Source organism: Musca autumnalis, unplaced genomic scaffold (genome assembly GCF_047663935.1).
Source record: "Musca autumnalis isolate F117 unplaced genomic scaffold, ASM4766393v1 scaffold_4, whole genome shotgun sequence".
NCBI classification, from domain to species: domain Eukaryota; kingdom Metazoa; phylum Arthropoda; class Insecta; order Diptera; family Muscidae; genus Musca; species Musca autumnalis.
Genome location: NW_027411977.1, coordinates 111,128,418 through 111,195,687, shown reverse-complemented (window position 1 = coordinate 111,195,687; position 67,270 = coordinate 111,128,418). Strand labels below are relative to the sequence as shown.

General features: G+C 33.9%; 5 protein-coding genes and 1 long non-coding RNA gene across 11 annotated transcripts in view; 2 read left to right on the top strand and 4 right to left on the bottom strand.

Moving 5' to 3' along the window:
* Window positions 1-6,549: 6,549 nt before the first annotated feature.
* LOC141403648 (RNA-binding protein 45-like) lies at window positions 6,550-8,854 on the bottom strand. The gene is made up of 7 exons (XM_073986383.1): window positions 7,904-8,854; window positions 7,770-7,833; window positions 7,616-7,713; window positions 7,454-7,560; window positions 7,223-7,393; window positions 7,073-7,162; window positions 6,550-6,909 (listed from the first exon to the last, which is right to left on the bottom strand). Exons 1-6 carry the CDS (start codon window positions 8,673-8,675, stop codon window positions 7,076-7,078), a joined length of 1,299 nt encoding a protein of 432 aa, XP_073842484.1. The 5' UTR covers window positions 8,676-8,854; the 3' UTR covers window positions 6,550-6,909; window positions 7,073-7,075.
* A 2,830-nt stretch (window positions 8,855-11,684) lies between these two features.
* LOC141402106 (transmembrane protein 50B) lies at window positions 11,685-17,959 on the bottom strand. Its single transcript, XM_073982787.1, has 4 exons — window positions 17,778-17,959; window positions 12,212-12,346; window positions 12,013-12,142; window positions 11,685-11,949 (listed from the first exon to the last, which is right to left on the bottom strand). Exons 1-4 carry the CDS (start codon window positions 17,859-17,861, stop codon window positions 11,840-11,842), a joined length of 459 nt encoding a protein of 152 aa, XP_073838888.1. The 5' UTR covers window positions 17,862-17,959; the 3' UTR covers window positions 11,685-11,839.
* Window positions 17,960-26,751: 8,792 nt separating this feature from the next.
* LOC141401104 (uncharacterized) lies at window positions 26,752-27,910 on the top strand. Its single transcript, XM_073980950.1, has one exon. The coding sequence runs from the start codon at window positions 26,844-26,846 to the stop codon at window positions 27,897-27,899; it is 1,056 nt and encodes a 351-aa protein (XP_073837051.1). The 5' UTR covers window positions 26,752-26,843; the 3' UTR covers window positions 27,900-27,910.
* An 8,045-nt stretch (window positions 27,911-35,955) lies between these two features.
* LOC141400848 (uncharacterized) lies at window positions 35,956-41,145 on the bottom strand. The gene is made up of 2 exons (XR_012412208.1): window positions 36,606-41,145; window positions 35,956-36,544 (listed from the first exon to the last, which is right to left on the bottom strand). It is a non-coding gene; the product is annotated as an uncharacterized lncRNA (long non-coding RNA).
* Window positions 41,146-42,773: 1,628 nt separating this feature from the next.
* LOC141400847 (uncharacterized) lies at window positions 42,774-48,862 on the bottom strand. 3 transcript variants are annotated; one of them, XM_073980420.1, is made up of 3 exons: window positions 48,751-48,862; window positions 48,431-48,640; window positions 42,774-44,408 (listed from the first exon to the last, which is right to left on the bottom strand). In XM_073980420.1, exons 2-3 carry the CDS (start codon window positions 48,495-48,497, stop codon window positions 43,867-43,869), a joined length of 609 nt encoding a protein of 202 aa, XP_073836521.1. In that variant the 5' UTR covers window positions 48,498-48,640; window positions 48,751-48,862; the 3' UTR covers window positions 42,774-43,866. The 3 variants fall into 3 exon arrangements, with proteins under 3 accessions (XP_073836521.1, XP_073836520.1, XP_073836523.1); XM_073980419.1 differs by having other exon boundaries at window positions 48,711-48,854; XM_073980422.1 differs by having other exon boundaries at window positions 48,740-48,792.
* Window positions 48,863-55,291: 6,429 nt separating this feature from the next.
* The window catches only part of LOC141400846 (1-acyl-sn-glycerol-3-phosphate acyltransferase delta-like), a 17,566-nt gene continuing 5,587 nt past the window's right edge, over window positions 55,292-67,270 (top strand). Inside the window, exons 1-2 of one of the 4 annotated variants that reach the window (XM_073980417.1) lie at window positions 55,399-55,622; window positions 63,945-64,007. The gene's annotated coding sequence lies outside the window, so the exon portion shown is untranslated. Of the gene's footprint in view, window positions 55,623-63,273; window positions 63,532-63,944; window positions 64,008-67,270 lie in introns of those variants that run through there. The other 3 variants (XM_073980418.1, XM_073980416.1, XR_012412207.1) reach the window with 3 other exon arrangements.

The window sequence follows — 67,270 nt, the reverse complement described above, 5'->3', positions numbered from 1 at the left end:
AATTAAATTCTTATACAAAACACAACAAATGTTGACATTTTACGTGTTCAACATAAACTTGATTTGTTTTCTTTTTTCGATATACATCTACCTGTTCCTCTACACTTTGACATTTCTCTACCTCACAGCAAATTCAAATGACAAATATGAATTTTGACAGCTCAAATCAAAATCATTTGTTTTTGAGAGAGGACCTTTATAATTGGGCCATGCTTATACCACGTAAATTGGTGCCAATTGGGTACATGTATTATACTCGAAAATGTCGAAAAAGTGTTCGACTGGCATGCAGTTTTCTTGTGTGTTTACACATGCCAGTGCAAGTTCAATTTCAAAATTATTTTAAGCCGCATTAAGACACAAAAGTGCATTATATTTCAGGTTTAAAAAACAATTCACAACATATTTTATTACTTTTTATTTTATTTCGTTTTAAAAAGATTGTTTTCAATCATAAACATAATGAATCTGGTATTGCCGCCTTATTGTGTAATCCCAGAGGGGAAATTATTTATCAACCTAAATTTGCATGAAAAACATCAAAATTTTGTCTTTACTAACCAGTAATATATTGCAGCTACCAAGATGTATTATTTGTGTTTCCTAACCTTTTTGAAAATATGCATTAAATCTTTGCATTCTTAAAAGAAACAAAAATGTACATTGAAGCAATCCATATTTCAATAAATACACTTTAATGCCCTCTACATTTCAATAGTAACAATTTTCATAGTTTTGCACCTTTGTCATTGTGAGTTTGTAAATATTCCAATTTCCCATTGTGATTGATTCATTGTATTTTAAAGTTAACTGACAGAATGCAACTATGTAAATAATTTATTCTACTACTCTTGTAATACAACTCATTAATTACTACTTTCGATATACCATTATATGCAACTGTAAACTATTACCGCCCTACTATTTCTTCTCACAATTTGTACTTAAGCTAGAACAAAATTCAATAAAATCGCTCAGTTTGTGATCTACAATCTAACGCGTTACATAACCATCAGATAAGATCGCAAGGGGTGATCTCCATTCTAACATGTTATGTAACTATCAGATAAGATCACAATGAAACAATTTGTCCGTCCGGCAGTATACATCAATCCTCACTTGTGTTTTCGTGTACAATCGACACGAGATTGTTATAATGGCGCCCAACGTGGGGCCTTGTATCGCGACCACACCAACCATAATCTGTGAGTAATAGCCGAGGACAACAACAACAAATTCAATAGCACAGCGTAATTCTTGGAACGATCAGTTGCCGCATTCGTATCCAAAGATGACCCACAAGAAGAAAGTGCCTGTTGGAAAAGAAGCTTGATGAATCAACAACTAAGTACGTGTACGATGTATGAGTTTTACTCCAGGGTGAGGTGAACATACATCCACCTCTGCTGTCAATTATTCATCTTTACTCCTGCAAAATGAACCGCGAACCATGTTGAGAAAAAGAAGGTTGATGAATCACCAACAATGTACGTGTACGATGCAGTTTTACTCCAGGGGGAGGCCAAATACATCCACCTCTACTGTTAGTTAGTCACCTTTACTCCAGGGGGAGGTTCCGCAGAAAGTCTTCAACGCCATCTTTATGCAATTACTACAGTCTTATTGGCATAATAGCAGTTTCAACAACGAATGTTCCACATGCAGTCCATCCTAAGCAGAAGCAACAATCCTGATGCAGGTTACAATAGAAGTTCAACAATCCGTAATTTCTGATGCTTCATCGGGACGCTTTCAGCATCAGAGGGGGAGACTGAAGCAATCCATATTTCAATAAATACACTTTAATGCCCTCTACATTTCAATAGTAACAATTTTCATAGTTTTGCACCTTTGTCATTGTGAGTTTGTAAATATTCCAATTTCCCATTGTGATTGATTCATTGTATTTTAAAGTTAACTGACAGAATGCAACTATGTAAATAATTTATTCTACTACTCTTGTAATACAACTCATTAATTACTACTTTCGATATACCATTATATGCAACTGTAAACTATTACCGCCCTACTATTTCTTCTCACAATTTGTACTTAAGCTAGAACAAAATTCAATAAAATCGCTCAGTTTGTGATCTACAATCTAACGCGTTACATAACCATCAGATAAGATCGCAAGGGGTGATCTCCATTCTAACACGTTATGGTAACTATCAGATAAGATCACAATCAGACAATTTGTCCGTCCAGCAGTATACAACAATTCTCCCTTGTGTTTTCATATACAATCGACACCAGAGGTTGTTATAACATGGATTAAAAAATAGTCTCAGCAACTCTTTTTTCATTTTAGACATATCACTGGCAGCCAGCTCAAAATTTTGCTGGCATGAAAAATCTAGTGCCAGTGGAGTCGACAATTCAAAAAATGTAATTGCGGTAGTAAAATATTTGGGCTGTTCCTTTACTTTTGAAAATGGTAAACCCGGCAAAATTAGTAAAAGTTGTAAACTGCTTCCATATGAATTATATGGTTTCTAAAGTAAAGGAACGCTTTTCGAGTAAAAAGTGGTAAAACTTGAAGATTCTTGCACGTAAAGGAACAGAGCTATTGTGTATGTATTAAATTTTTCGAACTGTCACTGGCATGTGTAAACGCTGTAGAGCTGGCAAAAAATCGATGGCACTATCGATAAAATCGATTATTTTTTAAAAATTAAATATCGATAGATAGTTTTGCCTATCGATATTATCGGAACAAAAATCTCCAACCTAAAATTCGTTGAAATAAATAGAAATTTCGCTGCTTTTCGGTTTTGTGTGTGTGAGAAAGTAAGTACGTAGTTACACGTATACATTTTTCGGAAAAGTAAAATGCATTTTTTTAATATTTTTATAAAATAAAAGCAATTGTTTATTCTGCTTTACATTTCTGTGAACTACTTGTGCAAAATGTCAAGAAAAGCATTGACATTTCCGCCATTTTCATCTCCAAATTAATGGTCTTGACAACTTAACGATAATATAGATAGCAATCGATATTTTATAATATTATATCGAAAATATCGAATGTTGGGAATATCGATGGTTTGCTAGCTCTAGTACACATTGTCACTAGGCGTTTACACCAGACAGTTTGTCTTCAAATGCAATTCTGATTTACTAATGGGTACTTTACACGACATGTATTTTACATATGTTCTGTCACTTTGCATATACATTTTTTATATAAACAATGACAACCCATATGTAAAAAACATATCGTGTAATGTACCCTTAACACATACATACATTTGTCGGCTGTCTCCCAGCTGTCAATCAGTTTTTCACAGACAGCAGGGTTAACAAATTTTTGACATTTTTGTGAAAAAGAAGTGAAATGATAATTTAAATGTGTTGAAAACAAAAGAATATGTACAAAAACAAAATGTATGAACGGAAAAATCGATGGTTTTCATTCATAATTTTACAACTGTTTTTGCAGTTGTCTGGACGCCTACGTCACAGAGGCAAGTTTTGAGTTTTTGACAATCAATACATGAAGTCAACTGTCCTGTCTTTTGTAAACGCAGGGTCAGTTTTGACTGACGATTGCTCTGTTCCTTTACTTTAAAAAGCATACAATTTATATGAGATCAGTTCACCACTTTTACCATTTTTTGCCACTGTTACCATTTTTAAAAGTAAAGAACCGTCCAGCAACCACAAAATAGGTCTGTACGATAACTTCGCAAGTGAAAAGTACTTGCAAGTACTCAGTAACGTCTCTCCACCAATTTTAATCTCTCGAAGCTAAAAATTTGCAGATTGTTATCGAACAGCAATTTGCAAAAACTTGCAAGAAGTCAGCTGATTTGAAGAAGAAGTTGGCGGAAAAGATTAAATAAATAAATAATAAAATAAAAAAGTAGTCACCACAAACTACAAAATAAGTTATTTTATTTACATTATCGTTTCCCATAATTTGTTTAATAATTTTTCCCCTTTTTATTTCTACTTTTTTTTAATAAACAAACGTTTGTTTATGATTTTGCCAAGAAGTCCGCCACAAAACATTCGAATTTAAATCAGCTGATCAAACTTGCAAGTTCTTACAAGAGAAATTTTCCTTTCAAAAACTTGTAAACAAAACTCTCCAAAGCTCTCCAAAATTCTCTCACTATTGTCTCCAAATTCGCTCTCTTTTACTTTACAAGTTTGTTATCGAACAGCATTTTGTTAGAGTTTGTGCAAATTTGCACAAACTTTTGGGTTATCGTACAGACCTAATATTAGGTCTGTCTGGTTACTCAAAAGTTTGCAACAATTTGTACCAATTGTTACTGAAAGTTGTCTGTTAACTCACATTGTCTCCGTTACCCCCCGTTTACCCAATGATTACACATGCAAGTAACTTACAGACAGTTGTGTATACATATTATAGTCGAAACTTCAATTTTTTCGAACTGACACTTGCATGTGTAGACGTTCGGAAAAAAAATGAAGTTACTTTCAAAGCACTTACATTGATTACTGACAAGAAAATTTTGTCGGCAGTGAGGTTGTTAGTTGGTGTGGCAATGAATATGTGTGAGTGTATTGGTGTTTTACATTGCTGCCAGATCTACCATTTTTCCGTTCCTTTACTTTTCTGGTAAAAATGTTCATGAGATAGCAATTTTGACACTTTTCTCTTTTACCACTCTTATGCTTGGTTTACATTTACGAAATCCACTCGATTTCAACTGTCAAATCCATAGGTTAAACGTCAAATGAAATCAAGATGAGATTTCATTTGACGTTTGAGCTATGGAATTGACAGTTTAAATGGAGTGGATTTCGTAAATGTAAACTTAACATTACCATTAAAAAAGTAATGGGTACTTTACACGGTATGTTTTTTACATATGAGTTGTCACTTCTCCAATACAAGATGTATATGCAAAGTGACAACTCATATGTAAAAAACATATCGTGTAAAGTACCCATAAAGGAACAAAGCTTATGCTGACATGTGTAATGGCTTTACCTAATTAACTGCGTGTTGCGTGTGCGTTCAAAAAAACAAAAACAAAATACATGTATTTGTTTTTGTTGTAAATTTGAAATACATGTATTTTGTTTTTTCGAACGCACACGCAACACGCAATTAATTAGGGGCATAAGACGAGCTGGCCAACTATGCTCGGATCGAAATGAAATTTTTATCACAGGTAGATCTCGTCACCCTGATCTCAAATATATATAACATTTGTTGCGGAAGTCCATACTTCCCGAGATATGGGCCTTTGAAGTTCCAAAAATTCCTTTGTTAAAGGCCAGCTGATAAGAGAAAAATTTTAAATTTAAAAAAAAGTTGTTCCCTTGCCCTAGATTTGCACCTGTCCATAGGAGAAAGTCTTAAATCCCCGGCCGAAAGCCGGCTAATTGAAAAAAAATACAATTTAAAAAAACATTTTTTTGAGCATAGTTCGTCAACTCAACTTGTTCCTAATAACCCCCCGTTTACACATGCAAGTGGCAGTTCGAAAAACACCAATACACTCACACATATTCATTGCCACACCAACTAACAACCTCACTGCCGACAAAATTTTCTTGTCAGTAATCAATGTAAGTGCTTTGAAAGTAACTTCAATTTTTTTTCCGAACGTCTACACATGCAAGTGTCAGTTCGAAAAAATTGAAGTTTCGACTATAATATGTATACACAACTGTCTGCAAGTTACTTGCATGTGTAATCCTTTGGTAACCAGACACACATATTTTGTGGTTGCATGATGATAGACAAAATTGAACGGACACACTAGCAAGCAAACGATTATTTGAGCAAAACTAGCTCTGTTCCTTTGCGTGCAAGAATCTTCAAGTTTTACCACTTTTTACTCGAAAAGCGTTCCTTTACTTCATACACCATACAATTCATATGCTTGCAAATATCTGTTCTGGTATTTTTTGGGATCTTCAATTCAAACACTGAAAAGCCAATTGATATTTCCCTTCGCCGGGATGAAATCATAATATTGGTAGCGATCAGTAAATTTTGCAGGCTGTCAGTGCGTTTTGTAAACATTACTCTCTGTATAGAAAGGTACTGATGAAGTTAAGCCAATGAGGGAATACTCCAGACTTAAGCAATCATTATCGAAAAAATATTAAAAATTGGTAGATTTTTGCAGTACTGGAACAGACCAATTGCTCTGTTCATTTACTTTTGAAGATGGTAAAACCTGCAAAAGTAGTAAACTCCTTCCATATCCATTGTGGTGTCTGAAGTAAGGGAACGCTTTTCGAGTTAAAAGTGGTAAAACTTGAAGATTCTTGCACGTAAAGGAACAGAGCTATTATTAAACAAAAACTCAATTTACTTTACCAAAAATTAGTACACGCGACTACTGGCTAATAGTTTTTTCACGATACGTTATTTTACAGATGTGTAAATTTTCATTGGCATTTACCATCAACCGGATAATTGGTGTCTTTTTACTTACTAAATGTTGATGAAACAATTTTTTCAGCAACTTTTCCTTTATACAACTGTCAAAATTTGAAACATTTGTAATAATTATTACTAATTATCACGTGAAAAGACACAGCTAATAAAACAAAAAGTTTGTAATTTATTTTGGTTTATTCTATACACTGCTGATGAAAGTAAATACTTGTGAAACAAGTATTGAATCTTAATAAGACCTATATAAAGAATGGATGATTTCCTTTTTAGAGATGAAGTATCTCCCAATACTATAGACGATAATTTTAAGGATAATGATTTGTGATTGATTATAATTTATAAGTTAGTTTGTATTTTAGTGTGTGCAGTAGAGTAGGTAGGTATTAATTCCTTCAAGTAAGTAAATCCGTTATTTTTGTTTTGTTAGTTTCCAATAGTAGAAGTTGTTGTGGTAACATTTGAGTTGTCAGTTTATAGTGTTTCGTAATCGTTTTAGTCCACTGTTGTTACTTGTATGTCTGCGGAAACAAAAGACAAATAGACTTTCAATAATGAAATAATAGTTTTTCTACAATGTTATTTTTATCCAAACACGCAAATTTTATTCAAAAAATATTAAGCATATTACTTACCTTGTATTGTCTCGATACACAACGATAATTAAACATATTTTAAACTTACTTGTTAGTTTCGTCGCATACGCTTCCGGCTTCCATCATCGCCTGCGTTTTTAGAGCCATCATGTTTTACTTGTTCCTCAGCTTCAACAATCTAAAAAATAGTTTTTTTTTTTTTAAATAAAGTGTTATGAAACACTAAATGAAAAGGGACCTTTATTTTTGTTCCACATATTTCGGCGCCACTTAGGGTTTCCATTGCTTTCAATGCAGATTCTTTGTCAGCATATTTAATATAACCACATGATTTGTTTGGTAAAAAATACAAATCAATTAGTCCAGGCCAACAGCAAAATATGTTCTTTAATATGGCAACCGGAACTGGCTAAAATAGTAAATTGCTTGATTAGTATGGTAATTCAATCAAAAAGTGATTAGTTCTTACTGTAGGCATTATCATAAATAATCGCTTAGCTACTTGAGATTCGGCAGGGGCCATGGGATGCGATTGTGGTAAGGGCACACTGCAAAAAGTTTCCTTTCTAGTATGCTCTGAAATATCAAGAACATCTCTTGTAAATATACTTTTTCGAATATGATTACATACTCTCTATAAACGATGTATCAATGTGTGCCGAACTCATATCCGATAATTTGACTATTATACGTTCACCAACAGGATATTCAAATCCATGGATTTTTTCTCTGTTGAAGAATTATTTTTAATAAAACAAAGATAATTTATTGTGTAAAATAGTTACTTGGCGTAAATTGCAGATTCTGGATTGTGATATACGACAATAGCTTCATTATTATAGTCGCCCTCTATCAAGAGAAAATGAAAGAGATTTGATTATTTTATGAACTACAAAAAGTTACTCCATACAAATGTTACCTTTAAGAATTTGGCAGTAATCTAAACCAGGTACTATGTCAAATAATCGCCACAGCTGATCTTGTTTAATAGTCTTACTCACTATTACATTTAGCGAAGTTGGTTGAGATTGTTCGCCTCTTTTTAGCTTCAATAACTGACTGGGTTCGGCTTTTTCTGAATACTGTTCTTCAGTATGGCGCTTTGAGTTTTTCGGATCCGCAAATTTGGCCTTATATTTGGGTGAACAGTTTTCAAATGCCAAAGCTGCGTGATAAAATTTGGTATAGCGGATGTAACCGAAACCTTTGGGATTGCCGGTATCCTTATGTCGAATCAGAGTAACACTTTCTACTGGACCCCATATTTTGAATTCATTGCGTAGTTCTTGTTCGTCAACTTCTTTTGAACATTGTATGAAAAGTCTCACACATTGTTCCTGCTCAATTTTTTGAGATTTATTGGCTCCTTGACTTCGACTAGCAGCAACAAATACCCTTAATGGCCGATCAGATTTTCCTATTATACTACCATGCAATTCTTCCTGAGCCTTTGCTGCCTCAGACGTTTTTGCATATTTCACATATGCAAAGCCTTTGTTTTCCCCAGTATCCTTCTCCTTTATAATTTTAACATCCTGTAAGAGACCGTAGGGAGAAAAACTTTTACGGATATCATTTTCCGTATGACTTTTGTCGCAGAATATGAATAGGCGAGACATAGGAGGATCATCTTCACTTGCTTCGGGAGCCCGCCCAGCTTCGTTTCCGTGTTCAGAATAATCGGGCATCATGAACTTTTATTTTTAAAACGTATAAATTTATATTTTTGTATGTATGTACACCGCAATTACACACGAAAAGAATAAGAGATACTGATTTTTGGTCGATAAGAAGACAATGGAAAAATAACCAATAAAGATGAGTGGCCAAAACAGAATTACAAAATTGTAGGGATGCGTAAGTCGGCTATGACCTTCTTTCACGGTACAATTACAAAGGTAGATGCCTCAGCCCAGCTGATCGAATCTAAAACGTCAAAAAACTAGGAATTCGCCATGAAAAATCAAAACAAAAAACCATATGATTCGGTAAGTAAGAGGTAGCATGTCTACACTTTATAGACGAACACAAGCGATAAAAAGAGACAACAAGAGATCATTTGGCGAAAATTTTGACATTTTACATTACAAAAAAAGTTGCTTTGTTTTACCAATTCGCCGTTGTTTCTACCTTTTTATTGTACCATGCCAAAATTCAAATGATGAAATAGAATTTGACATTTACATGTCAATTCATGCAAGAATGTACTAATTTTCAAACAAAACAAATGTTGACATTTTACGTGTACAACTTTAAGTTTATTTGTTTTCTATTTTCGAGATACATCTACCTGTTTCTGTAAATCTGACCAGATTTGCCATACAAAAATTAAATCCTCTCACGACAGGGTTTATTTTAAATCCGGCACAAATCCACCAAAAATACAGTGTTGTATTCGGTATTTGTGCTAAAAATTCCAACTCTAGTCAAAAAGTACCAAAAGTTGCAACGGTTTTTGCAACGGAGTTTGGTCGCTTGAGATTTTATGGGGTTAATAAATCTAAAATTATTTGAAAACCATAAAATGTTTTATTTTTTTATATTATGCTTGGTTTACATTTACGAAATCCACTCGATTTCAACTGTCAATTCAATTGTTTAAACGTCAAATGAAATCGAATGGATTTCAGATGAGTTTTCATTTGACGTATACGCAAAGGAATTTTGTAGTGAAATCGAGTGGATTTCGTAAATGTAAACATAGTTTAACAAAGAAAACGTTGTTAACCCTGTTTTCTATGCGTCAAAAATATTCGGTTTTTGTAACTTTTGTTAACCAGGCGAGGCAGCTTATAGTACTTTTATATATAACAGGATTTAACAAACCCACTGGGTTTTAAATGTCAATTCCATTACATATACGTCAAACAAATCCTCATAAAGAAGGTTAACCCTGCAAAAGGCTATAATATAAACATGGCCTTATGTACGTAGGTCCCAATTTACATTGGGCGAGTTTACTTGCGGCAATTGTCATTTTGTAGGAGAGAGAGGTGAGGCATATGGTAACCCTTTGCCTCTCAGCACCCTCTCTCACCTAGAAACTGACAATTGCCGCAAGTAAACTCGCCTAATGTAAATTGGGACTAGGCCTTTAGGATGAAAAGAAGTATGTTATGGAAACAAATTTACTAGGCGTTTACACCAGACAGTTTGTCTTCAAATACAACTCTGATTTACTAACACATACATACATTTGTCGGCTGTCTCCCAGCTGTCTATCAGTTTTTCACAGACAGCACGGTTAACAAATTTTTGACATTTTTGTGAAAAAGAAGTGAGATGATAATTTAAATGTGTTGAAAACAAAAGAATATGTACAAAAACAAAATGTGTGAACGGAAAAGAAAAGGAAATCTATGGTTTTCATTCATAATTTAACAACTGTTTTTGCAGTTGTCTGGACGCCTACATCACAGAGGCAAGTTTTGGGTTTTTGACAATCAATACATGAAGTCAACTGTCCTGTCTTTTGTAAACGCAGGGATAATGAGGAGACCCTATTACATATTGAAAACACATGGTCTGTTCCTTTATGGGTACTTTACACGATATGTATTTTACATATGGATTGTCACTTTGCGTATACATTTTGTATATAAAAAGTGACAACCCATATGTAAAATACATATCGTGTAAAGTACCCATTAGGCGGCCATCAGACCATCTGCTTTTTCACATGTATGTTGTCACTTTGGGTATACTAATATACAGCACAGCTGATGTCATACATGTGAAAAAGCAGATGGTCTGATGGCGGCCTTACTTTTGAAAATGGTAAAACCGGCAAAAGTAGTAAAAGTTGTAAAGTGCTCCCATATGAAGTGTATGGTGTCACAAGTAAAGGAACGCTTTTCGAGTAAAAAGTGGTAAAACTTGAAGATTCTTGCACGTAAAGGAACAGAGCTACAATTTACAACAAAAGTAAAAATACAGATGATTGTCAATTCTACCTTCTATAAATGTGACCTGTTGGGAACCATAAATTTCAAATATGGGTTGTTTAGGGCAAAACCTATAATTCTGCGTGTGCGTTCAAAAATACAAAATACATGTATTTCAAAATTGAAATTACGATTTAATTTTAAAAACGGAACAAGTTGAGTTTAAGCATTAAGTTCGGATAAAATTATAATTTTTTTTTTATAGCCGGTATCTCGGGAAGTATGGACCGCAATAAATGTTGTATATATTTGTGATCAGGGTGACGAGACCTACCTGTGACAAAAATTTGGTCCCGATCCGAGCTTAATGAAAACATTCAACTTATGCCTATTCTTGGGTCTAAAATTAATTTGGGTATTCAAAAAGAAGAGTACACCCTAGTCCGTCCATAAAATACTCGAAAAATAAACGTAAACGGGGTGAACAAAATGCTTGAGGTGTGAAGAAAAAGGTGAAGTGTGTCTCTGTCATTTTGCAAAGGGAACGTGCATTCATCATCAAGGTTTTACATAATTAATTGCGTGTTGCGTGTGCGTTCAAAAAACAAGAACAAAATACATGTACATATTTGTTTTTGTTTTCAATTTGAAATACATGTATTTTATTTTTTCGAACGCACACGCAATTTATTAGGTAAAGCCTTCAAATACAAACATAGGTTCTGTTCCAGAACATTCAAGAATCTACTAATTTTTAATATTTTTTCGATATCAAAAATATTTATCGTAGTAAAAAAGTAAAAATGTGTAGATGTATATATTTAATACGCATTGAGATTTCTTTATTTCTATGGTAATTTATATTGATTAGAAATGTTACACAACTATAATTAGTAATAACTATATATGTTTATGTATTATAAATGTATGAATAAAGTTTATACTGCCTAAGAAATAACGTAGAGTATTGTTTACTCATTCCATAGCTCTTCATCCCGTCCAAACTTGTATGTAAGATTTGCTAAGAGTATCAATAAGTTTTGCATAAGCAATGCTACACCAAGGCCAGAATCCTTTTTAGCTATATAAAATAATGAATGGAATGAGTGGAAAATTTTATATAGATAAGATATGCACTACTTACGGTTGTTAATAAAGTCATCAATCATTACCCATATAGCTGCAATAATCGAAGCAAATCCCATTACAAATCCAATAAGAAGCCATATTTTTGCAATTCTAGCTCCAGATTCGGATGTATTATCTTCGGATATCTAAAATTGTAAATATTTAAATGATAATAATTATGCTGAAGAAGCTATAAAAGCAGAATACAATCTTACATGAGAGTTCTTCACAGTGTTCACCATAAAGAGACTAATTGTTCCAAAAACTCCAATAAAGACATGCCCGGTTGTTATTTGATGTTTTGGGTCTACAGACATGGCGTCTATTAAAGTCCACCATCCTGCAAAGAACTGAAATATATAAAAACACTTTTAACAATTCTGCATTTGTTCGATTCCTTTTAAAATACATTCGCTATGTTTTTGGTTTAAGAATGTGAAAATAGCGAAAAACATAGTAGTAAACCGTGCAAAGACAAAGAAGATATACATATGTAGAAGAATCTAATTACACTATGCAACACTGAAAATACAAACAACTTCTATTATGCATTTTTTGAAAGTACAGATTGAGACTATGGGCTCATCTAAACCGGGCTAAAACTACAGTTTTTTGCATTTATCGGACCTGTATCTCAGAAACGAGTGGGAATTTGGCCTTCCTATCTTTGGCAATATTTGGTCTGTTCCAGTACTGCAAGAATCTACTAATTTTTACTATTTTTTCCGATGACATAAAGGAAAAAATGTTATCGTAGTAAAAAATAGTAGCTTCTTGCAGGTTCTGGAACACAGCAATTGTAGCCCTAAACTAGTAAAATTAATTTTTGAACAGACCACATAGGAAAAACTCCATCTAGGGCATCAACATCGATAAAATATAGAAAATTTTATATAATTGCTAAACTTCTGGTCAGTATCTGCTAAACTACTGGGAGTTGAACCAAGTAACCGTTTGCAAAAATATTCCAAATAAAGATCTCAGCAATTCTACAGAACATTCTGAAACTCTTATTTCATGTTGTTTCAGCGGTATTTTTGATCGTTAATTTTACAACACGTATTTCAAACACAGTTCACACCAACAGTTTATTCTCGCATTTCGGATTTCACAGCATTTTTACGTATTTATTAAGTGGTCGTTGAAAAATATACTGAAAACAACGTGATAAAGCATTTCACAACAATGCACTGTGGTCCCAGCCCGCGACAAAAATACCAAAATCGAAGTCTACAAATTTTGATTGTAACTATTCAAATCTATCGCAGACACATCAAATTTAATATTCCGGCTTTCTTTTTACAACTTCTAACAGTACTTGCTAAAGCAGAGCCATAGAAGTGAGCATTTCCATTTGAAGAAATTGAGACATTGAAATTTCGATTAACGTAGTGACAAGTTTCAAGTGATATCACAAAAAAGTAATGTGTAAAACGACTATAGTAAGAAATGGATGTTAGAGTTAATGGTATTATTGTTTTTAATGAATTTCTGTGAGTGTTTTTTTTATTTAGTATTGCGAAAAGAAATAGACTTTTAGTACCTTGGATCCTCGCGGATCCTCACGTTATTTTTACTTAAATGTTCGTGGAAGTGTCCAGAATTAGAAAAAAATTATCTCGTCTGCCGAAAGTTGCCGAGCGGTATTCAGTTTTCATTATACTGAGTATACTCGAAGTTTTGTGAATGTTTAGTATAGGATTTTTGGGTGTTTTCAAGCAAGCGGTGTTGGTGTTTTGCATTTTGTTTCGATTCTTTTTTATAAAAAATGATGTTTTTAGGATTACTGTATGAATTTGGGTTTTCACATTTGTATGTTTTGAAATATGGTGTTCAAAAAACTTTGTCAATGCCAGCATGGGACGCACGATATTCGAAGAAATTATAGCAAACCTTCAGGTGGATGTTGCCGGATATGATTTCTCTAAGTTGTAAGATCGTATAAAAGACACCATTATTTTTGAAACATACATGCCACTTCAAAAATTATCTGCCGTTGAAAGTAAAAACGCGGAAGTCCTGCCGTAGATTTAAGCTCCACACAGATATCTAAACAACATTGAATGGTTAAATTGGCAAGCAGTGTGGTCTGGTTTACTGTTTATATATCCTGGTACATTTGTAGTCGATCTGGGAATTCTCCTAATCGATATATCCTGTAGCTAGTATTTATTGTAATAGATGCCAACCCATCCTCGCGAACTAAAAGTCTCATAAAACATCATAGTTTCCAGATATTCCCTATTTGAGACCTATAGGACATTGTTTACATCTAATATGATCTGGTACACCTTTAGTCCATATGTTAACCCTCTTAGTAAGAATAATATGTGCCTCACATTGTTGATACATGTTACCAGTCAATCCTTGTCAAGAATAAAATTCATAAAATGTCATGATTTTTACAAACGTTTTTGTAAACAAATTTAGACCAAATACTTAAATATGCCAAATATCGGGAGTTAACATGATATAGGACTATACCAAAATGTGGACATATATAGATGAATTTTGGCAAGAATGTTTGATACAAATTATAAACTAGAAATGTCAAATAGCAGCACATTCAGTTGGAAATTATGGTCAAAATCGTGAATTTATAAAAAACGGGAGGTACGTCTATATGGGGGATATACCAAAACATGGACCTGTATCGACCATGGACCTACGCAAGATGTTTAATGCCACCAAAGAACACAAAATGTCAAATTACAGCGAATTAACTTTGAAAATTCAGACAAATTGTTGAAATTGATAAAAAACTGGAAGTACCGTTATAAGGGGTCCATACCTAAAAGTCGACCAATCCTGACGATTTGTGGGGAAAATTATCTTCTAGTCACTACGAGTTTACTGTAAAATTTTCAGATCGATATCTTGATTAGAAATATTTTTGTCGCTCTCTCCCATACAAGCTAAACCACAGTGCAATGGTATGTTCTGAAGAGTTGCGTATTACATTCCAGCGAATATTTTTCGATATTTAATAAAATTTGAGGCAATAAATGTAGTTTGTCGAGTTCAATATTACTCCAGATATTTTATTCGTTCCCTTATCTACACATTTGCTTCAGGGGTCAAAAAAAGATTCGCATTAGTTTTAGAGGTATAGCCCCGAAAAGCTTTAAAGTCAATATTTAACCATGTTTAGATGGAACCATAATATCCAAGCTGGATCTGACACCACAAAACCCAACTAGGGTTTTTATTAGCTACTATTTGTTAGGTGCGTTGAGATGAGATCGCAGCATTATCCCAATAAAGTAGGCGAGAGTCTAAAACGCCGTTTGCATTAGAGTTTTTGCCGGGTTAACTTTCTTTATACACAATGGAATTGACATTTGAAACCAAGAGTGTTTATTAAATCTAATTACAGTTAGTCAACTTAATTATTGCAAAACCAAAATTATTACAAAATTTTCATCATTTTGTTGGTATAAATAAATATCATTATTAATATTTTTGTTAACAGTTTAATTCTTACAAATGTTTATTAATAAAATAAAAAAGTAGCTAAATTTCACTAGCAATTTTCTTATAATTAACAAAAAGGAGAACAACTCATTATTTGTACTGTCCACTAAAGAATTGCAAAATTCACAACTTTTCAGTCTTTCACGGTATTTTTTCGAAAAGTTGGTTCTAATATTTCGTATGCCCACCTTGGGCATCAATAAAAGCTTGTAAACGTCTCTGAATTTAATAAATAAGTTTCGGAATGTAATGTTCCAATGGTATTTCTTCCTTTCTTCTTTAATTCATTTTATTAAGTCCCTCCTATTCTCGACTTTTTTCTTTAGGTGTACCCATAAATTGTCGTTCGGGTTAATATCTAGACTTTGGACTGAGGTGTCAGTTGTATAACAACCAAGTTTTACATTAATAAGATTTATGCTTTGGGTCGCTGTCTTGGTAGTACTTGTATTGCAATTTGTTAGAATTTCAGGGTCAACAGGCCTAAATTTGGTTAAATCTTTTTTTTTTTAATATCTAAATAAATCGCCTCTTCAAATATTTCTTCCAAAATCTGGATGTTACCAATGTCACTGCTTGGTATACAACCCATACCATAACTGACAGTTTTCTGAATTTTACGGTATGTATTGAATATTTGTTTTCTATATATTGTGCTGGGAGGGCAATGGTTTTTACCTAGTCACTCGTGATGAAGGCTTGTTATTATGTAGCACTTTTCTAAATTTTCCATGTGACACACTTACTGCTGCTTTGGGATATTTCGTCAATTTCTTTAATCATTCTCCTGTCGAATCGTGGAGTTACTATTTTTGGCCTGCCATGTAACGTCTTTCATTTGAGCCTGCCTTCTCTCTCGGTGCGGTATATGATGTTTTATACAGTTCTCAGCCTATGAGAGGTGATGTAAGCGATTTCTCTGACGGATTTACCATTATAATAATTGGAATGGACCAAATGTAGCATATTTTCCGAAATCAGTTTACCTGACTTCCCCTTTTTCTGAATATACCTTCTATGTTACACAATTAATTTATGATCAAAAATTATGGATCAACGTGTCCACATACCATAAAAGGCATAAAAATCCTTAATTACAAAAAATAGCGGTGAAAATGCCGCTATTAATTCATTTTGCAATTATTTAGTTGACATCACAAAAATCAGCTACCTATCCTTTGTTTCCTATCTGGTTGTTTTTGTTATTTCCGACCGATTTCTGCATTTATTGGCTTGATGTTGTCATCAGGAAAATCAACAGATATGTGTAAAAACCCAACATTATTGAAAGAATTTCTTGTAGTAATTCCTAATTAAAAATTAAAATTTTTAAAATTCATGGCTAACAATAATGTAGTTGATTAACTGTATATGCGAAGTAGTTCACTTATATTTTGTTGTACATATCCATGGAATTGTGAATTAACTTTTAGTTGTTTTTTTTTTTTCAACGGTAATATAAATGAACACACTATAAGCTAAAACTAGGGCTCCCATTTCAAAAATTTTAAAAGTTTTTTGGGAACAAGATGAGTTTAGGGCCCGGTCCCGGATCTTGATGGTATATACTACATATAGCCGTTGTGGCCCTGAGTATAATGATATACATTTTGTCTTGCACAAGTCAATACTTACGGAAATATGGGCCTCCAAAGTTCCGCAAATACCAAAGATATTCTCGAGAACGGGAACAAAATTTTCTTTTAAATTATATTTTTTCTAAATAGCCGGCCTTTTCGGGAATGGGAAAAAATGTTCTTTCAAATTGCAAATTTTTCTAAGTTGTCGGCCTTGAAACAACCGAATTTTCGGAATTTCAGATACACATATGCCGGGAAGTATGAACTTGTGGAAGACAAAATGTATTGCATTATACTCAAGGCCACAAAGACTATCTGTGGTATATATATCAAGATCCGGGACCGGGCCCTAAACTCAACTTATGTCGTTTTTTGTCCGAGAGAAAGCGAGCTGGAATGCAGAATGCAGTGCAATTGTACTCGATGTTTCCAGTTCAAAACTCGTCATCAGCGCAAGATTTTGGAGGAAGTTGAATGTAGTGACTGGATTTTAAAATTTTTCCACAGAAAGTCGCATAGCTGCACTACCTTCCTTTGAGATCAAATTTGGAGAAAATTAATACATTTGTAACTTGTTTTTTTAATTTTAGTTTGTTTTTAATGTCCGTAATCAAAAGTATGTTTAAAATATTTTACTACAGACTAGCACAAAAACATAATACACAAAGAAAACAACAAAGGCACATTCCGAAAAGTTTATGGCCGTAAAACTTTACTCCCAGCTTACCAATAAACCCGCAATTAAGGATGAATTCTTATTGCGGGCTGTTTCAGATGTAAACCAATCCCTAATATTATCCAAGATAGACATTTTCAAGACTTTCAGAGATTTTTTTTGGCGAAGTATTTATAAAAAATTTTCTGCCTGCTTCTTCTTATTGTTTTGTTGACTAATAGTATTAATACGAAGCCAGCCAGCAGTCCAGACGCCGTCGAAAGCTAAGTCCCGGTCCACACTAGCGTGAATTTCATTAAAAAATTTCATGAAATTAGTCGTTCTTAAATCGAGTTCCCCACTACAGCAATTTTATGATTTTACTCTTCTATGGAAGTCTATCTAGAGACGCATAATTTCATGCAATTTTTTCAATGAAATCACTCTAGTGTGGACCGGGACTAACCGTTATTTAATACGGCACGCTACTAGACCGTGTTTAGACATTCACACTGGAAAGAAAATTTTTCTTCTCAATTTCTTTTAAAAATTTCCTTGTTGTTTAGACACGGAAATCATGTTTGTGCTGTTTTAGTCGGCTTTCACACTGTGTACTTTCGTCACGGACACGACGTCATTTCTTGCTTTCCGTTTTCACCTCATTCGTATTTTTTTGTAAGCAGGGTTGCATTTTTGTGGGATTTTTGCACCAATCGTACATTTTTACTTAAGCGTACTATTCAAGTACCGAATGTAAAAAAATGCTTTAATGAAATATGTTGAAATAGAGATTACAAAATATGTGTTTATATTGACTCTGATGAAAAACATCATTGCAGGTAAGAAACATAATAAATTAGTGCAGTAGAATAATTATTTTGTGTATGAATTTACATCAACAGTACTTTTCCGTACGTTTTCTTCACTACATTTTCCCACCCTGGCAACATCTACGAATGAACATTAAAATGGAAACTGTGAAATGGTGTCGTCAAAACGACACTGTGTGAAAGCCGACTTAGAGGTAATTTACACGAGGAAACAATGTTTCCTCTAAAACGTGTGTTCCGTTTTGATTCTCATTCGTAATTGCATTTTCAGGGTTGCGCTGTTTAACAAGCGTACCTTTTGAACGGTAGACGTACGTTTTTACATAAAGTTACCAAAAATGATTATCTACCTATTGTACATGAATATTCAAAAAACAATTCTTTGGAAAACTACAAAAACAGGTAAAAAGAAAGGGTTAATAATATAAATAACCATTCATGAAAAATTCCGTAAAAAGTATTGACACATGAGGGTAAAAAATACCTGTATTACCTGTCGTAAATTGTTAAAAATGGGTATCAATTTATGAAGTAGGGAAATACCTTACTATAACAATTACAAGAAACATTTTTTACAACACAAAATAAATAAATTATTATGAAATTATTATTTATTTCTTGCACATATCCATCCAAAAGTGCCTTTTGTACGTTTTTGTACAATCATTTCTACATTTGTTCCCAACACTGACCAATTTTGCGAATGAGAATCAAAACGGAACACACGTTTTAGAGGAAACAAGGAAACATTGTTTCCTCGTGTAAATTACCTCTTACATTTAAGCGATTTGTCTTACGATTTTTTGTCTCCTCTTTGTGGTGGTTATTCTTGTTAGGCAGAGTTGCAAAACATAGTAAGAGAAATTGAAACAAAATTTAGTTTTGCAATGAATTTTGTGCATAAAAAATCATTTAAAGCATAAAATGATTATTTGTTATAAGCATTTTAAAATTTGTATAACATATTTTTATAAAATACCTTCTTTTTACATTAAGTATTTTTAACAAAATGTACACTTGGTACCATGTTACAAAAAAATGCAACCCTGTGTGTGAAATTTACGAAGATGAGCAAAGAGGAGACAAAAAATCGTAAGACAAATCGCTTAGAACGTTTTCACACGATAAGGTTTGCCTGCTCAAAAATGCGTTGTCCGTTTTGGTTCTCATTCGTAAATTGTGTCAGTGTTGAAACAAAATGTGGAAGTAAGTGAACGAAAACGTACATAAAGTACTTTTTTGATAAATTCGTTCAAGAAATACTTTTTATTTAATTTGTATTATACAAACATTACTTCAAGAAGATGTTATGATTTTTAATTAATTTCTTTTATAGTTTTCGTAATTGAGATTATTTTAAATGTTTTGAAAGAAAAATGTTCGAACAGAATTGTTTGTATAAAAGGGGACGAAAAAATCCATCAAGAAAAATTGCCTAATGTAAATCTGATCATGGTATAGTAATTACTGTTTCCTCACATATTTTTATAAAATTAAGAATGTGTGTGTGCGAAATGTTTAAGAAAAAAAATGTAAACAAATACTCATTTTTGTGTTAAATGCTGTAAGAAGTGACAATACTCACATAAACCTTTTTGGTACATTTATGTAAAACCGTACTTCTTTTTGTTCAAAAAGTACGCTTGTATAAAATGACTTCAAAAACGCAACACTAGATGTGAAAATTACGAATGAGAGTCAAAACGGAAACCACGTTTTTGAGCAGGCAAACCTTATCGTGTGAAAACGTTCTTAAATGTAAGACGGCTTTCACACAGTGTCGTTTTGACGACACCATTTCACAGTTTCCGTTTTGATGTTCATTCGTAGATGTTGTCAGGGTGGGAAAATGTAGTGAAGAAAACGTACGGAAAAGTACTGTTGATGTAAATTCATACACAAAATAATTATTTTATTGCACTCATTTATTATGTTTCTTACCTGCAATGATGTTTTTCATCAGAATCAATATATACACGTATTTTGTAATCTCTATTTCAACATATTTCATTAAAACATTTTTGTACATTCGGTACATGAATAGTACGCTTAGGTAAAGATGTACGGTTGGTTCAAAAATCCCGCAAAAATGCAACCCTGCTTACAAAAAAATACGAATGAAGCGAAAACGGAAAGCAAGAAATGATGTCGTCTCCGTGACGAAAGTACACTGTGTGAAAGCCGTCTAAAACAGCACTTTGTGTCAATTTTATAATTTTTCTTATTCTTTTTCACATTCATTTTCTCATTGCGCCGTTCATAAACAAAGCCAAGGCAAAATTGTAATGAAAAATAAAAATGGACGTGTGTGATAAACAATTAATTATTAAAGGAACCCTTGAATTGCATTTAAATTTTGATATTTCCACTTATTTCAAATTGTTTTTGCTTAAAAAAATAGTTTTTCCTCCAAATGTTTTTTTTTTTCAATTGTCTCCGCTGTTGTTTGTTTCTCGACAGAGAAAATAAAATGAAAGAAAATGCAAAAACAAATCTGCAGCCAACTCATGATATAATGAATAGGTAGCAGCAACTGCCGTTTTTGGTAACATAAGATGTCAAAATTTGACATAAATTCAATGCAATTGACACATTTGGCCTGTTCCCGTACTTTATAAAGTGGTAAAAGTCGTAAAAGTTGTAAAAGTCGTAAACGATTTTCATATAAATTTTGTGTACGGGAACGCAAAATGTGTAAAAGTGGTAAAAATTGTAAAAACTTTTTAGTTCTGGAACAGAGCTATTATGTTACCATCAGCTGGGCTTCAGCTGGGCTGATAATGCTACGTCGATGGTCAGACTAGCACGATTTCAACATGGCGACGGCAAGTTTATTGGCGAGGGGTATGAAGTTGTGAAACCCGTGTACATGGTTTTCTGTGTTTGTTGTGTTGCCTCTTCTTGTTATTCGTTGCAGGTTTTTTCTTCCATTTTCTTTCATTTTTATTTTCTCAAGCAAACGTTAAGAACAAAACAAGCATAAATAGATTTAATAAAAACATTTAATTAATGAAATAGTGAAAATTAAACTATTAATTTAATTATTAATGTTAATTATTTTGTGCTGTTTTTTAGTTTATTTATGTTTGTTTTGTTTTTATTGGTATGAGAAACACAACAAACGCGAATGGTAAAATAAAGAGGACACGCAAAAATCTTAAATTTGACGTTGACGTGTGTGGACACTAACGAAACTTGAAAAGAAACTTTAACGAAATTGGTTTCAAGAAACCTTGCTAGTCTGACCATCGACTACCTATTCATTGTATCATGAGCCAACTTCAGGTTGTATACAAAGAAAAACGAAACAAAACATATGGTCTGTTCCCGTACTACACATTTTTACTCCGATAACCGATTTTTCCTTTATGTTATCGAAAAAAATAGTAAAAATGTGTAGAAATGTGCAGTACTGGAACAGACCAATTTTCTTTCCCATCAACTTTCCCTGTATAAACAGGGACCTAAATTAAAGCGTAATATATACTAGAGTTGTGTAGTTCCGGAACGAACTAGTTCCAAAGAACTACGTATGTTCCCTGCGTGTTCCAGGCTGCAATCTTCCTTGGATTGAATGTGAAATCGTCACTATAACTAATTTTTCAAAATCTTTTCTCTTTATTTTCTCTCTCCCAAGCACATACATACATACATACGTGGAAACTTTGTGGGGGCTACAACAACAACGATCTATTGAAACTATATCCTTGCGTTTATACAGTTCCTTTAGATCGTATAGTTCATTTCTTTCTTCTCGTTCCTTCAATTTAACGCCTTCGTCGAGCTTCCGTAGTTGCTGTTTGTTCACTGTAATTTATATGTTTGTATCATGGTACAATAATACAGGTAGCATTATCATGCCAGCTGATGGTAACATAATGTGTCAATTGCATTGAATTGATGTCAAATTTTGACATCTTATGTTGCCAACAATTGCCGATGCGGCTACCTGTGTATTTGTACCATGGTTTGTATGTGAGTTCATGAAAACATTTCGGTCTCGGAACTATATGGAACAAAGGAAACAAAAAGAGCAATGAAAGTGAAAGATTGGTTGAACTGTTTAGGTCTCGGAACTATTTGGAATGCAAAGAACGATGAAAGAGAAAGATTCGTTGAACTATATCGGTCTCGGAACTATTCAGAACTATATTAAAGAACTAGTTCCCTTTAGAAAAGGATCTAGAAACATCAATCCGCTCCGGGAACTAGATTACCCAACTATACAATAGGTGTGTTCGTTTAGTCAGTAATTTGTACAAGTCCAGTAACTTCTTGTAAACGACTAAAGGCCTCTGCACATACGACGCGTTGAGCGTCGCGTTACAACAACCACATGAAAACTTCAAGAACAAACTTGGCGTCACTTACACATTTTTCATGTGGTTGTTGTAACGCGGCACTCAACGGACCGTATGTACCGAAGCCTTCAGGCCAATTTGTCAAATGCATCGTTATCGTATTAAAATGTAAACAACAATTTTGACAGCTTGATGGACTTTCAATCAAAATAGTTTTGTTGTAGTAATTTCTGACTCACCTTTTTATAGTACGGTTACATTAGAGTTTTTTGCCGGGTTAACCCACTTCATGAAGATTTACTTGACGTTTGCACTATGGAATTAACATTTGAAACCCAAACCCACTGGGTTAATCCGGTTAAGGGTAACCGGGGTATAAATTGTGTTATTTGCGTAATTTATATATTGTGGTCATATGAAATTGTATGCTAAAGTGAACGCAAAAACTAATAGCCCGTTTAGACTAGTCATTTTAAATCGACTCGATTTCTATATCCAGCTTTCAAATCCTAGTTGTTTAGACTAGTCTAAAATGATATAAGATGCCAGTCATCCATGGTAGAATAAAAAAAGGTAGCAGCAGTACACAGCTGACTAAACTGGGTTGTAACGTTAGTGTCAAATTTCATATGACATTTTATACATTTATTTCTATTTCGATGTACATTAGGGACATATATTTTTGGAGAAAAAAAATATATCATTCGAAAAAACCATTTCCCAAAAAGACTTCTTCATATCAATGATATGTACCCTCCTCCATGTTCGAACGATAAGCCGCGCAATAAATCCCTACTTGTAGAGGCGATACAACGTTTGTTAATATGTGAGGTATTTTGTTAGAATTTTAAAAAAATAAAGCCCTAATAAACATGAGCTTCTTTGATTTCTAAAACAAAACATTGAAACAGCTTCTCCTTTTTCTATGAATTTCCAGCGACCCCAACATTTTCTGCAAGAATTCTACTTTCTGCGAGAATTTATGCATTTAGTGGAATGATGTGGAAACATAAAAATTGAAAATGTAACGAATTTTCATTCATGTTTACCAAAATATTCAACCAAATGTGAAAAATTATTAGTTTTTTAAATTCCAATAATTTATAGACATTTCCTTGTTTTGTTTACAAATACAACTGGCAGTAACGTTACAAACAAAAACAAATTCCTTTGTGGTTGTTGTTCGAGTTGTATTTGTTGTAGTATTAACTTTACCTTGTATTTGTTCCACCATGCCAGTCATCTTTGTTTGCGTATACATACTCGAATTTGCAAAAATAATTGCTTGAAAATTAAAAATGGAATGGAATACTGCAAAAAATAATCTGACAAATTGCTATTAAATTTGTTGTTTACAATTTATATAAAATTAAAGCTACATCCATTTTCTTTTTATTTAATATTTTTTCTATTTTTCCGCTTCTGTTTGTTTTTGTGTGTTTGTGTTTACAGTTATTTGAAAAATGTAAATAATAGTGTTATGGCTTTTTTACAACCTCATATCTCTGTGTCATATTTGGATGAGCTTTTGCATAAGATTAGATAAAAACTTAATTACAAGGTGATTCGATAAAAAAGCTCACTCACAAAAAGCTTTTAAAGTTTTTATAGATGAGCTTTTTGGAAAAAATGTTGGAGTCACATTAAGCACATAAATAACTCAAAACAATCGTTAAAGGCACACAACATAACCCAAATGACATGCTCTTGTTTCGTACTAATGTTCTGTTCCAGTACTGCAAGAATCTACTAATTTTTACAATTTATTTCGATAACATAAAGAAAAAAATTTTATCGTAGTAAAAAATAGTAGCTTCTTGCAGGTTCTGGAACAGAGCATAAATTTATCATCGTATCATTACATATATATCATTTTATATCATATATAGCATCACATAAATTAAAAGTGGTTTGTGAGGGACCTTTTTCAATATTAAAATGGAATAAAAATTATTTGAGTCATTTGCTCTGTTCCAGAACCTGCAAGAAGCTACTACTTTTTACTACGATAACATTTTCTCCTTTATGTTATCGAAGAAAATAGTAAAAATTAGTAGATTCTTGCAGTACTGGAACAGACCAATTAATAGGCAAAATGTCATTTATTCGTGCAACAGGGAAAAAATTTTGGAGCAATTTTTTTTTTTCATTTCATAGGATTTAAAAAAAATTGTCAAAGTGGTTTGTGCGTGACCTTTTTTAATAAATAAATGGAATGAACGTTATTTTTAGCATTAATAATCAAAAGTTCATACACTCTCGCTACAGGAAATCATATTTGAGAAAAAAAGGTAAATAAACGACACATGAACATAGATGCCAATATTGGTACAGGCTGCAATAGTTGCATTTTTAAGGGTTGTTTACACCATCTATCAATGTCGTATGAGATGTCAAATTTTCTACCTGCGAATGTTGTACACATAGTGTGACCACTATGAAAATTTTCATCTATCAAAATGATTTGGCAACTCATATGTAAATTTTTCATTTAGGGAGCGCTCTATTTGATACGGCATTCTTGTATGTAAACCAGCCATGCACGCGTCTTTACGAAAAAGTTAACTACAACTCTCTTTCCCATACAAAAACCAAAATAGCATTCTCTTCTTGTGCATCATTGATGTAAACATAAATTTATCAGCTGTTTTCTGGCATTCTCAAAAAAAAAAAGAAAAACAAAATCTTTTAAAAAAGAAAATGGAAAGTTATGTATATTTAAATATTTAGAAAAGTAAACAAAGGGTGTTTATAATGTAATTTTCAGATCGATTGGTCGAAAAAAGCAGTCTTGGAAATGATTGCTTTGTGGCAAAAACATAAATGCCTCTATAACCCCAAAAACCTATTCTACCACAACAAACATGCTGGATATTAATTTTCCTTCAACAAAATTAAAATTTGCGCAAATTTGCAACTCAACAATAAATGTAAATAATGACAAAAACAGCTGTTTTTATATTTATAGGTTATGTCATACGAAAATAACACATGTAGGTATGAACGCACAAATTGAAAGTTGTATGGATGACGTCAATTTTGACAAACATAGAGAATGTCGAATGGGTGAAAGAAATTACAGCTCATATGACATTGATACATGGTTGCTCTGTTCCAGAACCTGCAAGAAGCTACTTTTTTTTACTACGATAGCATTTTTCCCTTTATGTTATCGGAAAAAATAGTAAAAATTAGTAGATTCTTGGAGTTCTGGAACAGACCAGGTGTAAACAGCCCTTTAGGAGCAAAAAGCAGTGTTGAGTATCAAAATATTTCGATTTAACATTTGATTTAAAACAAATCCAAGTTTTGAGTTGATTTAATTTTGTTTGGTAAATCAGGGTGGATTAAGCACTTAAATCGAGATAATGCCCTTAATCATCGTATAAGGGTATAGTCTAAACGGGCTATAAAAGTGGTATGGACTTTGACAAACATAAAGGATGTCGAATGGATAAAAGAAGTGACAGCTCATATGACATTGATAGATTGTAGCTCTTTTCCTTTACGTGCAAGAATCTTACAATTTTACCACTTTTTACTCGAAAAGCGTTCCTTTACTTCAGGCACAATAAAATTCATATGGGAGTAGTTTACAACTTATACTACTTTTGCCGGTTTTACCATTTTCAAAAGTAAAGGAACAGACCAAGTGTAAACACCCCTTAAGCTGGGTACACATTGTCAGTTTTGAATGACAGCTTTGTTGTTGCTTGCTAGTGTGGCCGTTCATTTTTGTCAGTCATCATGCAATCACAAAATGTTTTGTGGTTGCTGGACGGTTTGACAGTTATCGATAATTGCGAAATATCGACATTCAAAACTGACAATGTGTACCCAGCTTTAATTGTTCCATTTCAAATTTGTTATATCGATGCTATCGATAGTGTCATCGATTGTTTGCCAGCTCTGTCAAAACAACGTGCGCGACCACATTATCAACATTATCATTACAGACCATTTGTAAAATTAAAAATATTGGATTATTTTAATTATAAGCTAATAAAATGAAACAAAAAATCGTCAAGAAGAAGGAAGAATTGTTACAAGAAAGCAGTGACTCAAGTGATGAATTCGATGCCGAGGAGGAAGACAGTAACGAAGAGGATGGATCAGACCTAGATGCCAGTGACACAGAGTCTGATGAAGACCAACTAGATGCTAGTGACACAGAGTCCGATGAAGATGGCTCAGACGATGAACATGAATCACCAAAATCGAAAACGGATTTAATTAGAGAAAGTCTCCTTGAAAAATACAAAGAACGTCAGGGAAAGCAGTTGTTTATTCTCTTCCCACAAAAGCTACCCGAATCCGAAGAGGAACTAGAAGAAATGGCCAAAAAATTATCTCCTTTGATTACAAAAGTTCACAAACCCAGACAAAAACATGTTCGTTTTTGTCTTGTAGAATTCAATAACAAAGACGATCGAGATACTGCATGGAATGAACTCAGGCAGTCAATTAAAAATGGTGATTTACCCAAGTGTAAAGTAAATATTCCACGAACGGAGAATGATGAATACATTGAACAGTTGGTGGAACGTAAAATAAAGTCAGTGGAAAATAAAAAGGCCAAAAATCGTTTGAAAAAGGCTAGCAAAAAAGCACAATTCAAGAAGATATTTACTCCAACTGTTGTCATATTTAATCTTCCGAAGACGGCCACTCTCGTTCAGTTGCGCGAACTTTTTCCAAATGCAGTTGATATACAAATAAAAGCCGGCAAGGGGAAACATAATAAGGATAAAAGTGTGGCTTCAGTTACTTTAAACTCGACACTGGAAGCACGTAATGCTGTTAAGCAAAAGCCAACGTTAGGAGGCAACCAATTAGTTGTAAAATTTGATAATCAAACACTAAAAAAGAAGGCTAAGAAGCAACGAGGAAACCTCGTTGTTGACAAAAGGAGCTCCGATGTACAAAGCGGCGACGAAGATGAGCCGGCAAATAAAAAGCCGAAAACTGAAAATTCTGAAACCAAGTCTGAAGCACCCAAGAAACAGCATAAGAATGTTAGCAAAAGTGGACAAAAGAAAAATAAGAGAAATAAAACCATATAGTACATAAAAAATTGTTTTTTTTTTATTAAGCGTTAAGGCATTTCGTTGGTGTGACATCCTTCAAATTTGAATGAATCTACGGTTCGGATTGTCAAAATAATAACAATCGTTGACGCGTGACAAGTAGCTTATAAAGAAAGACCAGATTTCAGATTTCTTTTAAAATTGTCTTGTTGATCGAGGGGTTCTCTCTTGTTACGTTGGACTCTCTTTTTCTTTTATGAGGATCCCTGAGGATTTTTGTTGGGGAAATGTATACTTCCCGAGATATGGGCCTCTGAAGTTCCGAAAATTCCCTTGTTTAAAGGCCGGCTACTTAGAGAAAATTTTTAATTTAAAAGAAAATGTTGTTTCCGTTCCCGAGATTGGCTCCTGTCCATAGGAGAAAATCTCAAATATCCGGCCGAAGGCCCGCTATAAAAAGAAATTTACGATTTTTGCATTTTGCAAAATTTGCATACTGTCAGTAAAGGAAATTTGTTCCATTTTTTCATCGTGTCACACTTATATTCGAGGTCCAAACTGGCGCCGCATAGCTTACCACAGACAAGGTCCCTTTATCTGCACTCCAAGTGTTGAGGACCTTATTCCTACACCTCCGCTTGTCGCAGATAACTATGACATGCTCGGACGACATGAACATGCTGTCGAATGAGACTCCTAGAATTTTGGGGTAGCTTGTGGTCGGAATCGACAATGATGATATTCAACTCTGTTCTCACCTCTGCCTTTCATGATATTAAAGACACAAGTAATGTTCTGACTGACTTTAGGATGACTTTCTTAGTCTCTCTTTCATCTCAAGTGGACACTGACGCGTGGTGATAGGTGGGAAACTGTCTTTAACATATAAAAATATCCTAAAAAATCCTATCCTCCGGATCCATATATTTTTACAACAGATAGGGATTGCAGTGCTGATCACGCTAATATATAAATCATGGACAGGAAGTCCACACTTCCCGAGATATAGGCTCCGAAAGTTCAAAAAATCCCTTGGTTTTGACGATATGATTAGTTTAAATCGAAATTGTTTCATATATAGACGGCCTACGGCCGGGGATTTAAGACTTCCTCCTATGGACAGGAACAAATCTAGCGAACAAAAGTTTCCCTCAAACCGAAAATTTGTTTATCATCGATCCGAATCCAGTCCTTATATTCAACTTATGCCGAAAAAACTTCTCTAATGTTGACGACCACCGGGAAACGCATTAAAGTCCATGTTCTGAAAATATCTACCTGGACCTTATAGAGAAGGCTCAGTTTACGCATTGACAGATTTACTTAGCTTTTCTTGCAGAGTAAAAAGCCGATATTTCCATACTGGAATCACTATACACTGTACAACACTAAAATATGATACATTGTATTATATATTTATTCCTTTAAACTCCTTTAAGGAGCATAGGGCTGTTTACAGTGGCTTGATTGAGACAGCTCCAAAACATGGTTTTTGAACAGCATCTTCTGGCGACGAAAATCGTTGACCACGTCTTTTTCTTGATGTGCTGGAATTAATGGGTCGATTCCGTATTGCGACGCGAGTCGTGTCGAGTTGCCAGTTGCAATTTTTCCATTACGTATGGCAAAAGTCGCCCGACGACGTCAAATTCTGTCGCCATAAAGTTCATTTTCCGGCGACAACAAATTAGCTGTCGCCGTGCATTTTTGCAAACGAATAAAAACGAAAAAATGAAACCTAGATCACATTTTCATTTATTTTAAGTGAATTTATTTAATATTATATACGTTTTTAGGTTTTTCAGTAAATATATTGGTAAAAATTACTACAAAACAGCAATTTGAAATGCTGCTTGAAAAAATGGAAGTCCACCGAAACGTAGCTCGTAGAGTCAGACTTTTTGGCGAAACCAGGGTTTCGGAGTCGGAGTCGGAGTCGGAGTCTACGAGTCGGAGTCGAGCAATTTTGCTGGAGTCGGAGTCGGAGTCTGAGTCGAAAAAAATAACTCGACTCCGACTCCGGGCAAATTTTTTTTCTACGTTATAGATATATAACCTTAAATTTGGAACAAGAACATTTCTTTAAAATGATTATTTATTTTAAAAGAAAGGTAAAAGAAAATATAAATGCAAATTATATAATATACTAAGTTAAAGGACAATTCACAGGTCATTTACTATCCTCTGAAGTGTAGTCTATTCATCCCTATTTTGTTGATCTAATTGATTCTTCACATTTTTGCAAACAATAGTGAAGTTCTGTCAATCGAATTAAGATTGGACCTTTAACCTCTTTCGTCAGAAGTCTTGCTGGTCTTCTCACAAAGGTCTATAGGTATTCTCATCTGGTTTTTTTATGAGAAGTCATCATTGTCTTCTATTAAAGACATTGTGGTCTCTATGGGAAATCTTACTGAATACACTGTGACACAAAGCGGAAGTTAAGATCTGGGGGAGGAAAATTCCTTTTGGGAATGAAAGCCCCAATTGAGAACCCCAAAGGATCCCATAGCTGAAATTTCTGAGTCATGACATAATGATTTTTTTGATTGACCCTCATCAATCATTGTTAAAATAGCTTTATATCTCTTTTTGGAGATATTGTTTCATCATTTTTAGATTACATGTTTTCAGTTAAATGGAATGACGAACCTTTATGTCAAAGATGCTGTCCTTCTAGCTTAGTTTCTTCCATGTCCTTTTTGTTCTTGAACTCATAAAGTAAAACAAAATGAAATTTTCTACAAAAATGCTCTACCGAAATATATATGTAGGTTTCCCATATCCAAGAAATCGATATTGTCACGTTTTAATTGTCCGTTATCAGTTTTACCCGTTACTTTCTCAAAAAAAAAAACGTATGTTTATGTATTTCGGTAAATTTCGCATAATGTATTAACTATATATCAAATTCGGATGGTTACGCTTCTGAATAAGGCATCATAAATTCTTTGTTGGTAAACAGAAGCCTCACAAACGGCGAATCTTTCATCTAGGATTCATTAAATACTCAATGAGGGCTTTAGATGTAGATATTCAAATAACCGAATCTGTCAGAGTTTTCTGCACATTCAATTGCATATACGAAATTCAATGAAATACATAATGGTATAGTTTTCATAAGAAAGGATCGGGTAAAAGTGATAAAGGACAACAAAAACATGACATGAAGCGACACTACATAAAATTTTCCTAGCAACATATTTGTAGTATATTTTCATGCACGAAATCTCATCGTTTGCTAATTTTTTCAGTTCCAGAAAACATCCATCTGCCTTCGTGCTAAGTATATATCTGAAATATTTCAATAAAATTATCCACTCCACACCAAAGTTCAAAATGTGAGCGCTGAATTTTAGTTTAAGGGGTGATCCCTATTTATAAATTTCAGAAAAAGGTAGAAAGTATAAATAGCATAGAATATGTGGTCAAATTTTTAAGTCGATCGGAACAATATTGCCTCAGTATGAGCGTTGGATGGGAACAATTTATTTTATTTTGTATGCAGCATATAAACCTTGTTTTTCTCGAAATCGCCGACAAAAATATATGACAATTGCTTTATTAGTTTTCGAGATAGAGTTGGCACCGCAAAATGTTTTAATGAAAACAAATTTTCGTAGACTACCTCAAACCTTCGTAATATTTTTCTCTTTCAGATGAAAAAAAAAAATTCTGCCAAAAAGTAACGTAGTTTTCTCGAAAAAAAATCATGAAAAATGGCTTTAATTTAAATTGCTTATAGTTTTTATTGCATGTAGTCCTTACGATTTGTATTGCCCCATCATTTTCAAATATTTTGAAGGCTTAAAGATTTTCTCACGCGGAAGATATCCGTCCAGAATATACTCGTGCAAAAAAATGAAAACCGACAAAAACTTTCTAACTTTGCTATTTTTCAATGTAAGATTCGGCAGAAGCAGTATTGATATGTTCGAATGTATTCGAACAAATGCCCTTTCTAATGAATAAGTAAGACAAAACTAACACATTAGCCTATATAGGCCAAAATATAGGAAAAAGTTAAAAATTTGTGCACATTTTATTAATTTTTAGTGGTATAGGAATTCACTCTCGGAGTCGACCCGGAGTCTGAGTCGGAGTCGGAGTCGTGAAAAAAACTCGCCTGGAGTCGGAGTCGGAGTCGAGCCAAAAATACCTCGACTCCGAAACCCTGGGCGAAACTAAAGCCACTTTTGATGAGGTGTGGAAGGATGTTGTGGAGCAATTAAATAGTTGTGTGCGTACACCAGATGAATGGAACAGAGTATGGACTCATTTTAAATCCAAACAAAAGAAAAAAAATTCTTAAAATAAGAACATTACAGCTAAAGGAGGTGGACCATCACAAGAAATATCTTTGTCGTCGATGGAGAAAGCGGTAGCAGACTTACCGCAAATTAATATGGTTTCAAATCCTGCAGGTGCGATCTACGGAATTGAAGAGACATGGGATGATAATAACAGTGAAATTGGACAATCTGCTAAAGTAGAAAATGAAAACCTCAAAATGAAGTAGAAATTGACAACGTACTTGCCAACTAAACGTTTAAACTAAAAACTTTTCTATTCAGATATAAATAGCGAACATCTTCCTTTGGTCCGTCAATGCATCCGACAACGCCCGGGAAATTTGTTTCTGAATAAAAAATAATTTTTTATTTTGACGCTTTTCCTCTTCATATTTTCCTCTATTGACTCCAGAACTTCGCTTAATACCTTTGACAAAGTGGGTTGAGCCATCCCGAGGTTAAAGTCATTGCCATGAGATTTTTGAAAGCTTCCTTCAGCAAAAAACAAAGCAGCACACACTTTAAGTAGTGGCTGTATTGCTGTTGATCTAAAAAAATAACAAATATTTTGATGAATGTTGGAAACCAAACAAACTCACAATACTGATGGCAATTCTAAAGGATTAGATTTATCTCTTAATTGTCATCTGATAGATGCTACGTTAACTATATCTTCGTCACTATCATCAAAAAATAGTTCCTCTGAGCTTATCATTTTAGAAAACTATAACTTTTGTGTACAACTGATATTTTTGGCCTGTTCCCGTACTTTATAAAGTGGTAAAAGTCGTAAAAGTTGTAAAAGTCGTAAACGATTTTCAAAAAATTTTGTGTACGGGAACGCAAAATGTGTAAAAGTGGTAAAAATTGTAAAAACTTTTTAGTTCTGGAACAGAGCTTTTTTCTAATTTATTGAAATCAAAACAAAAAACGCTCCGCTACACCACCGATAACTTGTTATCGACGATTATTTTCTATCGCTTTACGTAGTGCATTTTTTAAATTTTGTCACAGAGACGATAGACGACGCGACATGACTCGCCTCGCAATACGGAATCGACCCATAAATGAAGTCATTGGGCTCCAAGAATCGTCGTCAGTGACGATCTTATAAATGTCGTTTGAAGCACCGCGATTGTTTTTATTCACAATTTCTTTGTACAAATCTACAAGAGCCTTTTTTAAACGATTGACCAATTTTTATTTTATTTATTTTTATTTATTTGCTTTGCAATTGAAGCCAATTTTGAGGCCAATTTATATAATTACAAAGAATACACCTAAATATCATAGCTACTCTAAAAACAATTTCATATATATAATTCATCTTAAATCTAGAAATTGGAGATCTAATTATTTTGGTTACAATTATATTCTTTAATTTTTTTTTAAATTCTTCATTACGTCATAGCTACTCCAATTTTTTTATTTTTGCTGCATCAATGGATAAAAATCCATTTTTGCAGCCGGGTTCACGCAATATCAAATGTTAGTTGGTGGAAGAAATGCCCAAGGGTGCCTCTATCACACGGTATATAACATGGCGACCTTGCATTATCCCTCACGACCTTCGTTCTTTGGCGAGTGTCGACCACGATTGAATTCATTAAACCAGTTTTTCATAGTGCTATAGAATGACCCTTTATCGACATACAGTGCTGCTCAAAACATTTGCAACTCAGATGCCTATATCACATTTAGACTATTTTTAAGGACATTTTATGTTTTGAAATATATTTATTTTTGCAATTTGATTCTTTATTGACCCTACTTTCAAGATATAAAAAAGAATTTTTCAGTTCTTAACGCTTATGTTACAGAAATGTGTGAAATGTCGGAGGATCACGTGTTTTGGCCTGCTCAAAACATATGCAACTCCGTGGTTCGAATATTTAGTTGCTAATTTTTGTTGAGTTTTTTCGCATTGATTGGTATAAAATGGTTTTTAGTCAGAAGAAGGGGGCAAAAAGCTTTCATGAGGAATACATTTTATGCCGTCTATGCTTAATTTTGACAGACAAGTATGCCGAAAACAAGACATTTCTAATTTTTTAATAAAAACAAAAGTTATGGTTCGAAATTTGTATCAAACATATGAAAAATGTTTATTTCTGAAATTGTGGATCCAACTCAGTCCAGAAATTAATATTAGAACATGACAATATTTAAAAATGAGCTGTATACCGCGTAAAAAGTACTAAAATTGTGATAAGATGGGAAGGAGGTGAATGTACAACTAGATCTACTGCAGGGGACAATCAAATAATGATGCGTATTATTAATCAGATCCCTCAGAGGTCATCAACAGACGTTAAATAAAGGCTTTACATCGATAAATCTATACAAAACCCTCTGATACGTACCATAGATACCGGTGTACCAATATGGGCAAAATATAGGAAAACAGTAATTTCCAGGAAAAGTTCAATTTTTCATATAAATTTTGCAAAAAACGTTTGGAATTGATTTTGAAGTTATAAAATCGAGTATTTTTCGTCGACTCAAATCAATATTTGAGTTATATGACTTGAAAAAATTTACTTGATCACCAAATCGAATGATAATCGAATTTGTCCCCTTATACAAAAAAAGTTGACCCAAAAGGAAGACGGTGTTTTATATTGACCTGGAGGTATTTTTATGGACAGGGATGGTACTAGAGGCATGAGGTCGTGATATTTATTGGATTTAAAAACTAACCAGACATATAATATGTCGTAATCGCACCACGTACACCCCACAGATGTCGTATAAGAGGGGTTTTGGCATAATACCGCCACTAAACGTATGTATAACCACGTAAAACTAGCAAATTTTTGCAAATATATTTTGTTTTTATCGGACCCGATCAGCTTAAGTGACCTGACTTCATATAAAAGGTTCCGGGACCCTAAAATGGACTCTACACTATTAAGTATCTAATAAAACTTTTATATTTAATAATTATCCTTAGAGACAGGATTCAAAAGGATATATTAATTTATTTAGTTACCTGGATACCTTTATGATGTTTCCGGATAATAAATAAAAGGTTAAGCCCACAATATATTATCAAAACACAAATCATATCTTCAGATTTTGAATCAAATTTTCTAAGTTGCAAATGTTTTGAGCAGGGCCAAAAGTGAGTCCGAGCTTTGTTTCGTGTATTTTTGTAAAATAAGTGCAATTATTGCCAATTCGTTTTTAAATCTTTAAAAAGCGGTCAATAAACAATCAACCTACAAAAATATTTGCATTTCAAATCCATAAATTACCTCCGAACTATATAAAAAGTGAAGTAGTCATTCCAGTTGCAAATGTTTTGAGCAGCACTGTATGTACAAAGATTTAATTTGATCGATGCATTCTTGCCGTGATTATCCACGTCGAAAGTTGTGAAAAATTATCGGAAGAAAATGTTCCCAAGTAAATTCCGTTTTTTTGCAAAGTGATTTTTTTCAAGTCATTGTAAACACCCCAACACATGGTCGTATTTCAGACAGTCCTGAGTACACTTAGGTTAAAAACTGTCAAACTTTCCAAAAAAATGTCACATGACGCCAGGCGACACTGTGTGAGAAAGTTTTCTAGTTCGCCTCGTATAACTTCCTCCATAAGGCTGTTGGAAAGATCGCATGAAAGATTTTTCCTTGTCTGCATACTGGAATGGTACTAAACTTTCTAAATAAGGACCGTTTATCATATTATATACAGGCATGTCACAGAAACGAATTCCGATCGAAAGTGGAATTGATTCCGTATTTAGCTTCTTCAGAAAACGAAAAACGAAGAATTTTTCGGAATGAAACCACTTTTGATTTTGCAAACGGAATTGTATTTTTATTTTGTTTAAGTCTGCCACTTTAAAATATTCTAAAAACACTTAGAAATAATTAAAATGTTGTTTTATTAACAAATTTACATTTAATTTCGCATTTAAAATAATAGAATACACCTTATCAGTCTGTAGTCTCATGTCTTATGCATTTTGGCAGGTAAAAAATGACTCTTGTGGCCTAGTTATTCTTTCGCCCGAATATTTATGTTATTACCTCGTTTTGACTGGGCGAAATTCATTTTATACCATCTTTTGTGAATTGTTCTGTAGAATTTTTGTCGTCACTACAACAGCATACAAAGAGCACAGAAAACCTGATTAACTCCATTCCCATGATGTTCCATCATGAAACATTTTCAATGGTGGCAAACCCATCAGTTTATTTCAAAGCCTTTCCACAAATTATTTCTCAGCTATTTAAAACATCTATACCTACAACTCACAGCCAAACTCAAACATTGTCTCATGTTATGTGTTGTTGTTGTGATGTTTTACTAAACTTAGTAAAATGATATACAGTGAGTCTGGAAATTCTCCGCCAGAAATAGAATCAACTTGTAGAATCGCGCCTAGAAGAAATAGATTATCTTAAAGTCGTGAGCGTTTTAATTCCTGGTTGTCTCGCCTTACAAATAATTCTCATTCACTCCGTAATCCCAGATGGATAAGATGTTTAGTTTTCGTCGCTGAATTTGTCGAGTGCTGGCGTTAACCGACGTGAAAGAGCAAACGTGTGGCATTGTTCTCAGTCCTATTCGATTCAACCGATGACTACATCAGCCATCGACCTTGCGATACGTTCGCTCCTGTCGATTCGTGCGCTCCTGCCGATTCGTTCGCTCCTGCAGATTTGTTCGCTCCTGCCGATTCGTTCGCTCCCTCCTTGCGACTCGTTCGCTCCGTTGTCTAACTATATCCGACTCCTTTCTTTACAGAACAGCTATCCGAATATGAACGAACCGAAGACTACCAAGCCGAACACAACACCCGAAGACTTCCGAGCCGAACTCAACACCTGAAGGCTACCGAGCCGAACTCAACACCCGAAGACTACCGAGCCGAACCTAACACCCGAAGACTACAGAGCCGAGCCCAACACCCGAAAACTACCGAGCCGAATCCAACACCCGAAGACTACCAAGCCGAATCCAACACCCGAAGACTACCGAGCCGAACTCAACACCCGAAGACTAACGAAGCGAACTTAACACCCGAAGACTACCGAGCGTTGATTTTTTCCCATTTCCCATCTCCCCTCATTTTGAATGAAGTTCGAATTGGGAACTTGTTCCCATGGGAAAAAAAGTATACATTCTCTATCTTGAATTGTGGGAGAATTTTGTGTCTTTTTGTGGGAAAAATCTCCCCAGCAAACAGTGTGGGAGTTTGAAAAACAGTTTCAAGAAATTTCAAATTTTTATGACAAAATTATGGCAAATATTTATAATCGGCATGTGTTTGCTTAATAAACTCATACAAAATGTACTGTAAAATACGTAGACTTCGGATTTTGCATATTCTTATATGATGGAAAATTTTATACTACGACAATTGTTGTAAGTTTTAGCATCTAAGATCCATAAAATATCGAAAGAAACAAAACAATTTCATGATTCCGAGGACGGATTTCTTTGGTTAAACAGAGCATCTGTTTTTTGATACGAAAAATCGATATTATACGCCTGTACCAGAACCTACAAAAATCTAAAATTTTTTACCCGATAAAATGGGAAACAGTTCCCATGGGAATGTTCAGAATAGGGCTGAATAACAAAAACAAATTTTATTATGTATTTCTTTTGAAAAACCGTTTTAATAAAAAAGAAACAACCATGAGTTCACTCAAAAAAAAAAAAATACATTTTATGTATATTTTTTATATTATTGGCCTGTTCCCGTACTTTATAAAATGGTAAAAGTTGTAAAAGTCGTTAACGTTTTTCATCATTGTAGAGGAAACAAGGAAAAGTAAATACTACAACAAATACAACTCAAATACAACCACATAGAAATTTGTTTTTGTTTTTAATGTTAGTGGCATGGGGTTCAAAAAATTGATTTTTTATCCATTACTTTTAGCTAAAACAAATACGTTAAGGGCTAATCAATAAAAAATAATTTTAATAAGAAATGATTGTTAAGCGATTTTAAGCTAAATTAGCCATTATTTGAAGTACATACGTTGCGGGTAATTACATACTGGGTAATAGTTGCCAACTATTGGCACGAACTAATTTATTTAAACAATATTTTTAAATTTACTTACTTTTTGAAGGACAATTAAAAGAAATGTATATAATAAGCTAGAAATGTATTAATAACGAATGCATGAACTATTGTCCTTTCAAATATTTGAGAAAAAATGTAAAGTATGCATTTTTTCGTTATTTAAAGTTAACATGCCGACTCACAGTGGATCCACCCATTGGCCAAAAATAAAGAAATTAATGTCAAAATTTTGGTACAACATCTGGCAACTCTGACCGCTATGACATGGACCCATGGCAGAACTACCAGGTAGTGGTATCACACCAGCTGATCGAATATGAAAAGTCAAATCCCTTTATAAAAAAATTAATTTTGTTGTAATTTCCCCAACAACATAAAGAAAGTTTTGACATAACATATTCAAAATTTTACGATGCCACTACCTGGTTAATTGTGCCATGCATGGACCTTTTTAAAAATATACTATGGTCTGTTCCAGAACTGCAAGAATCTACTAATTTTAAATATTTTTTCCGATAACATAAAGGAAAAAATGTTATCGTAGGAAAAAATAGTAGCTTCTTGCAGATTCTGGAACAGAGCATTAGTTTTTGTTTAATTTGAACGCAATCTTCTTAAGAATAGCTTCAAAAGTCGGAACATTAGACTAATATTTTTTATTGTGAGTACAAAATATATTTTAAGTGCAAGTAAATATATTCAAAATATCGCGAGACTAATACCTACAGCAAAATATTCAGCCCTATTCTGAACACTCCCATGGGATCAAAATTTCCCATTTCCACGAATTCCATATTCTCAACGACGTGGGAGCAGCCAAAAAAAGGGAGGACATATTTCGAAATTATTTACACCAAATTACTATAGCATACTTTTGGGGGCTGTAATGTTGTTTTTAATACAAAATGCATCTTTGCATTGAATTCACGGTTTTTGAATTAGCTAAGCAAACGTAAATGTTGCCTAATTCAACAACCGTCCATTAATTTATGATTTTTTAAGTGAATAAAGCCAAACGTAGTCAAACGTGCATTTTTTAATATATAGGAAATTTTTAAGTTTGTAACGAATTTAAAAATTGTATGTTGATGTCCATTCGGAATAATTTGAGTTAGAGGTTTAACGAGTATATCGCTAGTTTTATTTATTCCTTATGATCGTTAACCTCGTATTTTGCAGATTTGTTAAAAATTCAAAAAGTTAAATTCTGATATTTTTTCCCGATTATTGCATACATATATTTTTGCGTACATATTCACATTTGCTCTGTTCCAGAACATGCAAGAATCTACTATTTTTTACTACGATAACATTTTTTCCTTTATGTTATCGAAAAAAATAGTAAAAATTAGTAGATTCTTGCAGCACTGGAACAGACCAATTTATTATATTGAAATTTTTTTACGTCTAATCGGTATTATGAAAAACAAAAACATCAGTTTTGAAAAATTATTTTGGCATCAGTGGCAAGATGAAGAAATCTTCTTCCAAATTTGTCTTACGTTGGCGGTACGTGCCTTCCAGGAAGAATGCTATAATGCTATACCAATTTTCAGACGAAAATTTTGATTTGTTTAATCCGCTAAATTGATTGGATTTTATGTTGTTTTGGAGATTGTTTTGTTTCCCCAAGCCTATTTTTGCATCATAAGATTTGTTCATGTCATTTTGTATTAACAGCATCAAATAATTCTTACCGTATACCCCCTCCAGAGGGGAAAGGGGAGAGAATGTTACGCTCGTGGTTTCTTAAAACACTCTTCGCAGCAGCACAAAGCTGTAATCGGCGCATTGGCTTGATTTTTACGATCTAAATATTTTTGGCAACTTTATCCATACAAGTGGATCCACTGTGCGACTGTTGGAACATCCCATGCCGACAATTGGGAAATGGTGCCGAATACTGGTAAAAAACAGTATTTCACTAATATTGCAATATTTGCATATTGAACAGAAATAATTAAAAAAGTTGTTTTTATAGTCTAAAACAACACAAAATTACGAATCATAACAACTTAAATTCAATTTAATTGGACATTTAGAATCGGAAGGACATCAGACTGAAGATAACAAAATCCTTAAAGTGTCGGCTATTGGTGGACTTACCCTATATAACTGTTTCTACTTTCATAAAATGTAGAATGTGCCACATAAACGTATGTTGGAATTAATACATATATGTACCTATAATATTTGAATATACATACAGTGCTGCTCAAAACATTTGCAACTGGAATGACTACTTCAATTTTTATATAGTTCTACGGTAATTTATGTATTTGAAATTCAAATATTTTTGTAGGTTGATTGTTTATTGACCCCTTTTTAAAGATTTAAAAAAGAATTGACAATAATTGCACTTATTTTACAAAAATAAACGAAACAAAACTCGGACTCACTTTTGGTCCTGCTCAAAACATTTGCAACTTAGAAAATTTGATTCAAAATCTTAAGATATGATTTGTGTTTTGATAATATATTGTGAGGTTAACCTTTTATTTATTATCTGGACATATCATAAAGGTATTTAGGTAACTAAATAAATTAATATATCCTTTTGAATCCTGTCTCTAAGGATAATTATTAAATACAAAAATTTTATTAGATATTTAATAGTGTAGAGTCCATTTTAGGGTCCCGGAACCGATAAGAACACAAAAAAATATTTGCAAAAAAATGCTAGTTTTACGTGGTTATACATACGTTTAGTGGCGGTATTATGCCAAAAAACTCTCTTATACGACATCTGTGGTGTGTACGTGGTGCGATTTCAACATATTATAAGTCTGGTTAGTTTTTAAATCCAATAAATATCCCGAGCTCATGTCTCTAGTACCATATCTGTCCATAAAAATACCTCCAGGTCAATATAAAACACCATCTTCGTTTTGGGTCAACTTTTTTGTATAAGGGGACAAATTCGATTATTATTCGACTTGTCGATCAAGTACATTTTTTCAAGTCATATAACTCAAATAATGATTTAAGTCGACGAAAAATACTCGATTTTATAACTCCAAAATCAATTCCAAACATTTTTTGCAAAATGTATATGAAAAATTAAACTTTTCCTAGAAATTACTGTTTTCCTAAAATTTGCCCATATTGGTACACCGGTATCTATGGTATGTATAAGAGGGTTTTGTATAGATTTATCGATGTAAACCGTTTATTTAACGTCTGTTGATGTCCTCTGAGGGATCTGCTCAATAATTCGCATCATTATTTGATTATCCCCTGCAGTAGATCTAGTTGTACATTCACCTCCTTCACATCTTATCGTAATTTTAGTACTTTCTACGCGGTATACAGCCCAATTTTAAATATTGTCATGTTTTTATATTTATTTCTGGACTGCGTTGGACCCACAATTTTCAGAAATAAACATTTTTCATATCTTTGATACAAATTTCGGACCATAACTTTTGTTTTTATTAAAAATCAGAAATGTCATGTTTTCGGCATACTTGTCTGTCAAAATTAAACATAGGCGGCATAGAATGTATTTCTCATGAAAACTTTTTGCCCCCTTCTTCTGATTAAAAACCATCTTATGCCAAACAATACAAAACAAAAATTAGGTAATAAATATACGAACCACGGAATTGCATATGTTTTGTGCTGGCTAAAGCACGAGATCCTCCGACATTTCACACATTTCTGTAACATAAGTGTTAAGAACTGAATAATCATTTTAAAATCTTGAAAGTTGGGTCAATAAAGAATTTAATTAAATTAAAGAATTTATTAAAGAATTTCCTTAAAAATAGTCTAACCCCCTGTTTTTGTAACTGATTTTTGTTCGTTCGTCAATATTCGTTATAATTTAGGCATCTATAGCTCAACCCCCAGAAGACATACATACCTAATTTTTCGTATACCCGTTCCATATACAGCTAAGAATTCCTCATTTAAAAATCAGCGCTCTACATTTGCGCTAAAGCGAGTAAATCGATCTACAAAATTTGACAATTCGTGTGAGAAGAATAATTTTTTTTACAAAAACTGGGGGTAAATGTGATATAGGCATCTGAGTTGCAAATGTTTTGAGCAGCACTGTATGTATGTACGGTTATATATTTTCTGTGAAGATAAAGCAAGAGCAATTGTTTACAAAAGTTGCTTACTTGTACGATATGGAAATATAAGAACAAACATGATTATCACTTGGCAAGCAAAACAAACACGTCTCATTGTAACCAAAATTCTTTTATAATGATTCACCATACGGAGAAATATACAAATATGTATACACTGTGGTTTTTATATGCAGAATAAAAAAACTGTTGCATACCGATGCGTTAATCCACAACACTGTTCAGGATAATCATGAATAAAAATTCCGTGCACAATTTTTTCCCTTTCCCCAATTTCAGAATTTTTATTTCCATATTTATGTCCAAGAAGAGAATATTTTTGTCGATCCGACGAGAATATCGCATAATTAAGCGATTTGAGTAGTTTCCAACGTTTTAAAATATTTTGATTTTTTTAATTTTTAAAAGTATTTTCCGTGCGTTAAATTCCAAGGGGGATCCCTGGTTATATTTGAACGAAAAAATGCAAATATTTTTTTTAAGAAAGGAGCATTTTATTTATAAATGTTTCCAAATTTATATAAGTAAAAAAAAAAAATATACGCTACTGGTTTGCAGCGTTTTTTGGTCTTTATAAAACAAAAGGGCCATCATATGGAATATCTAACATTTGCAAATCGTTAAGCATGGAATTCTAACTAGTCCATAACTGGACCAATAAATAAAAGTTTATTTATATTCCATAAATTATTGATTTGTATTTAAGAGCAAAATAATGGAGCAATTTTTTATTGTGGGGATATGTTATATGTATTTATGTGTGTATAGGTAACAACTTTAATACAATTTTGTTTTGGGTAATTGTTGGGTATGATGATGGTTTTCTTATTTAATATATTTTCAAAAAATTCATTATATTCATATTAGGAAAAAAAGTGAGGATAAGCAGATAATTTGCATTTTATTCTTTTTGCAGTTTGTTTTCTTTCATACATGTTCCTTATCTTTACTTATTTATACAGTCTCAAAATTGTATCTTATGACAAACTTTATTCATTGTTAACGATTGCCAGCCAGTAGTTAAACGATGTAAGTGTATACTTACACACAAAAAACGAGTGTTGTTTACCATTTTATATAAGTGTTTGTTTTTTTTTTCCAGATTTTTCAGTATAAGATTTCTCTTGTGTATACAAATATTCGATAAAAATAAAATATTTGAAAGGCATTATGAATTCATTAATCTTTCTTCTTAGTTGTTTTTGTTTAATATATTTCTGTATGTATATATTATTTATTATATTCTTTTTTGTTAATATATTTTGAAAACAACATCTAATGCTGATCCGCAAAATTCGACATTTAAAGTTGGAGAAAACGTTTTGAAAATTACCATTGCATTTGGGTGTTTATGTATAAAGTAGCCTTTGATGGGCTGTGGGGGAGGACTGTTGTTGGTTGTTGGTCTGCTGCGACGTGGGTGGTGGTGGAGGAGGAGGTGAGGGAGGTGCGCGCAAAGGAATTGCCGGCATGAAACGTACACGTTCAGCATCTGCATTAGCTGCAGCGCTGGCAGATGCACCATTTGCAGTCGCATTAAAAGCAGACGTAAAGGCTGTGGCGGCTCAAAGAGTGTGATAGTTTCGTTCATTGCGAGCCTTGTAAAATTTATAAGCCACCAAACCAATAGCTAATAAACCTAGAGTAAGGACAATTCCGCCGATGAATGAAGGTCCATCAAAACGACGACATGGTGGCAAAGGTGTTGGATTTGGTGATGGAGTGGTGGTAGTTGTGGTATTAGGTGATGGAGTGGTGGTAGTTGTGGTATTAGGCGATGCTGTTGTTGTTGTATCTGGAGCAACTGTTGTTGTTGTAGTAGTGGTGGTAGTTGTGGTATTAGGCGATACTGTTGTTGTATCTGGAGCAACTGTTGTTGTTGTAGTAGTGGTGGTGGTACTGGATGTTGTGGTATCATTCGAAGCTGGAGTTGTGGTTTGTGGTGTTGTTGTAGTGGTTGTGGGCTTATCGGTTGTCGTTGTATTAATTTTATCTGTTGTCGTATCCTCTGTAACTTTTGTAGTAGTCGGGATGGTAGTAGTAGTAGGCGGCACAGCCGTCGTTGATTCGGCTACCACAGCAGTTTTGTTATCCGCATTAGTTGCATCTAAAAAATAAGTGAAATGTATTTTATGAATTTACAATAAAGATCAATAATATTGATCATCTTTATCATATGGCTTTCCAACACACATTCTTTTGTGCCAACTCAGAATATTTTTTTACACGTCAAAAGTCTGTCCGAAACTTATGAACGAACGCCTAGAGATATTATAATTATATTATTCGACAGGTAACATCTATCATAATCTTTCTCTTCATTTCAATCAACCCTCTATGTTGTTGAGGAATTTATTTATATTCGTATTCCAATTATTGTTTAAGTTTTAAATGTTTACATCTATTCTCATAAAAAAAATTGAGTGACATTGTTTCTTGGGAGAAGGGAGATAATCCTCTGTCTCGCATCAAGGCAAGTATAGCGCTTCGTCAGAAACTTCCACAAACAAGAATCTACTAATTTTTAGTCCTTTTTTTTTGATATCATAAATGAAAATTTGTTATCATATTAAAAATTTGTAGACTCTTGCAGGTTCTGCAACAGACATTCTATTTCCATTCCTTCTTACCTTAGGTTTGTATATTCCAACCTCTAACTACACTAATTTCATGCTTAATTTGAATAGTTCCAGTTCAATTTGAAAAATTTTACTTGTAATATCAGGATTCCAATTGGATTTCGAATTAATTCATTTGTAATTTGAGTCTTTTCGCAACATTCACCCAAATCATGGCACAATTACCCAGGTAGTGGCATCGTAAAATTTTGAATATGTTATGTCAAAACTTTCTTTATGTTGTTGGGGAAATTACAACAAAAATATTTTTGTATAAAGGGATTTGACTTTTCATATTCGATCAGCTGGTGTGATACCACTACCTGGTAGTTCTGCCATGACCCAAATATAACGCATTCAGAACTCTCGTAGGTAATTTTATTTTATTTATGCTCATGTAAAAACCTAGCCATAGGGTCATGATCGGTTCTTGTGAGAAAAGAAAGTTAGTTTTTATTGGATTTTCAATTTATCTATTGTTTGTCCAATTTACATTAGGCGAGTTTACTTGCGGCAAGTCCCAGTTTGTAGAAGAGACACGTAAGGGGAATGGAAATGGAAAAAATTGCTCGTACCGGCAATTCTCAGGCAATTCATTTTATATTTTTCGTATTTGACATTATTTTCATTGTTTTGAAAACAAAACTTGACGGAACAGAATTGCCTTTTATAAACGCAAGAGGCAAGTCTAAAAGAGAACGAGAAAAATTGCCGCAAGGAAAATCGCCTAATGTAAATTAAGACTTTCTGTAATTGAGGCTCAAAAAATCAGCATAACATTGTTTGAGTTCTTTCTTTTCTGTTTTCTTCTAGCTATTCTCAAGAAAAAAATTAAGATAATTAAAAAAATGACAAAAAAATACGAAATTAAATGTGATTTTGTTAATAAAAAAATATTTTTGGAACTCCTTTCCTTTACCGACCCAACGCAGAAAATTATGAAAAAATTACCACAGATAGTGCTTTGTATCCCGATTCCAACCATGTATTGCTTTTGTTGCGGAAATGTATACCTACCGAGATATTGGCCTCCAAAGTTCCACTTTGGCCCTAGTCTAAAATTTTGGCAAACCACCGCAGAAAACTACGAACAAATTACCACAGATAGTGCTTTTTATCCCGATTCCAACCATGTATTGCTTTTTTTGTGGAAATTAGAGTTGGGTAATCTAGTTCCTAGTTCCTTGTACTAGTTCCAAAACGTATGAGTAACATCATGAAATATAACGTGTGCTGTTAAGTATACGCAGTATGTTCAAAGAAAAAATGTGGGCCATTGGAACTGCGAAGTGAACTATATAGTTCCATATAGTTCCTTTGGCACAACTCTAGTGGAAATGGATACTTCCCGAGATATGGGTCTCAAAAGATCCGCAAAGGCACTAACCTATTTTTTCTAAATAGCCAGCCTTCGGCCGGGTTTCAAAACTTTCTCCAATGGACAGGTGCAAATCTCGGGAACGGGAACAAAATTTTCTTTTAAATTAAATATTGGAACAAGTTGAGTTGAAGCACTATGCTCAAAATTTTTTTTTTTAAATTGTAATTTTTTTTAAGTAGCCGGCCTTCGGCCGGTGTTTAAGACTTTCTCCTATGGACAGGTGCAAATCAAGGGCACGGAAACAACTTTTTTTTTAATTTAACATTTTTCTCTTATCAGCTGGTCTTTAACAAAGGCATTTTTGGAACTTCAAAGGCCCATATCTCGGGAAGTATGGACTTTCGCAACAAATGTTATATATATTTTTGATCAGGGTGGCGAGATCTACCTGTGATAAAAATTTCATTTCGATCCGAGCATAGTTGGTCAGCTCATCTTATGTCCAAATATTTTTCTCTAAATAGCAGGCCTTCGGCCGGGATTTAATACTTTCAATTTCAATTTTTTTCAGTATAAACATCACTATTTGTGGTAATTTTTTAATAATTTTCTGCGGTGGTTTGCCAAAATTTTAGACTAGGGCCTTTGTGTAACTTTGGAGGCCCATATCTTGGGAAGTATACATTTCCGCAACAAAAGCAATACATCGTTGGATTCGGTGTAAAAAGTACTATCTGTGGTAATTTTTTAATAATTTTCTGAGGTGGGTCGGTAAAGGAAAGATAAGCCATATTTTTATTATTTTTAGTGTTTTTGGAGTGTTTTAAAGTGACATGACCAAAAAAAAAAAAATTCCACTTTCGATCGGAATTGGATTCTGCGACATGACTGATAATTCGAATTACAAATTAAATAATTGGAATGACTAATAGAGTAGTTCAAATTATAACCGAAACATTTCAAATAATACTGAAAAATAGGAATTTGTAATGAAATGTTATTTTAACATCAAATGTAGCAGACATCCATAAGGTCGAAAGACTGGGCATTAAAAATAAATTGAATTGAAATTCTTCGAAGTGCATGTGAAATGGTGTAGGTTCTCTAAACTTCTCTCCTTCCATATCTTGCTATCTTTACTATAAACACAATGGACAAATGGTCTCCGGTTTAAGTATGTGATAATAATTGTTCTAAAAACATCCCAGAAGGGATGGGGGACAATTCCTGAGTGTCACAGGACAACATTACGCTGAGGGATTTTTGCCACAGTTGATATTGCCTGACCTGGGAATCGAACCCGGATATTCAGCGTGGAAGGCGGGTGTACGTACCATTGGCCACGGTGGAAGTAGCTGTTTTAATGACAAATACGCGTTTTTACGTAACCTACTTAAGCATGAAATGTTAAATGAAGGAACCTCAATGATATTTTCATCCTTATTCTGTTCTATATTTTTTCTACAATCTAGGATCAAGTAAGCTCTAGTAACATTTATGTACATTTGTGAACTTGCTCATTTATTTCGGCAAATACAATATTTACAGGGGTAGGTGTATACATATGATGATTATCGCATTGATAATGCTTATTTACGTCTTTTCCAGAAAACCGAAATATAGTATTTGCGCACTGTAGATATTATTGTATTGAGATTAAATATGGTTGTTGTGAATAAACAAATGCATCATCAACCTGTATGACTCCTTGACGGCTAAAATGCAAGAAAAAAAAAACACAAAAACACTTCTTGATTTAGTGACGGATATATCGTTTTCTTCCATGAAATCTTCGACCAATTAACTTGCACTGCTGTTATTGGTAATTTTTGTTTATATTATAGGTACTTTTAAATAAAGCTACATCGTACGCCGCTTTGTAGATTCCTTTTCACAACAAACCTTTCCAGAAACAAAGAACATTCCAATACCCGATGTGCTATATTATTTCACACAAACTAAATCTCGTCTGTAGTGCTGTGCAAACGCTATTTGCATTTCATACGTATATTTTCAAGCCTCCCTCCCCCTCTGGATTATGACAAAATACCAATACCAGAACACGTATTTATTCATACACCTCAACTTCTGTATTATCGACGGAATAATTTGGAAAATAATTATAGAACCTTTTGTATAGCTTAAATGGAAGTTCAAAGTTCCAGCTATGATGGCCTAATGCGTACATACCTTGACAATTAAAGGGAGCAACGAAAAGTCCTAATAGGAGGATGGCAACGAAAATCGATGATTTCATTTCTTTCGAATGCAATTTACACCGATACTGATGTTTGATGGTTCTTCACTGGTTAAGGGTGATTGGATTACGGGATTACACTTTCTTTTTCTTTAAAAAATGTTGTTTACACGCAATTTTTTCTTGATGTACCAAAACGAAGTCTACGTGGAAAGAAAAAAACATGAAAAACAATTATTTTAGGATAATAATTTCGAATGCTAATTAAAATACATTGAAATTTATTAGCAATAGTGATTGACCACCAATATACCGTCGTGTTCCTTTTGTTCCTGCAAAAATGATGACTGTTTCTGATGGTTCGAGTAAGCAGCAGAGGTGGAACAAGTCGGTTATTGGTCGGCGGCGCGTCGCCGCTGATTTTTTAGGAGTTTAGCCGCCGCCAATTATAGCTCTGTTCCAGAACTAAAAAGTTTTTACAATTTTTACCACTTTTACACATTTTGCGTTCCCGTACACAAAATTTATATGAAAATCGTTTACGACTTTTACAACTTTTACGACTTTTACCACTTTATAAAGTACAGGAACAGGCCATATATGGGCTAAAAATCGCCGCTTTAAACTCGAACGGAAAAGTATCCCAGCAAAAATTTTTGGAAGTTCTGCATGTGGAGTTATGACACGGAGTTATGCCGGGCATACACTATGGGCATGCAGGACAGCATTTGTAATAGTATTAGTAAATTTTGAAGTTTTTGTCAATGTATTTGGGAGTAGTTTTGGCAGGATTGAAATCAAAATAGTTTTGATTTTGTAAATGAACCCCTTTCAATCCGATGAATTTTGTTTATTTTCCAAGTAACCAACAAATAGTTTTTGAAAACAACAAATATTATTTGTGAGGAAATTAAAAAAATTGGAAAACTTCAACCCAAAATCGAGTTTTGGAGGAAAATTCATCATTTTTGGAATATGGATTGAAGGAATGCCACACACTATTCAATCACACACGTACACAAGGGTTCATTTGGCAGTGCAGTTTGGCAGTATAGTGTATGCCCCGCATTATAGTACGTTGGCTTAAGACGGGTTTACACGCGCACGCCCGATTTTTTTGAAATTTTTACCACAGGTAGGTCTCGTTGCCCTGATCACAAAAAAATCGCTCGATTTCAACTGTCAATTCCATTGCTTAAACGTCAAATGAAACCCAATGGATTTCAGATGAGTTTTCATTTGACGTATACACAAAGGAATTGACAGTTGAAATCGAGCGGATTTCGTAAATGTAAACATAGTGTAAGCATAAAAATAAAAAAGAGTGTACACATTTCTAAGAATTTGTTATAAAATAAAGAAATAAAAACTAAAGTTGCGAATATTTTTGCTGTAATTCAGGAGACGGAAATTTTTAATGGAGTGAAGTTGGAGTCCTTGTCGAAAGCTGGGCTTATCTTTCCTTTACTGACCAACCTCAAAAAATTATGAAAAAATTACCACAGATAGTGCTTTTTATCCCGATTCAAACCATGTATTGCTTTTTTAGTGGAAATGTATACTTCCCGAGATATGGGCCTCCAATGTTCCACAAAGGCCCTAGTAACAAATTTTGGCAAACCACCGCAGAATATTATGAAAAAATTACCACAGATAGTGCTTTTTATCCCGATTCGAACGATGTATTGCTTTTGTTGCGGAAATGTATACTTCCCAAGATATGGGCCCCCAAATTTCCACAAAGGCCCTAGTTTAAAATTTTGCCAAACCTCCGCAGAAAATTATTAAAAATTTACCACAAATATAGATGTTTATACAGTAGTGGGATTCTGTAACTCATTTTTGCTGTTATCGATAATTGTCGGTAAAATTAAAATGCTTATAATTTCGATAATTATCGAAATTTTTCGGTAAGTTAACGATGAATAAAAAGTAGTCGCTAACGTCTACCGACACCAACAGTGATGCCAACTTTTCTTTATGTTTTTAGTCATAATTTTGCGATTTAATTTTACCGATTTTTGTCGGTAACAGCAAAAATGAGTTACAGAATTCCACTACTGATTTCAACGATGTATTATTTTGTTGAAGGGTATGTATACTTCCCGAGATATAGGCCCCTAAAAATATTAAATTTAAAAGAAAAATTTGTTCCCGTTCCCGAGATTTGCACCTGTCCATAGGAGAAAGTCTTAAATCCCGGCCGAAGGCCGGCTATTTAGAGAAAAATATCTAATTTGGCAAAACTTTAGACTATGGCCATTGTGGAACTTTGGAGGCCCATATCTCGAGAAGTATACATTTCCGCAACAAAAGCAATACATGGTTGGAATCGGGATAAAAATCACTATCTGTGGTAATTTTTTCATAATTTTCTGCGGTGGGTCGGTAAAGGAAAGGAGTTCCAAGCTGATAACTCCATTTCCTGTCAAAATATATTGTCGTAGTTTGAAATTGAAGAAAAAAACATAGTTACCCATATCAAAATTATCAAAACAAATTTTTGTAATTTCAACCAAATGTTTAAATTCTTGTGAAATATCGCACACATGGTATAAGTAAAGAGGTAGGTTTAAATGAAAACAATCTGTAGAGCCCTGTTTTTTTCCTAAATTCCTATTACTTTAAAATCAGTAAACACAAAAGCAGCAAGTGTGTTTGTTTAAAATATCTTTTTTGAGCATTTTATAAAAAACGCGAAAAATGAATGACGTGCCATGGTATCTCCACATAATCGAATTGTGGATATGATTAAATGTTTATTCCAATGCAAATCTAATGCTGGGTACACATTGTCAGTTTTGAATGACAGCTTTGTTGTTGCTTGCTAGTGTGGCCGTTCATTTTTGTCATTCATCATGCAACCACAAAATATTTTGTGGTTGCTGGACGGTTGTGCTAAGTTTACATTTACGAAATCCACTCGATTTCAACTGTCAATTCCATAGCTCAAACGTCAAATGAAATCTCATCTGGATTTCATTTGACGTTTAACCTATGGATTTGACAGTTGAAATCAAGTGGATTTCGTTAATGTAAACCAAGCATTGGACAGTTATCGATAATTGCAGAAAATCGTCATTCAAAACTGACAATGCGTACTGTACTTAAAGAATTTCTTCCATACAAATGTTCTTAAAACAATTTTAAAAATCATTTGGTCTGTTCCTTTACTTTTGAAAGTGGTAAAACCCATGGTTTAATAAGAAAGGTTAGCCAAAGCTTTATGTCAATTTAATTTTTTTCTTTCGACTGTTCCTAAAACGTCAACACTATGTACACAAACTGTGTATGTGTGTGTGGTGTTTGAATAATATGTCAAACAATTTTAAAAACAATCGAATTCAATGATTTTTAAAATTATTTTTGGAACATTTGTATGGAAATAATTCGCCAGGTTATCATTGAAACAAACATTTTATCATATCCACAACTTGATTATGCGGAGAAACATTGGTCCTTCATTCATTTTTCGCGATTTTTATAAAATGCTCAAAATTGGTGTTGTAAACAAACCCACTTGTTGCTTTATTTTGAAGTTTTAGGAATTCAGGAAAAACAAGGGTTCTATAGATTTTTTTCATTTAAATCTACCTCTTTACTTATACCATGGTAAAACCGGCAAAAGTAGCAAAAGTTGTAATCTGCTTCCATATGAATTGTATGGGGTCTGAAGTAAAGGAACGCTTTTCCAGTAAAAAGTTATAAAATTTGAAGATTCTTGCACGTCAAGGAATAGATCTATTGAATTCGATTGTTTTTAAAATTGTTTGGCATGTTATACAAATATTACACACACATACACAGATTGTGTATATTGTTTTGAAGTTTTAGGAATATTCGAAAGAAAAAATTTAAACTGACACAAAGCTTTAGCTAACCTTTCTTATTAAACCATGATCGCGAATAAAACATTTGTCTACAATTATCTTCAATTTCAATTTATTTCCATTTTATAATGCCCAGTCTTTCAACCTTAGGGCTGTATACTACATTTGAGTTTCAAATAACAAATTGCATGACATAATATTTTAGCTTAAAATTAATAAGGAAAGGCTGTTAAACTACTCCAATCAAAAGAAAATACTCATCATAATAAAGGGTAAAAAAAACATATAAATTTGCATCTCCTTGCAAGGAGTTTGGTGGCGTTTATTGTTGTGTGATATGAAAGAAACCAAAAATAAATAAACATTTTTGATAATAAAATCAAAACAAAATAATTTGCATGGTATAATAAGGAAGGTAGAACAGTAGTGCGATTCTCTAAAGGCCTGCGTACATAAGCTGCTTTGCCTGCTTACCTTGCTTACTTGTGATAAAAGAATAAAAAAGAAAAGGGCAACCCAGTTCAAAATTTCCTCGGCCTTCTTTATTCTCATGGTACAATAATACAGGTAGCATTATCATGCCAGCTGATGGTAACATAATGTGTCAATTGCATTGAATTAATGTCAAATTTTGACATCTTATGTTGCCAACAATTGCCGATGCGGCTACCTGTGTACTTGTACCATGTTTATTCTTTTATTTTTATTATGTCAAAAATGAAGCAGGAAAGCAAGGTAATCAGGCAGATCAGCTTATGTACACAGGCATTTACATACTCATGTCCAAACATTGAAAATATATATATATATATATATATATATATATATATATATATATATATATATATATATATATATATATATCTTAAATCGAATTCCAATTTTAAGATTTTACTCTACTATGGAAGTCGGTCTAGAGACGCATAATTTCATGAAATTTTTTCAATGAAATCACTCTAGTGTGGACCGGGACTTACCTATAAACTCAAATCATTTTCATGAAAATTTTCATAGTCTGGCACAAGACTTAAGCGGTGCGTTGTGCGTTGCGGTACAACAACCACATGGAAAAAGTGTAAGTGAAGCCAAGTTTTTTTGAAAAACAACAATATGGCTGACGCATTAAAGTTAAACATTATTTAACTGTTTTGGGACAACGCGTATCCCAACGTGTCACTAAACGCACCGTATGTGCCGAGCGCTATAGGTAGATGCCTCAACCCAGCTGATTGAATTTAAAACGTCAATAAAACTAGGAATTCGCCATGAAAAATAAAGAAACATATGATTTGGTAAGTAAGAGATAGAATGTGTTCGCTTTAAAGGCAAACACGTGCGATTAAAGCCCTCGCCACATAAGCGCTCGGCACATACGGTGCGTTGAGCGTCGCGCTACAACAACCACATGAAAAATGTGTAAGTGATGCCAAGTTTTTTGGCTGACGCATTAAAGTTAAACATAATTTAACTGCTTTGGGACAACGTATGTCCCATCGTGTCACTAAACGGACCGTATGTGCCGAGGGCTTTACGGTCCGTTTAGTGACACGCGTTGTCCCAAAACATTTAAATTATGTTTAACTTTAATGCGCCAGCCACATTGTTGTTTTTCAAAAAATTGGCATCACTTACATTTTTTTCATGTGGTTGTTGTACCGCGACGCTCAACGCATCGTATGTGCCGAGCGCTTAAAAGAGACAACAAGAGACCATTTGGCGAAAATTTTGACATTTTACATTACAAAAAAAGTTGTTTTTTTGTAGCAATTCGCTGATGCATCTACCTAAGTAATTGTACCATGGTTCAATGCATCTTTCTCGTTTCTCGTTCTTTTTATTTCCTTCATTCCAAATAGTTCCGAGAATGAAGCAGTTTTCTTTTTGTTTTCATCTTTTGGTGGATGAATTGACATAAAAATAAATAAATTGCAGCAATGTAACGAGGATGTGATTTACGTTTATTTAACAATGTGGCCGAATCTGAATGATGAAGGAACCGAACGTGAAAGATCGAAGAAAGAAAATAAATCATATAAATGAAAGGAATAAAGCTGAAAACAGATACAACGTTTGATTAAAGTTTTGCGTTGGGCGTCGAGAAAAAAACAACAACAACAGGGCGACGACGACACCAAAGTCCAGCGTTTATCTGTTTGCCGGCATATATTTCAAATGAATTTGAATTTTTCGGCATCATGCCCAACAGTGTAAAAACGACCAAAACGACACAAAACTTTAATCAAACGTTGTATCTGTTTTCAGCTTTATATGCACGGCTGGAACAATATGAACTAAAGGAACTATATAAATGAAAGAGCCGGATATAGTTCGAATAGTTCCTTGTCCGGAATAGTTCCATGGAACTAATTCGTTCCGGAACTACACAACTCTAAAAGCTATTCAGCGCCATTTTTTTCAAAGTCCCGGGACCTAGTCCCGGGCCGCACTAGAATAATTTCACTGAAATTTTAACATGAAATTATGAGTCTCTCGATTGAGTTCCATAGTAGAGTAAAATCATGAAATTGATGTAATGGGGAATTCGGCCTAAGAACACCTAATTTCATGAAATTTTTTAATGAAATTTACTCTAGTGTGGACCGGGACTAGCGTGAATTTCATTAAAAAATTTCATGAAATAAGTTGTTCTTAAATCGAATTCCCCACTACAGCAATTTTATGATTTTACTCTACTATGGAGGTCGATCTAGAGACTCATAATTTCATGCAGTTTTTTCAATGAAATCACTCTATTGTGGACCGGGACATAAAGAAGTGAACATTTTGCAACTTTTTTAGTGTACGGGAACGCATTTCGGTGAAAAATGTGTAAAAAGTTTTTATTTCTGGTACGAAGCTAATAGCTCTGTTCCTTTACGTGCAAGAATCTTCAAGTTTTACAACTTTTTACTCGAAAAGCGTTCCTTTACTTCAGACACCATACAATTCATATGGAAGCAGATTGCAACTTTTGCTACTTTTGCCGGTTTTACCACTTTCAAAAGTAAAGGAACAGACCAAATGTGTGACGATACAGGGTGATGCAGTTCAAAACAATTTAAAAATCCAACAGCTGATTAGTTCCTGCTTCTCCTTCTTTGAGTCACCTTGTTGTATCTAATGAATATGTCAAAGTTAACAACGTTGCTATCCAGAGTCAAAGTATCGCATTTCTTTCGCAAACTATTGTTTTGCTTTAAGGTCTCTCGAGGTGTTATTGAAATAAATAACAAAGTGTTATAGTACGAAGATAATTTCAGTGTTTTATTCACAAATATTCCAACAAAACACATATATTTTATGTAACAAAAAGAGTGTAAACTATCAACCAATCCTTCACACAACGTCAATATAGGTAAGTTTAGGAAAATGTGTATGTGTCACAACAATCACAACAACAAAGCACATGAAGTAAATCATCGGTGTGTTCTATTGAAAAACTAAACATATTGTTTACGTTTTAATAAAGAAAAGAATTTAGTATATACATATATAAAGTAATTAAATTGGCCTTTAGCAAAACACATTGGGGTATAAATTAAAATTAGCGTTAGGTCAAGGTCAACTATTTCAATACAAAAATTGCAAAAATTATACTTGTTTATTGGTACGCTTTATTGGTACCATTCATGAACGTGCATACATGCTATACATGCTGTAGTTTTTCACTTGCATCAATGGGGGAAAAAAATGTTTATTTGTGTTTATTTAACATCAAAGAAAACAAAGCTTTCACTTTTGTCTTTTTCATTTTTACCATTTCCAATTGGCAAATTTTAACTGATAATCGCTGAAATTGTAATAAACATCAGCAACAAGCCACGTCAGAACGTTAATGAATAAATGTAAATGGTACATTAAACATAACATATTGGAAAATGAAAGTTCGTTCCAATTGGAGATCATTTTATTGCCGTTTGGGAATTACGAATGTGTCCAATAAGAACACTCGAATAAAGTAAAATTCGAATTGTCCCTTTATTATGCGTAAACACAAACAAATACCATTGGTCAACTAAATGTATGCAAAACAAAAAGTATTATGCAAATCGAAACGATTAGCCGTTTTATAGCTGTTATGAACATGTAATTAAAAAAATTAATACAGTTTTATTAAAAATGTTCCTACACATAAGAAAAAGTAAAATATGTATTTCATTATTCGCGTCTGCAACTAAATGTTGGCAAAATTCACAACTTTCCTAGTCACGGTGCGTATTAACTAACTTTAAATGAAAGGTGCTTACACCTGGGAAGTTTTTTGCGGATTAGAGAACATGTCCCATAATCAATGCATTGTCCCAATTTGAACTTCTATTTTTCAAAAATGGTAAAACCTACGAAAATATCATAAAGGTCAATCTTATAGAGAATTTTCATGGCTACACTGTTTTCTCTTATCACATTTCGATAGGACATGCGGTTTTCAAGCAAAAACGTGAAAAACTTAAAAAACCCTAAAAATGTGAACTTTAACCGCGATTCATTTGAAAATCCCTCCGGCGATTTTTTTTTTTTTTGGTTTCTTGATTTTTCTCATCTATAAACATTGTAAACATTGTACTATGATTTTCCCAGGTGTAAGCACCTTCCATTTAATGTTTAAAGTGTTTTATGGAAGTGTTGGTCCTACTATTTGGAAGTTACGAAGTTTTTCGGCAATTCACACACGACCCGAACCCAAAGAAAGAGCTTACTTATTTGGCTTTCGTAATATTTCGTCCAAACTTACTTTTAGTTCGAAGATGGGTTATATCGCTCCACTGCTTCGGGTACCTCCCCACAAAAGTCCAAAACGTTTTGCTAAAATGATGCGCACGATATCTCTCGAAGACAGCAATCAATTTGGCCCATATTTTGTTCGAGTATAGACTATATCGGTTAAATCCTTCGGGTATCTTCCTCACAAAATTTCCGGAATGCGCAGTTTAAGGCCTGCCATCGAACCGCTTTGATTTTTTCTGCTACAACTACCCTCATTACGCAAGTCCACACTTCCTGAGTAAATGGCCCAAATGCTGTAAAAAACACCTACGGCCACCATGTGTAGTGGCTGGTGCGCACTTTCGAAATGAATACTGCGTTGGTCCCAACTTAGCATATAGTACTATTTCTGTGAATCTTCTATAAAGTTCAAAGATGGACCTCGGTCTACTACTTCCGCTATTCGCTAAAATGGTACACGAAATATATCAACCGATTTGGTCCAAACTTTGTATCTCGTAATATGTATTTTGTTCAAACTTAGTTTGTTCGAAAATGGGGCCATATCGTTTCACTCCTTAGGTTACCTCCGTCACAAAACTCCAACAATTTTGTTTAAGTGCAGTTTAAGGTCTGTTCGAGGATTTTTTGGAAATTTTTACCGAGGTTCTCCTTGTGGTCCTGTTTACAGCGATATTATGTTTTTCGTGGGCAAGTCCATGTTTTTTCAAAAGCTCTATATAGTACGGTGATCAACTGAAATGACTAGTGTGCGCGATATCTATCGAAAGAAATGACTCCCAAGAAAATAAGATCCACTTCCAAAATGGACACTGCGGTCCATTCTTTCAGATACCTCCTTCGCAACACTTTTGAACTTTAATCCAAATCCATATTTATGTCGGCATGTTCATATGTCCTAAAAAGGCCAAACATTTCTGAAAATCCCCTAAATACATAATTTTAAAGGAAAGGATCTGGGTTTATCTGTCTACACAGGCTGAGGGTATATCTCTGTCACAAAGCCGCTACTACTTTCTTACTTCTTCCATTTTTTTTTTTTTTTTTTTGTTGAATTGTAATGACGAATATCCCAGCTTTGATTGGGGGCATTTCAACTAAAGTGACCGATATTAAGGAAGACATTCTGGCAGTGTTTTTAATTAAAAATCGATTAATTAAAAAATCATTTGCAAACATTAAGCTGTATTATATTTATTAGGCCATGTTTATATTAGGTCTGTTCCAGAACTGCAAGAATGTGCTAATTTTTAATATTTTTTCGATAACATAAAGGAAAAATTGTTATCGTAGTAAAAAATTGTAAATTCTTGCAGGATCTGGAACAGAGCAATAATTGCCTTAGCAGGGTTAACCTTCTTAATGAGGATTTATTTGACGTATATGCAAAGGAATTGACATTTGAAACCCAGTGGGTTTGTTAAATCCGGTTATATATAAACGTACTATTACATTCATGATGCAATACAAGGTGATCTTGTAAGACCATCTGATTGGTTCTTTTGCTGTCAAAATACAGTTTTGTGTTAAAAAATTAAAAAAAAAAAATGTTTGGGTTCAATCAAAATTATACTTCTACAACTTCTTTATCTGAATTGTGCCAATTATTGGTCTGTTCCAGAACTGCAAGAATCTACTAATTTTTACGAATTTGCTTTCTGGGTAACCCTATTAAATGAACCTTGATTGCATTGTTTTATGCCTTTGAAATTTAAAACAAATATATGTACGTAAATTGTCACATTAGCTGTGTTCCAAGATAGTTCCATTTTTAAAAATTTGTGCTACATATAAAAGCTGGCTTCAAAACAAGGCAAATCTTGCACTTCTTTTGATTGTTCTGATCGGCTGGCCGTCATCACAACGGAAGAATGACTTACGTCACGGGTGTTTATTTTGCCTTCTTTTTTTATTCATCCAACAAAAGGAAGATTTATTAACCTAACGGTAGACTTCGCTAGATATCACTTTTTCAATACAAACTCCTTAGGTCATGATAGCTCAATTAAATTCAATTAAATAAAACTCTCACAAATAAAAGACCTTCGTCCTAATAAGACAACAATTAAATAACAAGTTTTTTAGTTTTGGGTAACAAAATATCCAACAGGTGTAGTAGTGCAGGGTGGTAAAACATAATTGCCACGTGCAAAGAAATTATAGGAAGTGCTTACATTAGAGCTTTTTGCCGGTTTCACCACTTTTAGCAAGACCTATCTGACATGTATGCAATGGAATTGACAATTTAAATCCATTGTATTTACCAAATCCAATACAATGAGGACGTACTATTCGTTTTTTTTTTTAATTTGTACAGTTCATTATTCACCAAGCTAATAAATTAATAAAATGTAAATAAATTCCCTACGTGTGTGCTGCATGGAAGGTGTGAATTACTGTGAAATAACAAAATTATTGGAACAATTACCCTAATAAAATGACTTAACATGCCGCCGTGTGTAATAAAATATCTATAAATGTATGTAAGATATCAGCAAATTTATAGGTTTATAACGACAACAACGATAAAATAAAAGATATGCATTTTATATTTAAATTGATCGTTTATAAAAAAGGTTAATGCGTTATTCCCACTTTTTATTTCGGTGGCACTTAGTGACAAATTATAATATATTACAGCGTTGTGACATGACATCGCAATTTGTGCAGGTTGTTAAGCAAAGAGTTGTGAGAAAAATAGGTACTTAAGTTCTCCAGAGAATGTTGAAATAACTCAGTTCGAAAGAGAAATTATATAAAACTAACCAGCAAAAAAAAAAAAATGAAAATAGACTAATTATATTGATCAAGATTTTTTATGGTTCTCGATCCGCAAATGGATATTGTTCTTGCACTGATGTGGAGGGGTTCCAGAATTAGTCGATCGATATTGTGAGTCCTTGATTTAGATTTGGTATGCATATTACGATAAACAACATTACGATAGAATCGGGTACTCCCTTCTATAGGTGTCTTCATGGGAAGAGATATAATGTTTAATCGAGCCCAAAATGACAACATGTGCTAAGAATTTCAGAACCACCAATGACTAGGGCGGGTTATTCTATATTGCAATGCATTTGCGTTTGGTATTTTGATATACTCTTTTGAATTACTGAGAGCGGTGATGACAAATTTGCGAATGAAAAAAAAAAAAAAATAGATGCGAACACCCATTAGAGAGTAACAATTATTTCATTTTCTTTACGCATCGTAGTACAAAGTAACCATCCAGGTGTTAAACTGGTTCTGAGTGCATGATTTGGGGATTTTGTGACCAAGACTTTTTTAATTTATTATTCTTGGATGATGTTAGAGTTTCTTTTCAATTTTTGGGGAAATTATGGAAAATATCTCAGGAAGTGTGGACTTTTCCAAGAAACAAGTAAAAAAGTATCATTCGTGCCGACAGAGATATATCCTCAAGATCGAATACCGACTACACAACAAAAATCACAATCCCACGGCAGCGGGTTCTTTGTACCGGATTGACCCGAAACCAAAAGCGTTTCACCCAGCGGCTGCCAACACAGCATTAAACTTATGTTGCTGCAACAACTACAAACAAAATTTTTTTCCCCAAAAAGAAAAAGCTCAAAAGTATTGTGCGGAAGAAATGGGCCGAAATTGTCCATTGGACCGTTATGTCAGGAAGCATGGACGTGCCCACGAAAAACATATTATCGCTTTGAACAGATCCCCAAGGATCCTCGAACAGACCTTAAACTGCACTTTAACAAAAATGTTGAAATTTTTTGCGTCAGGTAAGGTGGACCGATATAGCCCACTTTCGAAGTTAAACCAAGTTTCAACAAAATATTACGATATCCAAAGTTTGGACCAAATCTGCTGCTCCGTTTAAGGGATATCGCGCGTACCATTACAGCGAAAATGTTTAAACTTTTTTGAGGGAAGTACTGGAGGGAGTTGACTGATAAGATTCGCAGGAACATTAAATGCTAAGTTTGAGCCAACTTAGGTTTTTTACAGATTTGAAAAAAAAAAAAAAAAAATTGCCCCGACGTAAAAATGTGGCGCCGAGAACAACCTAAATTGCAAAAAAATCGAAACTATTCGAGAGATCTTAAATTTTTTTTTTGTGGGGGACGTACCCGAACTTGAGCCATGTTTGTACAAAATATTACGACGGCCAGACGGACATGGCTAAATCGACTCCAAATTGTCTGAAACGGTAAATTTTTGGGAAAAGAATTTCGGTTGTGTAACCCGTATCCGATCTGACCATACGTGAAAGTCTCAATTCATACAGGTTGAGGGTATATCTCTGTGGGACTTGTAAATTGCTCTTTCAAACTTAAGGCTATATTACACCATGTGTTTTCCTTGTGTATGTTTTACATTTTTTTCAACTACATGTTCAACACGTAGTGTGACTCTACAAAAAATATTCCATATCAAAATGATGTGGGAACTTATATGTATTTTTTTCGTTATGTATTTTCGTGTACAGTTGGTAAATAAATTGATGGAAGAAGACAATTTAACCAAAAAACGAAGAAAATGAGTGCAGAAAATGCAAAAGTGAGAGATATCAGCAAACTAACCCCCTGTTTTTATACCCTCAGCATTTATGCTAACGAGGGTATATACACTTTCATATGGGCAAAATGTGCCTCATCGAAATAATGGTTTTTAGACCCCAAGTATGTTTGGACCAAATGTGTTTCAGACAATTTGGAGTCGATTGAGCAATGTCCGTCCGTCTGTCTGGCTGGCTGGAGCGCACGATAACTCTCGAACGGATAAACCGATTCGGTTAAAATTTTGGCTTTCGTAATATTTTACTCAAACTTAGTTCAAGTTCGAAGATGGGCTATATCGGTCCACTCCTTCCGGTACCTCCCCCACAAAAGTTCGAAAATGTTCGGAAAATTTGTGCGCACGATAACTCTTGAAGGGAGTAACTGATTTGGTCCATACTTTGCCCATCGTGAAATGTGTACCAGACTTATATAAGGTTTCAATATGGACTCAATCGGTCCACTCCTTTTGGTACACAAAATTTCGGAAAGTTCAGTTTAGGGCCATTTCTCGAATCGCTTTGATTTTTGTTTTAGCGACTTGTATTCACTGCACTCCATACGACGGTACAAGTTCCATCAGGGGCAAGTCCATACTTCCTGAGAAAATAGCCTGAAAGTTGCAAAAAATCCCTATGACACCGTGTGAGGTGGTTGGAGCGCAAGATAACTCTCGAACGGATAAACCGATTCGGTTAAAATTTTGGCTTTCGTAATTTTTTACTCAAACTTAGTTCAAGTTCGAAGATGGGCTATATCGGTCCACTCCTTCAGGTACCTCCCCCACAAAAGTTCAAAAATGTTTGGAAAAATTGTTCATAGGGTAACTCTTGAAGGGAGTGGCCGAATTGGTCTATACTGTACACATCCTAATATATTTACCAGATATAGATCAGGTTGAAATATAGACTATATTTGTCCACTCCATCCGGTACCTCCCACACAAAATTTCGGATAAGTTCACTTTAAGACCTGATATCGAATCACTTTGATTTTTGTTGAAGCAACTTGCATCCGCTGCCGCCTCAATTACGATGGTAAAAGTTTTTTTAGGGGCAAGTCCATACTTCTTGAGCAAACAGCCCGAAGAGTGTAAAAACCCCCTATGGCACCATGGCACCATATGTATGGCTGGAGATCGGTCAATGTCTATCCATTCCTTTTAGTATTTCCTCCGCAAAACTTTTGATCTTTAATCCTAATCAACAGTTTTGTCGGTTCAAACGCCCAAAATTTTTAAAACCCCCTAAATACATACGTATTTTGGGCTGAGGGTATATCTCTGTCGGCAAAGCCGACTGATACTTTATTTTGATTGAAAACCCGCCGTAAGTTTTGTCTCTCCGCCGTTTTAACTTAAAGGAGAGAGTGAAAAAACTCACGAGGAATTTACGTTCAGAATAACAATAATTGTTTAATAATAAACTTATCAGTCATGCACTTATTACAAAATTATTTTATATATTACATAGTAGAGATTTTATAAACACAGAATTACTGTGCAATCTAGCAACCATTACAATGTGTACCTGTGTTACGTACGTACACACACACACACAAATCGATCAACATTTTTTTTTTTTTTTAATTTACAATGACGAATTCTTTTTATCGAATTTAAAAGTGGACTTTGTCCTGTTGCTATAATTGACTGCTTTGTAGTTGCTAATAATAAATGTACAATTTATTTCTTATCAATACAAATGGTAAATATATTTACGGGTTCTTGAATTAATAAGCAGAGTAGAAGTAAGAAAAGAATAAAAAGCTACACACACAACCTTTTAATGTACAAACTCTTTGGAATCGGCTGTTCGATATTTTATAATAAATATTAACCGCAGAGGGGTCTTTCCTAATCGCATTTCAAAGCAATTTGTTGATAAAGTTGATTTAAAAGTCAAAACAAAAGACATTACAGCATTTTAGTTTGAGCTAAAAACCTATTATGAATGAAGTGTTTACGATACCGGGCAGATTTAGAGAAACAGAATATCAGTAAATACATTGTTTGAAACATTTATTTTTCTTTTAACAATTGCAACTCTACACTTGCTTTGTCACTGAGTTAGATGGTCACGTCCCATACTTTCCACATCATTTTTATAACCAATATACACTTGAATTCATAGAATATTGAAGAATTAACGATCATCAATGACCTTTGCCTTTTCTGCTAACAAAATTACATATGTATATTTTTTATCAAAATAATTACTACCATTTGTTATTGCTGTTGCCTTTTTTTTGTACTCAGTATCTAGGGCAATATAATGTTGAATTTTTGTTTTGATATGGCTTTTACGGTATACATATGTATGTTTTTTATATGTCTTCTCTTTGTTATTGTTTAACTTATGTTCTATAATATTTTCGAAATGACCATTTTTATTCCATTGTATTGTTCACAGTTTTTAGTTAATTGTAGAAAATAAACAGTGGAGTACCGTAACGGACGGGCACTGGATGTTATTGTGAGTATTTATTTGTATACTTAGTTAAATTTTTTGTTGACCTGAAAAGGTGAACAAGTAATTATTGTATAAATTTGTTTAGTTCATTTGGAGACGATTGTTTTATAGCAATTGTAACAATTGGTATTGATTTAAAAAAGAAAATTGGTCTGTTCCATAACTTCAAGAATCTACTAATTTTTACTATTTTTATACCCTCAGCCTTTAGGCTAAAGAGGGTATTTACACTTTGATACGACCAAAAATGTGCCTCATCGAAATAATGGTTTTAGACCCCAAGTATGTTTGTACGATATCCGTTTCAGACAATTTTGAGTAGATCTAGCAATGTCCGTCCGTCTGTCTGTCTGTCTGGCTGGCTGGTGCGCACGATAACTCTCGAACGGATCAATCGATTCGGTTCAAATTTTGGGTATCCAAATATTTTGTCCAGATTTGATTTAAGTTCGAAGATGGGCCATATAGGTCCACTCCTTCAGGTACCTCCCCCACAAATGTTCAAAAATTGTCGCAAAATTTGTGCGCACGATAACTCTCGAAGGGAGTAACCGAATTGAACCAAACTTTGCATATGGTAATACTACCTCTAGGCATACATCAAGTTCGAATACTGATTATATCGGTCCACTCTTTCGGGTACAGTAAAGTTCAGTTTAGAGCCATCTCTCGAATCGCTTTGATTTTTGTTTTAGCAACTTGTATTCACTGTCCTCCATACGACGGTACAAGTTTCATTAGGGGCAAGTCCATACTCCCTGAGAAGATGTGAAAGTTGTAAAAAATCCCTATGACACGGTGTGAGGTGATTGGAGCGCAAAATAACTCTAAAACAGATCCGCCGATTGGGCCCAAAATTTGGCCTTAGTAATATTTTGTCCAAACATAGTCTAAGTTTGAAGATAAGCCATATCGGACCACTCCTTCAGGTACCTCCCCCACAAAAGTTCAAAAATGTTCGGAAAATTTGTTCATACGGTAACTCTTAAAGGGAGTGGCCGAATTGGTCCATACTTTACACATCCTAATATATCTACTAGATATAGATCAGGTTCAAATATGGACTATATTTGTCCAATCCATCCGGTACCTCCTACACAAAATTTCGGATAAGTTCACTTTAAGACCTGCTATCGAATCACTTTGATTTTTGTTGAAGCAAATTGCATTCGCTGCCTCAATTACGATGGTAAACGTTTTTTCAGGGGCAGGTCCATACTTCTTGAGTAAAGATCCCGAAGTGAGTAAAAACCCCATATGGCACCATATGGAGTGGCTGAAGATCCACTTCCATAATGGTCAATGAAGATCCATTCCTTTTAGTATCTCCTCCGCAAAACTTTTGATCCCTAATCCTAATGCATATTTTCGTTGGTTCAAATTCACAAAATTTATAAAAACCTTTAAATACATACATACGTTTTTTGGGAAAAAATTGTTTCAATATATACAGGCTGAGGGTATATCTCTGTCGGCAAAGCCGACTGATACTTTTTTACTTGTTTGATATCATAAAGGACAATTTTTACCGTAGTAAACATTTATAAATTATTGTAGATTCAGGATTTAATAATTTGTGGCGTAACCGTGCAGAAACACCAACAAACTTTTTAAGAGCATCTTCAGACTTAATCAATGCAAAACATAAATCAGTCAACGGGAAAAGAAACGCAACTGCCTGAAACTACGTTTGAGGCTTATTGTGTTTAGCGCTTGACAATTTTCTTTGCCAAACGTTTTAAAATTTGTTTTCTTCGTCTTCACATAAGTTTGAGGGTATTGACAGCGTCAGATTGAGAGAATTATGAAACGCCTTGAAATTTCATATTTTGTCCAAACTTAGATCAAGATCAATGATGGACCATGGTACACTCCTTCGGGTATCTCCCCCACAAAAGTTCAACATTTTTTTTTTTGCTAAAATGATGCACACGATAGCGGGAGTAACCGATTTGGCCCATACTTTGCACATCGTAATATTTCCACCATACTTAGATCAGGTTCGAATATATCGGTCCACACCTTCGGGTACCTCACACACAACATTTCGGAAAAGAGCAGTTTAAGACCTCCTCTCAAATCGTTTTAATTTTTTGCAGCAGGTTGTGCACGAGCCCCTATTACGACGTTACATGTTTTTTTCTGGGGCAAGTTCATACTTCCCGAGGAAATGGCACGAAACCTGTAAAAACCTCTACGGCCGTAATGTGTAGTGGCTGGTGCGCACGACAACTTTCGAACCGGAGATCGTATCAAAGTGTATATACCCAGGAAAAATCCTGGTAGTCGTAATTACTTACAAAAACCCCCTACTAACCCATTATTTTTACAAGGGCACTAAGCTAGAAACATGTGTTATATTTTTAGAACGTTTGAGGCGGAATTTTGTTTCAATTTGAACACACTTCAATGTTTTATTTTATTTCGCTCTCTGCTGGATTTGATCATGCCGAAGACACTACACACTGTGCCACGCGTACGGGTATTAAGGATTTTTGAAACGCTTACATGTGCACCACCATATGTTGTTTATTTTGTTAACAAAAACCTCGCGTGCCGATCGTGAGCGTTGAACACTAGGATTTGTAGCCGGACACACACGTACTCATTACTTAGTAAGTAGTTTAAACTTGTAACGATACTTTGTAATGGGTTACATAATGGTTAACGGAATCAAATTTTTATCCTATAAGTTTGAAGATATACAAATTTTAAATGTGAGGATAAATCTTGTCGGATTTATGCATAGTTTTGATCGGTATTTGTTTTGTAAGAGCCTGGGCGTTTTTCGTTTGCTGTTATGTTGTCCTATACATAAAGGAGGAGGCGGCAACCTTTCTCCAATTAGCCTTTGCTTTCAGTTATCCTATACATCTTGATCGAATGTTATCTCTCAGATCTGCTCGCCGAGTCGCTCATAGATATCTCTATCAGCCTTATTCTGAATTAAACTGAATTATCTGCCGTTTCTACTTAAAGGAGAGCATGGGAAAACTCTTGGGAATTTACGCTCAGAATAATGCTATATATTAGGGTGGGACGATAATACGTCTACGGTGAAAATCGAGCTTCCACATTTTGACTTGCAATTTTTTTCTTTTTCGGAAAATTTGCAAATTTTGGGCTCATATTTAGTAAACTATTTGAGATGTTGACCTGTGAAAGTCCAAATTTTGGAAATTTATCAATATTACAAATATGTACTTTTACAAGACCAAAACTGTCTGAACGAGCATTGCAATGTAATTTTCTGGAGGGTTGATCTA

Excerpts from the sequence above, each read along its gene's own strand:
- LOC141401104 (XM_073980950.1), top strand. The coding sequence starts at position 26,844 with ATGAAACAAAAAATCGTCAAGAAGAAGGAAGAATTGTTACAAGAAAGC.
- LOC141400847 (XM_073980420.1), bottom strand. The coding sequence starts at position 48,497 with ATGAAATCATCGATTTTCGTTGCCATCCTCCTATTAGGACTTTTCGTT. Across the intron at positions 44,409-48,430 it reads TGCTCCCTTTAATTGTCAAG|ATGCAACTAATGCGGATAAC; the intron begins GTATGTACGCAT and ends CTTATTTTTTAG.
- LOC141403648 (XM_073986383.1), bottom strand. The coding sequence starts at position 8,675 with ATGATGCCCGATTATTCTGAACACGGAAACGAAGCTGGGCGGGCTCCC. Across the intron at positions 7,834-7,903 it reads TTACTGCCAAATTCTTAAAG|AGGGCGACTATAATAATGAA; the intron begins GTAACATTTGTA and ends TTCTCTTGATAG. Across the intron at positions 7,163-7,222 it reads TATGTGGAACAAAAATAAAG|ATTGTTGAAGCTGAGGAACA; the intron begins GTCCCTTTTCAT and ends ACTATTTTTTAG.
- LOC141402106 (XM_073982787.1), bottom strand. The coding sequence starts at position 17,861 with ATGTCTATCTTGGATAATATTAGGGATTGGTTTACATCTGAAACAGCC. Across the intron at positions 12,143-12,211 it reads ACACTGTGAAGAACTCTCAT|ATATCCGAAGATAATACATC; the intron begins GTAAGATTGTAT and ends TTACAATTTTAG. Across the intron at positions 11,950-12,012 it reads TGATGACTTTATTAACAACC|CTAAAAAGGATTCTGGCCTT; the intron begins GTAAGTAGTGCA and ends TATTTTATATAG.